This window comes from Orbilia oligospora, assembly GCF_000225545.1.
Source record: "Orbilia oligospora ATCC 24927 unplaced genomic scaffold scaffold00210, whole genome shotgun sequence".
Lineage (NCBI taxonomy): Eukaryota > Fungi > Ascomycota > Orbiliomycetes > Orbiliales > Orbiliaceae > Orbilia > Orbilia oligospora.
The window spans coordinates 1-69,473 of NW_011645767.1; the positions used below are offsets into that span (position 1 = coordinate 1).

General features: G+C 44.4%; 17 protein-coding genes across 17 annotated transcripts in view; 13 read left to right on the forward strand and 4 right to left on the reverse strand.

The window, feature by feature from the left end:
* Positions 1-949: 949 nt before the first annotated feature.
* Positions 950-6,361, forward strand: AOL_s00210g1 (uncharacterized protein; the record flags this gene model as incomplete). The annotated part of the gene is made up of 11 exons (XM_011128803.1): positions 950-1,231; positions 1,338-1,526; positions 1,627-1,735; positions 1,816-1,905; positions 1,985-2,167; positions 2,235-2,706; positions 2,791-4,356; positions 4,424-4,841; positions 4,905-5,324; positions 5,389-5,806; positions 6,057-6,361. 11 exons carry the CDS (start codon positions 950-952, stop codon positions 6,359-6,361), a joined length of 4,452 nt encoding a protein of 1,483 aa, XP_011127105.1.
* A 1,084-nt stretch (positions 6,362-7,445) lies between these two features.
* AOL_s00210g2 (uncharacterized protein) lies at positions 7,446-8,873 on the forward strand (the record flags this gene model as incomplete). The annotated part of the gene is made up of 1 exon (XM_011128804.1): positions 7,446-8,873. One exon carries the CDS (start codon positions 7,446-7,448, stop codon positions 8,871-8,873), a length of 1,428 nt encoding a protein of 475 aa, XP_011127106.1.
* Positions 8,874-9,983: 1,110 nt separating this feature from the next.
* Positions 9,984-10,817, forward strand: AOL_s00210g3 (uncharacterized protein; the record flags this gene model as incomplete). The annotated part of the gene is made up of 1 exon (XM_011128805.1): positions 9,984-10,817. The coding sequence occupies one exon, from the start codon at positions 9,984-9,986 to the stop codon at positions 10,815-10,817; it is 834 nt and encodes a 277-aa protein (XP_011127107.1).
* Positions 10,818-11,538: 721 nt separating this feature from the next.
* On the reverse strand, positions 11,539-12,993 carry AOL_s00210g4 (uncharacterized protein; the record flags this gene model as incomplete). The annotated part of the gene is made up of 4 exons (XM_011128806.1): positions 11,539-12,076; positions 12,152-12,222; positions 12,281-12,825; positions 12,882-12,993. The coding sequence occupies 4 exons, from the start codon at positions 12,991-12,993 to the stop codon at positions 11,539-11,541; spliced, it is 1,266 nt and encodes a 421-aa protein (XP_011127108.1).
* A 70-nt stretch (positions 12,994-13,063) lies between these two features.
* AOL_s00210g5 (uncharacterized protein) lies at positions 13,064-14,027 on the reverse strand (the record flags this gene model as incomplete). Its single annotated transcript, XM_011128807.1, has 2 exons — positions 13,064-13,531; positions 13,638-14,027. 2 exons carry the CDS (start codon positions 14,025-14,027, stop codon positions 13,064-13,066), a joined length of 858 nt encoding a protein of 285 aa, XP_011127109.1.
* A 511-nt stretch (positions 14,028-14,538) lies between these two features.
* AOL_s00210g6 (uncharacterized protein) lies at positions 14,539-18,397 on the reverse strand (the record flags this gene model as incomplete). The annotated part of the gene is made up of 5 exons (XM_011128808.1): positions 14,539-14,946; positions 15,026-17,953; positions 18,015-18,104; positions 18,186-18,256; positions 18,328-18,397. The coding sequence occupies 5 exons, from the start codon at positions 18,395-18,397 to the stop codon at positions 14,539-14,541; spliced, it is 3,567 nt and encodes a 1,188-aa protein (XP_011127110.1).
* A 770-nt stretch (positions 18,398-19,167) lies between these two features.
* Positions 19,168-19,704, forward strand: AOL_s00210g7 (uncharacterized protein; the record flags this gene model as incomplete). Its single annotated transcript, XM_011128809.1, has 4 exons — positions 19,168-19,185; positions 19,272-19,303; positions 19,452-19,520; positions 19,608-19,704. The coding sequence occupies 4 exons, from the start codon at positions 19,168-19,170 to the stop codon at positions 19,702-19,704; spliced, it is 216 nt and encodes a 71-aa protein (XP_011127111.1).
* Positions 19,705-20,995: 1,291 nt separating this feature from the next.
* Positions 20,996-22,024, forward strand: AOL_s00210g8 (uncharacterized protein; the record flags this gene model as incomplete). Its single annotated transcript, XM_011128810.1, has 7 exons — positions 20,996-21,010; positions 21,218-21,294; positions 21,357-21,396; positions 21,474-21,584; positions 21,655-21,699; positions 21,767-21,893; positions 21,957-22,024. The coding sequence occupies 7 exons, from the start codon at positions 20,996-20,998 to the stop codon at positions 22,022-22,024; spliced, it is 483 nt and encodes a 160-aa protein (XP_011127112.1).
* An 847-nt stretch (positions 22,025-22,871) lies between these two features.
* Positions 22,872-25,087, forward strand: AOL_s00210g9 (uncharacterized protein; the record flags this gene model as incomplete). The annotated part of the gene is made up of 5 exons (XM_011128811.1): positions 22,872-22,976; positions 23,058-23,154; positions 23,234-23,343; positions 23,418-24,006; positions 24,105-25,087. The coding sequence occupies 5 exons, from the start codon at positions 22,872-22,874 to the stop codon at positions 25,085-25,087; spliced, it is 1,884 nt and encodes a 627-aa protein (XP_011127113.1).
* A 775-nt stretch (positions 25,088-25,862) lies between these two features.
* AOL_s00210g10 (uncharacterized protein) lies at positions 25,863-26,582 on the forward strand (the record flags this gene model as incomplete). The annotated part of the gene is made up of 4 exons (XM_011128812.1): positions 25,863-25,891; positions 25,965-26,113; positions 26,265-26,407; positions 26,496-26,582. The coding sequence occupies 4 exons, from the start codon at positions 25,863-25,865 to the stop codon at positions 26,580-26,582; spliced, it is 408 nt and encodes a 135-aa protein (XP_011127114.1).
* Positions 26,583-27,886: 1,304 nt separating this feature from the next.
* On the forward strand, positions 27,887-30,224 carry AOL_s00210g11 (uncharacterized protein; the record flags this gene model as incomplete). Its single annotated transcript, XM_011128813.1, has 9 exons — positions 27,887-28,048; positions 28,158-28,290; positions 28,377-28,478; positions 28,547-28,569; positions 28,635-29,353; positions 29,415-29,430; positions 29,492-29,609; positions 29,669-29,818; positions 29,881-30,224. 9 exons carry the CDS (start codon positions 27,887-27,889, stop codon positions 30,222-30,224), a joined length of 1,767 nt encoding a protein of 588 aa, XP_011127115.1.
* Positions 30,225-46,608: 16,384 nt separating this feature from the next.
* AOL_s00210g12 (uncharacterized protein) lies at positions 46,609-47,572 on the forward strand (the record flags this gene model as incomplete). Its single annotated transcript, XM_011128814.1, has 2 exons — positions 46,609-46,821; positions 46,934-47,572. The coding sequence occupies 2 exons, from the start codon at positions 46,609-46,611 to the stop codon at positions 47,570-47,572; spliced, it is 852 nt and encodes a 283-aa protein (XP_011127116.1).
* A 1,639-nt stretch (positions 47,573-49,211) lies between these two features.
* On the forward strand, positions 49,212-51,764 carry AOL_s00210g13 (uncharacterized protein; the record flags this gene model as incomplete). Its single annotated transcript, XM_011128815.1, has 5 exons — positions 49,212-49,727; positions 49,794-49,850; positions 49,906-49,943; positions 50,012-51,101; positions 51,168-51,764. 5 exons carry the CDS (start codon positions 49,212-49,214, stop codon positions 51,762-51,764), a joined length of 2,298 nt encoding a protein of 765 aa, XP_011127117.1.
* Positions 51,765-56,708: 4,944 nt separating this feature from the next.
* Positions 56,709-60,756, forward strand: AOL_s00210g14 (uncharacterized protein; the record flags this gene model as incomplete). Its single annotated transcript, XM_011128816.1, has 8 exons — positions 56,709-57,603; positions 57,701-58,068; positions 58,132-58,665; positions 58,725-59,085; positions 59,147-59,245; positions 59,300-59,397; positions 59,451-60,238; positions 60,300-60,756. The coding sequence occupies 8 exons, from the start codon at positions 56,709-56,711 to the stop codon at positions 60,754-60,756; spliced, it is 3,600 nt and encodes a 1,199-aa protein (XP_011127118.1).
* Positions 60,757-61,995: 1,239 nt separating this feature from the next.
* Positions 61,996-62,477, reverse strand: AOL_s00210g15 (uncharacterized protein; the record flags this gene model as incomplete). The annotated part of the gene is made up of 2 exons (XM_011128817.1): positions 61,996-62,349; positions 62,436-62,477. 2 exons carry the CDS (start codon positions 62,475-62,477, stop codon positions 61,996-61,998), a joined length of 396 nt encoding a protein of 131 aa, XP_011127119.1.
* Positions 62,478-65,571: 3,094 nt separating this feature from the next.
* AOL_s00210g16 (uncharacterized protein) lies at positions 65,572-66,908 on the forward strand (the record flags this gene model as incomplete). Its single annotated transcript, XM_011128818.1, has 3 exons — positions 65,572-66,133; positions 66,225-66,627; positions 66,731-66,908. 3 exons carry the CDS (start codon positions 65,572-65,574, stop codon positions 66,906-66,908), a joined length of 1,143 nt encoding a protein of 380 aa, XP_011127120.1.
* Positions 66,909-69,222: 2,314 nt separating this feature from the next.
* AOL_s00210g17 (uncharacterized protein) overlaps positions 69,223-69,473 on the forward strand; it is a gene marked incomplete at both ends in the record, with an annotated part of 856 nt that continues 605 nt past the window's right edge. Inside the window, one exon of the mRNA XM_011128819.1 lies at positions 69,223-69,473. This exon is cut by the window's right edge and continues 323 nt beyond it. Coding sequence (XP_011127121.1) covers positions 69,223-69,473 — 251 coding nt within the window.

Below are 69,473 nucleotides of genomic sequence, written 5' to 3' on the forward strand. Positions count from 1 at the left end.
ACCCGCTTCTAGGCTTGTCATGACTATTCTCGAGGTCTCGAAGTCAATGCGGCAGCTGTCGAAGTCGACAGTATCAGCTATGGCTGTACAAAAAAAAAAAAAAACTATGACATTGGTTACATTAGTGTATGCTATATGTATAGAAGGCCGAAAGGTACCATGGTACCACGGAGGCGGTGCGGTGCGGTGCTTGCATTTGTTAGCTAGTCAGCCAACCCGGGCATGATCATGATCATACGAACTAGCTGGTAAACTCTTACTTGTCACGTGCGTGATTTGGGATGCGTGATTTTAAGCGTGGGTTGCAATTGCAATTGGTAGTTAGAGGCTAGCAGTAATTCGCCAATTAAACCAGTCAAATTATTGTTAAATCAGCAAGTAGGGTTGGTGAAGAAGGAAACGAAAGACTGAATTTTGACGATAACGACGGCTCTTGATATCAATATCGATATTGATGCTCTTGCAATTGATTAATATTGCCAGCCTTGAATCCAAATACAAATTATTATTCTTATTATTTTTTTTTAAAAAAAAAACCAGTAATAAAGAAAGAAAGAAAGAAAGAAAGAAAGAAAGAAAGAAAGAAAGAAAGAAAGAAAGAAAGAAAGAAAGAAAGAAAGAAAGGAATGAAAGAAATAGCAAAAGGAAAAGAAAAAAAAGAGCCCATGGCCAAATGAATACCTGGGCCTGTCGCACTCGGGATAGAAACTATCATGTTTGCTATTGAGCCACAAAGCAAAGCGCTTATGCACAATAGGGCGGGGTATCCTCGCCCGCGTCGATTTCAGCTGCTAGCTGAGAACCCGAAAATTCACCAACGTAATACAATTCATTTCAAATCCGATCACAATTGATTTTTCCCTAACCCGTGCGTGAATGCACCCTCAAGGCTTCTTTCTCAAAACTATTTCTGGATATCTAGTACACGTATACTCCATCGGAATTAACTATGTCTCATATTCCTGACCCTAGAGCGGGTATTGACATCACAAACCACAATGACCGACGATCTAGGCGCGTGATCTTCGACCTCGAAATTTTGAACGATACTCTTCAAGATCGATCTGTAAGCCGCGTAGGATATTTCAAAGACATCCATGGAGATCCCTTGCTTCTCGAGGAGCGCCCGCCGAAAGGGACCTTGCTAAAAGATCTTGTGACAATATTTTCGAATCCTAAAACTTGGTTTCTGATCGGGAAGGGTGTAATTACTCTCGGAAGGGGAGTTGGGGTACGCTGGATTGCCCTTATCACCTCCATTGTGCATGACGCGCGCGGCCGCACAGCAATAGTTACCAGTGCAGCGAGGCTTACGATTTTTCTTGTTAACTGTACAGTTAAAAGATCTAGCTAGCATAGTTGCATCTCTTGATGCGTATGGCCCCGTCAGAGCAGCCTTCTTACAGGGTGGGGGATTGCTCGTGAAGAGAGGGCAAGTCGAAGCAAAATGGAGTGCCATGCTTCACCCCCCTCTAAGTTATCTTGGAGATGCATTTCAGCATCGTACCATTGATGGAAGCTTTAACGTAAGTATCCATTCTCGAGAATGAATGTGTACATCGTCAAGAGTTCCTCCGGCTTCCACCAGGGCTAATTCGAGTTAATGCATGTTCACCGTACCAAAAGAGCGTCTTGCACCCACACCTGGGACAAGCAGGTACACCATATGCAAAAACTGTGCCAGCTAAGGCAAGGCTTTTAGGTGCACAACCTGATCCTGGTGATATTTTTGACCGTGAGTACTAGTCGACCCGATCCGTAAAGCATTGCTCGAAAGTTGTGGTGATCTGCTGGTACAATGTTAACTGTTACAAGGTCTCATGGCCCGCGAACTTGATGGCCCTAGAACAAGCGGCTCCGGTTTGTCTGTGATGCTGATATACCACGCTACAATCATTATTCATGGTAAACCTCATCTTCGCCCTAGCTTCGGTACGGTCTGTAAAATTGGCCAGAAGTGGTTGACCGATCGATGAATTTCTAGATATATTTCGGACAAATGAGAAAGATAAAAACATCTCAGATACATCTTCCTACCTTGATCTATCTCCTCTTTATGGATACGATGATGAGACAAATGCGAAAGTCCGCACTGGAAAACTCGGATTGCTTCACCCAGATACATTTGCAGAAAATAGGCTTCTGCGGCAGCCACCTGGAGTATGCAGTAAGAGCCAACAGTTCAAAAATACTCCTTGGTTCCTACTAGACATCTAGAACTAATAAAACCGTAGCTTATTTGGTGATGTATAATCGATACCATAACTATGTCGCCCGCCAGCTCTTACGAATCAACGAAAACGGTCGTTTCTCGATTCCCGAAAAGTATAGCGGCGAGGATCAAGCGCATGCCCTCGAACGGTATCAGGAATATTACTGGGAAATAAAAGATTTTGCCCTTCGTTACATTCAAAATAACACGTTCGCACAGAACCAACTGCAGGATACTCCCGAATTCAAGGACGAACTATTCGCTGCCCGAAAGGCGCGTATGGTGTTGTTGAAGAAGGAGGAACATGATGAATACTTGGCTATGATCCAGGGAAATCAAGAAGAGGTCGAGAGATTTCAAGAGTGGAAAGGAACCCAAGAAGACCCGGAGAATGTAAACGTCAGGTTTTACGATGCTCTAGTGAACAAGTTTATTGCGCAGCACGATGCTGCTTGGAAGAAGCTCGACGACGATCTCTTCGGGACTGCAAGACTGTGAGTACAGCATATCACAGCACACATACATCTGCTTTTCCTATATATACCCGACTAACTAACAAAATCGGATACATGATCTAGTATTACGTGCGGACTTTATATAAACATCTCAATCCATGACTACCTTCGCGCTTTGATGGGATTCCACCAATGGAATACCACATTCACCCTCGATCCCCGCCTCGAAGTCGATAAAAAAGCTGGGAAAGAAGGCCTACCGCGAGGGATTGGAAACCAAGTCTCGGTGGAGTTCAACCTTTTATATCGCTTTCATTGTGCGATCGGACAGGATGACGAAGTTTGGATGAATAATTTGATTCGTAAAACACACGGCAAAAAACTCATTGCTCTTAGCGAAGCCAAAGACTCCGAAGGAAACATCATTAAAGACCTTGAAGATGTCGATAAATGGGACCCAAGGACTCTTACTAGCGATCAATTTAACAGGGTAAACCCTCTACTTGCAAAAGATGCTAGGAAATTCGCAGCAGCAAATCCGGAAAGCCTCAGGCCAGAAAATCAAGTCTTTTTTGACCTAGATGTCACTGAACTCACCAGAGATCCTATAACGAATCAGTTCAACGATGAGAAATTAATCAATATCCTCGAAACAAAAATGGAAGAACCGATCTCCCAGTTCGGCCCTCGCAACGTCCCTCGAGCCTTAAAAGCGATCGAAGTTGCAGGTATACTTCAAGCTAGAAAATGGGAAATCGGAACGCTCAACGATTTTCGCGAGTTCTTCGGTATGAAGCGACACGAAACATTCCAATCGCTTAGCAAGGACTCGGAAATCCAACAGGCACTACGAGATCTCTACGAAGACGTCGACAAAGTCGAGTTCTATCCTGGTATTTTCTGCGAGGGCCGAGACGCAGAAAATGCTCGGGATTGTGACCCAGGCCCTCAGATTAGCGATTCCACTTTATGGAGCGCAATATTTTCCGATGCTGTTACACTTGTTCGCTCAGATAGATTCTATACGGTGGATTGGAATACCAACTCTCTCACCACTTGGGGAATGAACGAAGTAACTGCGGATAACAATACATTCAAAAGCTCCGTGTTCCATCGACTAATACAACGTGCATTCCCTGACTGGTACGAAGCCAACAGTGTACGCTTCTTCCATCCTTTCTATACTACCACCGCGAATATGAAGTATGCAAAAGAGCAAGGATATGGTGACGCATTTAACCTCCCAGAGTTCAACCCCGCCAAGGCAAAAGAAGTCGATGAGAATCTCCCTACTGTGCTTCAACAATCTACACCCTCTAAGCCGAACTCCGTCTTCAAATTGACTCGCACACTTAAGCGTCAAAATATGCCTAAAAACATCACAGTCGTTGTTAAATCTCGTGAGGCCGCCGAAGAAATTATTCATGACAAGGACGATCGATTCGTCAACCCAGCATGGATGGATACTTATGCTGTTCCAAAGGTAATAAGGGACATTCTGAAAAAGAATATCGAGCGGAAGGATAGGGCTAGTACGGACTTGAACATTGATGTCATGGGGAAAGAAAGAGACCAAATCACTGATTATTTCGAAAAAATGTCCATTAAAGTTATTAATGCGAGAAGACAGCTGTTTGAAAAGGGCGTTGGAAAGAAGGACCCTGTGTATCAAATTGACGCCGTAAGAGAGTATGTGCCCCCCCTCCTGTTCAGAATTTTCTCGATTCAAAGTCCGACAAACTAAAAAATAACATAGCTTTGCGATACCGGTTATCACACATTACTTCGCCGACTTCTTAGGCTTCAGCGATCTCATCATCGGGGAGGGCGGAAAACTATACAGTACTAACGAAATTTATCATCATATTGTAAACGTCCAAAACTACCTCTCTTACAATGTGGACGAAACCAAAAAGTGGAAGCGACGCGAGGCATTTAAAAAATCCGCTGAGTTCCTTGTGGGCCTCACGAGAAACGGACACGTTAAAGCAGCATCCGCGTGGTGGCCTCTTTGGAGATCCGAAGACCTACGCCCCGAAGCCTATATGAAGGAACTTGGCTATAAAGTCGCACAGAAACTCCTGAAGAATAAAGACATCGCGAAAAACGCCGATGAGGCTGCGGCAATAATGTTGCTTATAGGACTAGATAGTATTTATAACGCCATTCTGACAGTAAGTCTTCCAATGTGGGGCGCATGACCCTTAGTATACGAATGCTAATTCTTGAAACGCCAGTTTACTACATCTCTTGCCTTCTTCTTTGACCAAAGCAATCGTACTTTTGATTGGCGCTTCATGGCCGATGAAGAACGCAAGTATCAAAATGATTTACACGCCAAAGTCGAAAACGATCACAAAACTCGTACTCATATGCCAGATAAACACAAGAATCATTTCCAATGTCTTACCAAGCAGGAAAAGCGAAAAATCAGACACAGGGACGGACTGATTTCATGGGAAGAGATCCAAAAGATTGCTTTTGATCCTGACACTGCGGAACACGATAAGGACCACGAAATCATGCACGCTGTTCTCGAAGCCCAACGACTCAAAGTCAAACTCCCCATAGAAAGACGAGTTCTTTCCGAAACACCATTTACGGTCGAAGGCAGCGATTTTGAATTCCATACTGGGGATACTGTTCTGATTGATATTGTGAGTATGCTCCAGGGGCCGCTAGAAAATACAGGACAAACTCACAGATGTCGTTGCCATATAGCACACCGCTGAAGCCAACCGACATTCATTCTGTGATGACCCCTTCTGTGTTGAAAAGCTCCACACCCATAACCCAGTTACGAGTTATCTATCCTATACTGGCGGATTCAGTGAGGACATCCTATCTCTGTCTGCGAAACACATCCCCATCATTGGCCTCGCCGCCATGTTCAAAACACTTGGTCGAATGAAGTATCTTCGCCAAGGCCACGACTCTCAGGGAAGATTGAAATCGGTAAACAATAATCCATCTTATGGACACCTCGCAAATCGAATGGCCCCGAAAGTTTTCAAGGCAACAATGGGAAAACTCAAAGAGAGGGCACAGAAGGAAAAGAGCGGTGAAAGCTTTGATACGGCACCTGAGAGTTACACATATCTTACGCCAGAATGGGACGAAACGATGCCGTTTCCAAATAGTAAGTTTTGGCCTTGACTTCCTCAATCCTTTAGATTCGAGTTCTCTTTGTTTTCGCCGCGGGACCACTTTCTCGCCTATGGATTGCACCTCAATTAAGCTCAACACTTAATTCCATGCAACGCAAAATAGCAGTACCATGTGTGGTATTTCGATATGTTTGGATCTCACGTAGCACGAATATTAATGTAGCAAAACGTGCAATTGCTGATCATATCGAATTCTATTATTATTTATTGTTTAATCTACAGCTATGAAAATACGTTTCAACGGTTATGGTCAAGGTGTCTGGATATACGGCGATAATTCAGACCAGAATCATGGTATCATCTCGCTCTGGGCACCCCAAGGTCCCAGTCATACCGGGGGAAGCTGGGCTCCCTCGAAATGCACTTGCACCAGTGGGAGTTGTAGGTGTGCTTTGGATGTCAAATCTCGAGTAGAGGCCCTAGAGCAAGGACAGAAAGATTTGAACACGGGGGTTAGCGAGTTGAAGGAGGAAGACATCCGATTGTTGAAGAGCTTGGGGACCGTACATTCCGGATGTGGTATGTAAGGATGCAATTGTGCAACGAGCGTATAGATTGGAATCTACTATGTAGATCGTCAGGATTAATTGGTTTGTATAAGTAATGCCGTATTCAGTGTCATTTTATCCTCTCGAGCTTTACATATCGGAGGTTTGGGGGTTCGAGCTGCGCTGCTGCATGCGCACGTACACCTCCAACCCCTCTGGTTCGGGGATTCGTGTAACGACCTGAGTATCCCGGTAAGCTAACATTAATTAAAGCACGTGCACCTGATAGATACATTAAACGAATGTAGCCAGCTAGCGATATTGTATGCTAGTCTATTGGTGAAAATGGGTATATAAATTATCGATCATCTATACGTCTACGACTAAATATGGAAGAAGTGATATTCGGGTGTCGAGGATGCACGTGAATTATAGGATAGGCGTCATCGTCTAGGAAAGAACGTGTGATCGCTAATTTGGACTGATCTATATCGGTACATTAACGTTTTAAGTGTTTGTGCTGGCTGGCCGAGTCAACTGAATTGGTGAAGCCATGTGCTGTCAATCATTAGTATTATAAAATACTCAAGGATTTAAACTACTACGGAACCCATTCGCTCCCGCCCCTTTCCCCTCGTCCTCCGTCACACCTAATAGTTTCGACTACGACTTGCTCAATCAATTCGGTATACCGTTCCATATTCCAAAAGCAATCCTTTAGATCTCGAGTTTAAACTCGCATTAAATTGTTCACAGCTATTGCTTCTTAGCTTGGCAAATTCTTTTCGTTCTTTCCTAATACAACCTCGATATTCGAAACCAGTATCAGAGATATACGAGATCGCGATAGCCCTTGTCAGTTTGCTCTATCAATCTTTTTAATTTTGATTCCTCGAACCAGCCAATATCAGGAATACACCCATTCTGTGAGGCGGGCCTCAAGTTACAGCTTTCTATTTCCGACACTTTGGTCGGCTCACCTTAGCTTCAGACTTAACATTTTACACGAGAGACTCGAGAGACTCGATAATATTAGCACAGGGCCTTTAAAATATTTTCTTGATCATCCTCTTGGGCAAGACGATCCTTACAATATACCTAAAGCCTAAAATCATTTATCAAAATGATGAATTTCGAAGAAGAGATCAATCAACCCATGATCGACGCGTGGCAGATCCCCACATGCAACAACAGCGAAAACCCGGACTTTGACGACTATATAGGAATCCTCAATAGAGTTCCCGATAGTGGAGGCGATGGCTTATATGAGTCCGGAATTGGCGCTTTGCCCGACCCCTTCCTCGACGTCGACTTCAGCAACCTCGAACTCGAACCTTTCGAAGCCAACGATCCTTCTTTTCAACTTTTACCACCCCAAGAAGTCAATTGGGACCCTCTTGAATATTCACTTCCGTCTTCTAGCGCAAATCTCGTAGAATGGGAAGATTCCTTACCAAAAACTTCCAGCCCCCAGGATGTAGATCGGATGATGACTCCTTCTCTCACTAAGGGTGTTCTGGAGTCGGATTCCGATCACAATCCGGGCAGTGTATCCCCATTTAAGTCGGGGACAGAAATCCCAACCTCGAATCAGTACCAGTTGTCCCAGGACGAAGCTACCGGAATATATATATCTCCCGCGTTTCAAACAGAATGCGAAAGGAATATTGCATATAATGCACCTGGGTTGATTTATGCGAATCAGCTAGGGATCGAACAAATGGGGTTTCTTGATGCCTTACCCTCGCAGGACCAAGTTCCGTGTACATCAATCTACGGGCCAGTCTCGGCGCCCAACGAACCCTTAAGCTGTCATACTCAACAAAACAGCATTACGTATGACGCTAAAGCTTTCGAAGACGACGCGCAGAAAAGGAAGCGATCAGACAGCTTCCAGAGCATACTGGCCAGCTCAGACGGGGAGCCACTGGCCAAACGCTCACGAGGAAGGCCTAGAACTCACCCACTACCACTGGACGCGGAAGGAAACCCCATTCAACCTACCCGAAAAAAGGCACCACCAAAACATACGCCTCCGGTGAAACCAAAGGTGCAAGGCTCTAAAGAAATTTCAAATAAATATCACCGTGCAAGTCCGGCCCAAGTACTCATCCATCACTCTTATGGTAGTCCTCCTCGATACCTGTCAGGGAACACATGTCGATTGCTTTTTAGTCGACTAGAAGAAATCTCACGGAATTATCCGCAGTGCCAAATCCAGGTCGTCTCCATCGAAGAAATCAAAGAGCTAGATGAAATTCTCGATCTCTTCAGAAGATATTTTGACTATAAATTTCATCAGAATAAGGCTATTTCATTTATGGGCGACTGGTTTGTTCGAACGATTGAAGGATTATGGTTTGCTTTCTCTCCTGGCGCCGAGCGGTTTAGGATTTTGAAAAAGAGAGATGGAGAAGTGTTGAGGATATTCAAAGTTGGGAAGGGACTTACGGGAAATTATTTGAATACTGAAGCAACTATTGCAATGGCTGTTCGGCAGCGGGAGAAAGAGATGATAGAGGAAGCGGAGACAAGGGAGGTCGCGGCATAGTATGACGGAGTGACTAGAAAAGTACGGATAAAGATGAAGATATTGGTCTTCGAAGTCATCAATGCCGAGTCTTAGTATGAGCAGACAGCGAAGTTTTGGATATTTTTGCGAAGGGTCATGGAAGCTAGGTTTGGGTTTTATATTGCGAACTTACCCACGAGCCGAGTAATTGTACAGGGCAGATGGGTATTTAGATGGTACCTACAGTTTGGAAGAGTATTTCTTCTTCCTCGTTTTCATCCTTTTTATTGATATGCGTATCTAGAGGTTGGACTTCATACCCTTTCTTTTGTTTTAAGCTTCTTTTCTTTCCACTCTTTGTGGCGTTTTGGGACTCCCATTCTTTGTTTTTGATACCCCATTATGAAAGGACTTTTAAGGTTTACGGATGTTATTTTGAAGAATAAAAGCTTCAGTACGTTTTTGATGTTTACGAGGCAACCCTGTATACATGTATCATTATTTGTAATGTTTTTTTGGGCTAAGTATTCCCCCTCCCCAGCTTTTCATTGGAATATGTACTCATGTGCTGTATTTTACTTGTTAGACGCTGTGATGACAGCGTATTTGTTGCTTAATGGCCGATCCCAACCTCCTCCATCTCCCCAGTTTCTTTTCTTTCCTTCTTTCTTTCTTTCTTTCTTTCTTATTTTTTTTGAGTATGAGGAGAGCTTCATGTATGTTAGTCTGCACTATTGGCTATTTCCTTTATTTCCGTGTAAGTTTTGCCGAAAGTAGTTGGTTATCCTGTATGTAGTAGATAAAAAATGTAATACATAGTAGATGTACACATACTATAAATGGTATAATATATATGTAATAGAAGGGAGGAGAGAAAATGAAAAGGTGGAGAACAATATGTGTAGTTTTTTTGAGAAATCGATCGAATGTGTGTTGGAAGTGTTGTTATTTTACTTTGTGTAACTTGAAAGTAGCGTTCGGCTATTCCTGCCTCTTCTTCGTTCTTTCGGTAAAACAAGACCGGGTCTTTTTTTTGATTTTCAGTTGTCGCAAAAGATTTGCGACTTTTTCTTTCGCGATCTCCTGTCGCTACCACCACCACCACCACTCCGTACCACCAAAAAAAAATATAATATAATATAATATAAAATGCCAAAACGTCCCGCCCCGCACGTCTCCTCCGGCGAAAGCCATAACAATAATCATCATAACCCCCGACAACCAAAAAAACCACGACATGCATCATCATCATCATCATCATCATCAACAACAAACCCGCATCATCGTCAAAAGCCCGGCGGGTTCACAGTCGGTCCCGCAAACCTCCCAGACGGAACATTTCGAAGAAAAGCACAAAAGATAAAAAAGGGTTTAATCCACCGGGCGAAGTTATGGAAAGGGTTGGAGAAGATTAAACGGGAGGGAGGGATTGTTTCTACGAATACTGGGGGACGTAAACGTGGGAATGGTGGAAATGATGATGATAACGATGATGATGATGAGGATGAAGCTGCGGTGAGAGCTAGAAGGAGGATGGAAAGAGCTATGCAGGACGATGGTGGAGAGAGCGACGACAACGACGACGATGATGATAATGATAATGGAAGTGAAATCATTGAACATGATGTTCCAAACGTCGAAAATGTGGAATCATCGGATGAGGATAAACCGGCACCCACCAATGATGACGAAGAAGAAGATCCACATACACACCCTTCACGAAAACAACATACCCGCCGTCCCCGACAATCCCGTTACAAAAATGAAATCTCAATCTCCAAAAAAGTTAGAGAAGTGAAAGCTGAAAGGGAAAGAATTGAAAAGGCAAAGGCCGCGGCTATCGAAAGAAGGGAAATGGATAGGAAGGCCAGGAATAAGGCTATGGGTGCAGGCAGGGGGGCGAAAACTGGCACGGGACAGATGAAGCTGGGGAGACAGAGTAAAGGACTGTTGGATAAGGTCGAGAGAATGGTCAAAGGGTGAGATGAAGCTAGAGTCGAACTATTAGTTGGAAACATTGATACTACGGTTTCATTGTCCCGTCGGCAGGCCTCGTCTGTATGCTCCAATACTTGACTGAGCCACATAACTAAGCTGGTCGAGAGAAAAATTCAATACTGAGATTCCAAACGGAGCCAAGGGATATATGCTCAGCTGACCTTATCGGCAAGGACGACATAAACAGCCGAGAACTGAACGAGGCGTAAGATGATGATAACTCCCTTACACTGCAAGCCCACATCTCCGAACACTATAGAAGTAGTGTCCAGGAAGGTTAGCAGGCCTGTATACATGGTGTATATTATTTTCCCTATCCTTTAGCGAGTCAAGAACTGCTACCACAAACTTTGAACATTTCCCATCGCATTGAAATGTAATTACAGTTATCTAGCTAGCCATGATTATTTAGATCTTCAAAACGCCAAAAGCTATGTGAACAGAAAGCAAGGTCTACCCCGCACGGTCTCTACGATGGTAAAAAAAGAAAAAAAGGTGAATGAATGAAACTTATGCGAGGTCCACGAGAGAGGTGAAAAGAACGCCGTGTGCACATTAACAGACAGTGCAACCTTGGAACCTTCATATAAAATTATTACCCCCCCGGACGTCCAATTCCAACTCCCGAAAAAAGAGAAACAAATGTCAAAACTCTCTTCCAAGCTCTCCAGATCTATAGCTAGAAATCGTCCCCCGGCAAGCCGCCCTACCACACCGGGTTCCGTTTCTCAAAATCTTTAATCTGGCCTTCCACCTTCTCAACCTCCTTTTCAAGTTCTCCAAGGCTTTGCGCCAATGCCCCAATCTCCTCGAACCTCCTACTCGCCTTCGCACTCGCAATCATCTCCCCAACTAAGAACTTCTGCTCTTCCAGAACCGCTAGCTGCTCTTTTAGCAACTTCTCCTCGGCATCGACCTCCGGATTACTGCTCACAACACTACTGGCATCATCTATAATGCTTGCAGGCGACCCTAGGCCTCTGTGATGCCCATTACCAAGCTTGCTGGATTTGGTTTGTTTCAGTATTTTCGGCAAAGCTTTCAGCGGAAACATGTGAGTTTGTAAAAACTCGACGGAATACAAGTATATAGATCGTTGAAGCTGTTTCTGGGTCGGGGAGTCTGTTGGGAGATTCACTATACGCTTCGCAGCAGTGTCATATTGTGTGAAAGCGTCGAGGAGGCGCTTGCGAGTTTTCGAGGCCTCGGAACGTTGTTGCGGAGTCGGGGGTCTGCTTGAGTCCCTATCACCAGAGGCAGGGTTTTCAGTATTAGAATATAGAAGATGAGTGTTCAATCCACCCATATGAGTTACGTACTGTAAGGTTGCCAGTAATTTTTGGAACCGGGGGAGCATGGTAATAATTCCCTTCTCGAATTCGACCATTGTCTATATCATGATGTCAGTGTCAAGTAATCAAGTCTAGGTTTAAACGCCATCCACAAACCTCGTAGCTCTTCTGATCCGGCGGCTTCCGGGCAACTTCGTCCATGAAATCCCTTTTGCTAAACAGCACACCGTTACACTCTCTACATATCCTAACATCTAATGCGACCTCACCCATCTTCTCTGTTAATGTCTTTCCTCCCCCCACATTGACATTAACATTCAACCCCACCTCGCTTGAACACCCGGTTCTAGTATCGCCACAAACTACTTTCCCACACAACCTACAATGGTGCTTTCGGAGTGAAAAGTTTGTGAAAGTCTGTTTACAGAACGGACAATTCGGAACCTTGGCATCGTCCTCCCAATTTACTATAGTTTGCTCCAGCAGTTTTCGCTGGTTTCGTAGACCATTAAGATTGACGGGCCAAAGCTTGGAAGCAGCGCTCTGTTGTTGAACATTGAGCATTTCTGCTGCGGTAGGGTCCGTGAGAACTTGTGTAAGCTTCGTCAACCGTTTATCTAAGCGAGAAGTCTCGAGATGTTGTTTGTCGACATTTTTTTGGCGAAGGGATTTGAAATCTGAGGTATGATCTCTGACAAAGCCTGCAGTATCTTTATTTAGTATGCTTGTGGTATATCCAGAGAAACAATATACATACCTTTATGATCAAGATAGCCATCTCTCGACACATAACAGCTCTCGCACACCCTACACCAAGCACCTCTAACCGGTTCATGGAGCGCCGCCCGCGAAAGTTTTATTTGATACATCGTGTGCTCTTCACAAAAGAGCTTGCCGCACTTTCTACCTTTGTGTAAAACGGAAGCTCAGCTCTCAAGTTCACGATACAAATTGACATAAAAGTCCAGAAATTTCGAAAGTTTGGACGGGAGAGGGTTGATTATACCGACAGTTCACGATGCCATTGCTATTACCCAGCAACTTCCCACAAGCAGGCTCTGTGCATAGATCCCTATGTCCTGCTTTCTGCCAATTTTGCCTCGTTACGAATTCTTCCGGGTCTCTTTCCTGCTTTACAACAGGAGGAGTAATTGTGGCGATACTTGTAATAGACGCAGTCGAGGCAATACTAGGTGCCGGGGTCGGTGATTGTATCGTCGGGTGGAAGTTATCATTCGATTCGAAAACATCAAGGCCCTTTAGCTTCTGATTGATCAGTGCTACAGGCTGGAATTGTTTTGCTTTTAGTAGGTTCTTCTGGAACCATGATGATATATCGTCCTTCTCGACTTCCTCGACTTCCTTGTGTTCTTCGTCTAAGTGGCGGTTGAGTTGGAGGAGGGTGACCTTTTAATCCCGTCAAGTTGCAACCAGACAGAGTAAATATATCAGTAACCAATCTCTCGGATACCACAAACAATATTCGATTCCCATTAGGCTAGGAACTGCATACCATATCCGTCTCACAGATAGGACATATCATCCTCCCCGGACTCTCCGTCTCCCCACCATATCGTCCAATCCCACCACCTCCAACAGCAAGTCCATTTCCCGTACCATTTCCAACAGGTGTAGAATACCCACTCGCAGTCGCACTATCCTGCCGCCGGTGCCCACTGCCGTGACCCCCGACTCCAGAAATAATACCAAAGGAGCTTTGCGAAGCGTATGAAGCGGAACTCTCGGAAGGAGAAACAGCTAAGCCGGGTCGGTGAGCGAGAGCCGGTGAAAGAACTGTGCGATTTGGAATCGGTCGCCCTAGGACGCGACCGCCGGGTTTAGGACGGGCGGGAGAGGTGGTGGCGGTGGTGGACGAGGGGGGTCGGGGTGAATGGTGGTTCATCGTGTAGTGGCTTTACCACCACCCGAGCTTCCGGAATTCTAATTCTAGGTCAATAGGCGGAGTTGTAAGAATGTCGAAGGCATGGGAGAGCTTTGAGATGAGAGTAGAGGCGATAGGCAAAGTCAGGGGAAAGGGGTGTTATAAAGCGACCGTGGGTTTGACTGGCGATGAAGGAAGGCTTGTAATTTGAGAGAGTGGCCTAGCTGCAGGAGGGATGGAGGATTAGATGAGATAATGGCGGGCCTTGTTTGAGCCGGTTTCCTTTCCTGTGAGCTACGCCACATCTCAACACATTCCGAGACAAAATCCAACAATCATCACAGCTGGGAGGCACAGATTTGGGATAGTCTCGAGGCAACTTGGCGCACGATAATGCCTTCTACGGAAACTGTAAATGGTAGATTTAAGATAAATGAAGAATATAAATACAGAGACAATCAACTTTGCTCCCAAGGTGTCTCGTCTAAATACTGGTTATTACTTATACAGCCGTACACGCTTGTATCGTACATCACTCATCATCTCCCTTCTGCCTTCGCCTCTTACTCTTACTGACCTGTCCTCCCTCATCGTCCCCCTTCCTCTTCCTCCCCTCTTTCTTCCAAAACTCCTTTCCTTCCCTCTTCTCTCTAGCTTCCTTCATCTCCATATTCTCAGCCACCTTCGCTCTGTAAACCTTCCTCTTCTCCTCCTTCTTCTCCCGTCTCTTCTCTACCTTTTCGTTCCTCATAGTCTGCAGCTTCTGCAACAGATCTCTTGCCTTCTTCTCTTCTCCGCCCAAAACCACAGCCCGTTTTTGCATATACGTCTCCTTCTTCTGCGGTTTCATAGCATGGATTTGGGATTTAAATGGGAGTTCTGCTTGAACTGCCTTCGGTACCCGCAGAGGATTGAAGTGTCTTGTTTGCCGTTCGATTTTCTACAAGTTGCCGGTTAGCAAAGCTTTTAAACGGAGGAGGGTGGAAGAAAAACTCAGATAACAGGTTCACAAAACATACCTTGTACTTAGAATCCTTCAATAATGGCGTTGCTACTCCCTCCTCCGCTCTAACCTGTCCCGTCAACCTCATAGCCTTCCATCCTCCCTCTCCCAGCAAGTTTGTCATCGGGTTATAAAACTTCTTGGGCTTAACCGGATACCATGCTCTTAAAAACACAATATCACTCATCAAGATCTTGTCCTCAAACGTAGCTCTGAAGTGTCCATCCGGTTTACTTAAGGCCCGTTTAATCTGTCCCCTAACGCCAGAAACAGTGCGTATACCCGCTCCTTCGAACTTTGCAACTTCAAGGGACGATGTAAACATGTCCTTGATGAATGCAGTGTTCTTAAAGATCTTTTGGGGGTACCCCGTCAACTTAAGTTTCTTGACGATCTCTGTACCCTCATCGACGTTCAATACCACACCGGTAGCGGAGATTCTGAAACCGGGGTTTTCGTTTGAAACACTGTTTACACAGCAGAAGCCGGTGTTTGGAGCGATTAATGGCCCGTAGAATGTTCCCGTGCAGTGCATATGTTCAGGAGTGTATTTAAGCATCCTATTCCTCGTTCGAGAATCGCTCAAAGAGTAGATAGGAATACTCTGAAATCGTCGCCAACCAAGACTAAATATCAGCGGATCATTCGTTTTCAAAATCCGTTTGTGCCATCTATGTCTTTTGATTCGGACTTGCAAAAATCCAAATCGATCTTCCGTAGGTGTAAGACCACCGACAAGGATTGGCTGTTTTGGATCGAAATGCTGAACGAATTCGCAGGGAACACCAGAGAGGACGATTCGAGCATATGTTCCGGGACGGAAGCCCTCGATTCGGACACGGGTGTTTAGATCTAGATCTTCCAGTTCTGCCTTGTTGACATCTTGTTGTTTGGTAAGTTTGGCCTTTTGGGCCTCGTACCACTCATCCTCGCCGAATTCCTCCTTGTCTTCTTGCCCCAGTTGGCCCTCGTCTGCTTCTTCTTCAAAACGGAGCTTTAGTTCTTCCTTTTTGCGGGCGTTTTTCTCTCTTTCTTGTTCAATCGTAAGTTTTTCCTCGGGTTCGTCAGGTTTATCCGTTGGACCAGATTTTTCTCCTGTTTCCAGATCTTCGAATTCACCATCACCCTCATCAGAACCAAAGCCAGAAAAGTCGTCATCGTCCATATCCTCATCTCCGTTCTCTCTCCTCTCCTGTTCGTCGAGAAGATTTGCAGTAATAAACCTTCTTCGCAGATCCTCCATATCAGCTTCTGTCTCCTTCCACTTCTTTTCCAGTGCGTCGATATCATAACTTGGCATGCCACGGTCAACTACCACAGAGGCATCTTCGCCCAAATCCTTTGCCTTCTTGAAGAAATCTTCTTCTTCAGCTTCTTCTTCCTCTTCTTCCTCTTCTTCGATTGTCTCTCCGCGCCAGAGCTTCGCGACGTTCGACAAACTGACGTTTTCATCATACAATAGCTTCCCAAGCTCCTTGATGTTCTTTTTCTTGTTCTTTGAACTATTCTTGAACATTTCCACAGCTCTATCTGTGAGATTTCGTTTCCACCGAGCATTTCCATCCTCATCCTCCATATCTGAATCAAGCTCCTCGTCTTCATCAGAAGGCATCTCATCATCGTCGAAAGATTGTTCGGATACATCAGATACAGAACCAATATCAGAGTCGCTGTCTGCAAACGCAATGTCTTCGTCTCCACCTTCGGAGTTATTGAGGGACGCAAATTTCTTTTGCAGCTTAACACCATTGTCTCCCGACATGTCCTCGGTATCGGAATCCTCGTCACTATCACCATCGTCTCCTTCTTCATCAAAGTCTTCCTCTTCATCATCTTCATCATCCTCCCCACTCTCGAAACCCTCATCATCTTCGTTTCCATTGGCCATAGCCCGCCCTGACCGCTTCATCTTCCGCCCAGCATCACCAGATTCATCAGCGTTGCGGAGCAAAGCCCCATTGCTGAACAACCGTACACCACCGTCGCGGTCTTGTGCAGTCCCCTGACCAAGCAAATTCTGTCTTCCTTGCAACCCAACCACTAATCTCTCTCCCACGTCTCTTTCTCCGGCTTCCTCACCATCACCTTCTTCGCCATTATTGAAGTTACTCGTCTTCACATCAATATAAACTGCATCTTTATCCACCAAGACACCACCGACATCACTCATCGGCGCAAATATTAGCTTTTGCTTGTCGCCCAATCTCCTTCTCTTCGAGCCTTCTTTACCCTCCATCCTCTGGGTAGCCTGCGGTGTTGGACACGGATCCGCTAGTCCCTCCACGCTTGCCACTTGCAAATCCCCCACACCGGGAATATGTACTCTCCCATCCACTGCTGGGAAATTCGTGCCTCGAAGGTATCCATAGACCGCCACCGTTCTATTAGAGTCTTCATTTTCTTCGATCATCGCAGGGTCCGTGAGATCTACCATCCGGTCAGCGAGCATATATGGATGTGTATTTCGCCAAATAATCGGCCGAGGATTTTTCATAACGCTGATGAATCTCGATAAATTCAAAATCTCTCGATCAGGGTACCGCCCATTTATAACACCACTTAAGTAGAACAACTTGGCACCATGGTACAGTTCACTCCAGAATCTATGTTTTAATCTCTTTTTCGCAGTTTGTAGGGTTGCCGGTGAACGGAACAAATCGAGGTGAGTGAGAATTCCAAAGATGTTAGAGGGCATGCCATGGCAGGACATGATGTTCAGAAACTCCATTGTTTCCATTTCGAACCCGAAGTTACCATCGATGAGGAGGAGAACAATGTCAGCGATTTTGGCAGTGTCGATCATGGCGGGGAGGGAAGGGTGGCATTCTAGAAAGGTTAGACGTCGCTTTTTGGAGGTTACGACGGTGATAGGGCCGGCGATAGATGTTAGGGTGTGTTTTGTATAGCGACGAACGAGGGACTTGATGAGTGTAGTTTTGCCAGTCTAGTTCATGCCGTTAGATATGATGTCGATAGAGAACTCCCAAGGTGGGTTAATAACATACACCAGGAGGTCCGACGACGGCGACGACAATGGGCGGTGCTTCCTCAGGAAGACGGTCCACCAGAGGGACGTGAAGCTTCCTTTCTTTGATCTATCCATCCAACCAACCACCAGCGTTAGAGCTCATACTACAAAGCATAATAACATCATTAAAGAAGTGTATAAATCGTACATCATGACTTCTCTTCGCCTGCTTTGCAAGCTTTCCAGGGTTTGCGAACGCGAACGCCTTGGGATTAGGTCCTATGAGAAAGTGTAAGCCTGGTGTGTGTTTTCTCGAATATCAATGGATGACTGAGGATATAAAATCGTACCACCAGTATGTTTGCTCTTCTTCTTCCCCTTCGACTTCGAAGCACGATGGGGAGTATTTGCCTGATCCATTGCGACGACCGGTTGATATTGATGAGGTCGTGGGTATTGTGTACAGTCGCCTGTCGCAGAAAAACTAGCTATGGTCTTCAAAACCAAATCTCAAAATTTTTGGCTCCCAGCGAAAAAAATGCGACCAGGATCAGTGGTGCCAAGACAATATCTTTATTGCCAAGACATCCCGCGCCAAGGATCGACCAGCCAACACAAGTCGAGTCCCCATCCCGATGCAAAGCGAGTCGTGTTTGAGTTCGAGTTCGAGTTCGAGTTCGAGTTCAAGCTCAGTTGTGAATCGAATCTGAACGAATCAAGCTCAGCTCAGCTCAGCTCAGCCAGATCTGGACCCAGCCAGGCCAGTCGACCAGCCTGTAATGCCCGTAATGCCCAACTCAACCTAATCCAAACCCGTCGAGAGACATGTGAGCCCAACCTCAATTCTGCCAGTCATGGCTGGCGTCTTACCCCTCCATTGGTGGTGCCATCATTTGGCGGGGTTTTTTCCCGTACGTCATCCGCAGCAAGCTTAACCAAGCAAGCAAGGCCATCCAGGACGTTAGTAATTAGTCCGGGTAGATGTGATCTGGATCAGCGTCGGAATGAGAAAGTATAAAGGGGACACTGGAGTTCCGTCATCTTCATTCATTCTCAACTTTATCATCTAATATCTTTACTACAACCTGCCTATATATCTTATCGACCCTCTGAATTTACAAATTACATCTTCAAAATTGTTTCGAATTACACGGTTTAATAGTTTAAGATACTATTCTAAGAACATCAAAATGCCTACAACCTACATCGTACGTTTTCCCAATGCCAGATTAGGCCAGCATAGATGATATTGTGGGGTATGTTCCATGCTAACTAGCTGGTGGGGTTTATTTAGATCACTGTCAAGGACGGCGAAAACAAGGAAGAGTAAGTCTTCTTCTAGCTCTGTTTCTGCCAAACATCGACATCGACATCTATATCTAGTATACAGCTACTAGATATAAGACGATTACTTGTCACGGCCGGATATAATTGTTAAATCGAAGCCAACGTTTTCTAACTCATTCCCCCGCAGAGTCAAACAGCACGTCATCGACTCCGGTGCTAAAATCACCCATGACTACACTCTCATTCATGCTTTTGCGTACGTTAACTCTACCAGAATCTTCTATAAATACCATTTATGCTTTACAGTGTTTATTTGGAAATTTATCTAATTGGTGTCGAACAGTGCCGAATTCCCAGATGATGCCGTTACAACTTTCCAAGACCATCCGAAGGTCTCTGCCTGGGAGAAGGATCAAGAAGTAAAGACCCAAGTAAATTAGATGAATGGGTCTTTTCCCCCCTCGGTACTATTGTTCCTAGATCTAGATACTTACGGGTTCCCATCTGGTGGCCAACTTCGGTTGCTCTGTACCACCATATTATGTCATATGTCTCGTCATGTGTAGAACGGGGGGGTTATAACGCTGAACTTCAGAGCCTTGTCTTCTTCCATGATTTACGAGTAGCACAGAGGTATAGATAGACTGAATGCAATTTACTTGATACCCTGATATGATAAATATACAGGACATATTGACATTTTATCATTTTTGACCTTAAATATCTACTTGAGTATGTTATGCGCCTTCCTAGATCAGAACACTGCACTCCAGACTATTACCTAATTACGACCGAGGTGAAGGCTTATCTTGGGGTCTCGCAGAGTCGACTTTGTCTTACTTGGGCGGTGGTTCCTTTTTATGAATTTATAGTACACAATATAGTATTTAAGTACTTAGTATATATATACTTAAGTACGTACTAAGCACTTGATTATAACGTATGTATAAGCTAAGGTTACAACTAGTATTCTCCAATATTATATTCCCAGGTTATAATAGAACTAATATGGTTACGGTACTCAAACCGCGATGATGATTATATGCTTTGCAATGGTCACAAGACCAGAACAATCAGACATAATCATGATGAATGCCTACCATGGTACCATTTCACTGCTACGACCATGTAGCTACCAGCTATAGCTACGGTGCCTCGAAGTCCGAATTCTAGGCACGCCTCAGGCAGGCGTCACTAACAACTATAACGTTAGTTAGTGATACCCAAGCAAGTAAATCTACTGGCAGGATCTGGATCCGAAGTGATTGCAGCCCCTCGGAGTACCCCGCCATCGTGGAAAACCAGTCAAACACACAAAATATGACCCAAGAATCACATTGTTCCTAGCCTGAAACACCGCAAGCTAACTAATAGCTAGGTAGTTTGAAGAAGAAAAGTAGGAAGAGCTGCTTACAGGCTCAGCTGTCCTTGTAAAGCCAGGTTGTGGTTGGCCAGAATTTAATTTGGCTGCCGAACTCCAGCAGAGTCCAGAAAAAAAGGGCAAAGAACAAGGAAAAAAAAAAAAAAAAGTGTGCTCCACCAAAAATTTTCAAACCCTTTTAACCCAACATTCCCTTCCAAACCCCCCCAAAACCTTCTTCCCCAAATATTCCTTCCCGCCACAGGTCCTCTCTCGAAAGTCCAACTCCCGCTCACAGTTCTCCCATTTTCACTTCATCCTTCTTATTATTTACTCTTTCTACGAATCTTTTTTCGTCTTCAACCTTCAAAATGGCAGACGATGAGGTGAGTGAAGTTACTACCCCGCCTTTCGCTGCACTCTAAGTCACGGTGTCCCACCTCACGAGATGCCTGAAAATCCACATCGCGGACTCCACCCCCCGGGTCGCTTCTATATGACTTCAAGCCTTATCTTTAAAACAAAAAACAAAAATTCGTATTACGTACTGTTAAAAAACCAGACATGACTAACAGTGGTCATCAAAATTATAGCAACATGAGCAACACACTTTCGAGCAGTCCGGCTCCGGTGCCTCTCTCACTTTCCCAATGCAATGTTCCGCATTGAGGTACGAAACCACATTACATCTGTTACTATAAAACTCGAGCAGAAGTATTAATATTTCCGTAGGAAGAACGGTCACGTCGTCATCAAGGGTCGCCCATGCAAGGTTCGCTAAACATATGACCCCACCATCAAGACGGAGAGTTATGGATATACTAACATAGAAAATTTAACCCCATTCAGATCGTTGACATGTCCACCTCCAAGACTGGAAAGCACGGTCACGCTAAGGTCCACTTGGTCGCCATTGATATCTTCACTGGAAAGAAGCTCGAAGATTTGTCCCCATCCACCGTATGTTTATCTTATGACATATATTGATGATTTATTTTGGTATAACAGTCGCTAATATTTCTAATTCTAGCACAACATGGATGTTCCCCACGTCGTCCGTAACGAATACCAGCTCGTAAGTATTTCTATATTCACAGGAAAGAATAGTTCAGGCTGGGACTAACATGTCATGTTCGTACTAGATCGACATTGATGACGGTTACCTTAACCTCATGACCAGCGACGGTAACCCCAAGGACGATGTCAAGCTTCCAGAGGGTGACTTGGGCAAGGAAATTCAAACTGCTTTCGACGAAGGAAGAGACCTCAGTCAGTAACCTTTCAAGATGCCCCTAACCCCCAATACCCAATTAACATGAATATCGCCTCTAGTTGTCACCATCGTCTCTTCTATGGGAGAAGAACAGGCCCTTGCCTACAAGGATGCTCCAAAGAACTAGATAATGAAGACCAATCGCAACTATCGTGATTTTTGGCCTTTGTTTTTTGGATTCATTTTCGCATCTTTTGGGACCCTTTTTTTTCCATCTTCAAATTTTTTTTTTTTCAAGGGATGGGAACAAAACAATTCTTTCAACATAAGAAACCAGGTTGCCCTTTTTGTATCGGTGGTCTCCCCCTCCTTTTTTTATACTGTTACGATTAGGAAGACATTCTCGACAAGTTCCTCCCACCTCAATTCCTACCAGGACGTCGAAACGAGAACTTTTTTTAAAAAAAAACCCCTCGACATCTCGTCGGAAACGATAAAAGATAAAACGACGCTCCTCGCCTACGCTCTTATGGCTATATATTATGACATGGTATCCTGCGGTTACTTTTTTTCGAAACGGGGAAAAATCAAAGAAATGATGTTCAAATGAGAGAGAAAAATAAAAAGAGGGAGAGAGACAGCTGTGTTCAAAAGTGGTTTCCCTGCTGTTTCCTTGTAGTTTTAGTATTTTTCCTCTCAGAAGAAAATCCATGAAAGGATACCTTGGTTCCCCTCTCATCATCATTTTCTACACGTAAAGATCGTAAATCCCGGTGACACATGAAGCGTTGAAATAACCCTTTTTTTGTAGAATATATCAATTGGATCCGAAGGTAGCGCTGTAAAATTAGGTTAGATTGTCCTAGGTACCTAATTGATAAAATATCGATCCAACCTCAGGTACTTTCCATTTAGCTCTAGAGCTCTACATACACAATTCCGCCGGAAAAAAATCCGCCAGTGGAGCTCTCATCCGCCGCAAAAACAGCTTTAAACCCCCGCAATGAAGCTAAAATTTACATTTCCATCGCATCATGGAACGGCAGAAGGGTGAAAGATGCGGTATCGATAACTGTCGATCACGATTTTACCATCTCGCCGACGGGCAGTGGACCTGTAGTAACGGTCATGTTCAGGAAGTATGTACATCCTTGATTCATTCAGCGCGACCTAGCCTAGCCTTACAGCGACTAATCTTGCTTCTCTATGGAATTGAATAGGGACGTCTTGATATTCGTGAAGATGAGGAGTATCAACCTCGGAAGGGTGATAGGTTGGTAATTGAACGGGATGATTCGCAGGCTGTAGAGGAGAAAGGTACGTTCCGCCGGGCTATCTCTTACTGTACTAGATACTACTTATATGTAATGACAGCTAATGAAGCTGATAATAATAGTCTTTACTGGAAAAAAGGGACTTTCACTATTCCTTCAAGCCTTCCAGTTTATCCTCCGAAAACAGGTGGCTTGGCTTATCGACGAACAGAAGTTTCCAAAGGAGTTTCAGGTACATCTTACATACAACCTGTAATCAATATACAAAAGGTTTCACAAATCGCTAATAGAAGTTCTATACTCAAGCTCATTGTCCGTGATCTATGGACTCTACGACTAGAATCAATTTATTCTGAACGTTCTTCTCGAGCTCCCTCTGCTAGTTCGGGGTATACCTCCGCCGCCGAATCATTAGCTTCGACAGGTTCCCAAGCCTACCCATCAGACCCCGAAACTGCATCCCAAAGATCCACCACCCCTCTCTCCCGGCCGCATTCTAGAACCACCACTCGCTCTCGGTCTACCTCCCGCGGCCGAAATGCCTTCTCAAAACCCAAAGAAACGATTCCGAAACTCCTTGATACGATTTCAATACTCTACATCGCAGCATCACTCATCAATCTACCACTAGAGATTACTACGGTGCATAGATGGATTCTAGAGCAGGATATTGTATACTTTAGGGCGATAAAATGGTTACCCGTTGATATGGTTGGGAAGATGGAGGTTAAATGGAAAAGAAAGTTTGAGCCGAAGGTTATGCCCACGGCGGAGGGGGTTAGGAAGGGGATATTTTTGGGGGTTAGGTATTATTTTGAACGGTTTGGGGTTGTTGTTCCTAGAATTGCGGCGGAGAGGTTAGTGGGGGGGTGGATTTTGGGGTTTGGGTGTCCTCGTGAGTATTTTATCCTTTGCTTTCTTTTTCTCTCTCCTCTGTTGGGTAGCTATGAGTGGACATGACGATGGTGATGCTAATATTATTGATATATACAGCCGAGATCTACCCAGCGATATTTATATTGGCGGAAATGATACAATCGTCTTTAGTATACCCCGCCGCAGCAAAGAATTACAGACTACTAAACTGCCCGGATATTCAACTTATGGCCCTACTCGTTATTTCTTTAAAGTTATGTTGGGGTTTGGATGACGATGACCCGGGGGTTCTGAGGTACATGAAGACCGATAAGAAAGGAAGGGTTTTACCGCGGTTTGCTAGCAAAGAGTGGGAAATTGCCAATATGGGGGTTGATTGGGAAGAGTGGAAGGGTATCTTTGAGATGGAGGAAAGGAAGAAGGAGAAAAAGGAGAAAGAGAGGAATTGGCAGTTGAGGGTTGAGGAGGCAGATATCTATGGGTGGAGTGGGGAGGAGATGGATGAATATCTTGGGTGGTTTGAGAAGAATTGGGCTGGTGAGATTGAGGGGAAGCCGACGGCTGGGGTGATAAGGTTGTTTGAAGGAGCATCAGGTGAAGGTACCAATCCTGAAGGAAAAGAAGGAGAAGTAGAAGGAGAAGGGCAAAGCGAAGAAGACGATCAAGAAGAAGACGATGAAAGAAATACCCCTCTTCACAAAAAACTCCGGGCGTTCATCAAGTCCCAATCCAACATCAAATTCGGCAAAGTCATCCCCGCAGGCAGAAAAAGAGGAAGAATTCTAAGACCCGGTGAGAAATACATGAGATATAAAAAGTGGGAAGATATTAAGTCTGTCAAACTTAGGAGTTTGTATTTGGCGGCAGCTGAAAGGGTGGGTGTGGGGATTGAAGGGTTTGTGTATGTAGTGCAGAAATTGGAACATAGATTGGGACAGGTTAGTAAAGGGAAGGAGCCCAAGAGGGAAGTTAGCGATGAGGAAGGGGAGGATGATGAAGAAGATATGAATCCTGGAGGGGACCTGTTAGGGGACTTGAGGGGGGTGTTAGAGGAGGAGGAGGAGAGTGAAGATGAGGATTTAGAGCTGTTGCTTGAGTGATGCTTAGCTTTATAGATATCAGATATACTAATCTTATTCTTTATGTCTCTTCCCCAGCATTCTTCAATACGAGACGAAGTAACACCCGCAGATCTAGATAAGAGGCTATCTATCAATTTAAGTATTCTATTCTTTATATCTACAATGTAATTTTAGCTTAGGTACTGTACTAGATTGAAGGGCCCAATTGGACTAGGAGTCTATAGGCTGTCTAGCTCCAACGCGAGACAATAGAGAATACCATCCAATAATCACGGCAGAGGTTCCAATCCTGAGGCCAAGAGAATTGTAGGTCGTCACCAAGAATAAATCATGAGACCATTTCGAATCCGCCGGACCATTGCATACAGCTTAGCTTAGCAGTCCAGATGCAGGCATAGATAGGTACCCTTAATACCAGGCCAGATCCGAGTACCTGTGAAAAATGAGTTGTGGTGTTGTGTTTGTCGTTCGTGTCGTCTGAGCGCCAAGACAGTAGGGCTTGGGCACGGTTTGCCCTTTTTCGTTGTTTGAACAAGCCAGAGACACCCAATTAGCGTTTGTGCGGTAGAAGCTTTTCTCATCGACATCAATCATCAACGACAACATCCCCAAACACCGCCACAAGTAAGTAGAGCCCTGCACGTACTTGATATATATGTTTAAATCAATATCTTACTGACTCATTTATGGCGTGTAGTGCAAATGTAAGTTTTCTCGATACCTGTTTCCCCCTCAGCTCCGGATTTTTCGATGGATTTTGTGGAGAATTGCCGACCATGGGATGGAAGGGAGGATGTCGACTGGACGAATGGAACCGACACTGTTAAGGGGAATATTAAGCAACGGGATGGATAGAACATATGGGCTAATAATCGGCTCTTTTTCGATAATACAGCTTCGTCAAGACCCTCACGGGCAAGACGATCACCCTCGAGGTGGAATCGTCGGATACCATCGACAACGTTAAGGCCAAGATCCAGGATAAGGAGGGAATCCCACCAGATCAACAGCGATTGATCTTTGCCGGAAAGCAGCTCGAGGATGGTACGCTATAAATTCACTTTCTAAAAAAAGGAGCCAAACACACTTCCCAGGGACCTCTACTCCGACGAAGCAAACTATTGAAGGACGGAGGTTCTGAAGGGACAGTGTTCGTGTGGAGGTTAGGAATTGAGTGGCTGATTTGAATGTGCAGGACGTACTCTATCCGACTACAACATCCAGAAGGAATCCACCCTTCACCTTGTCCTCCGTCTTCGTGGTGGTATCATTGAACCATCTCTCAAGGCCCTCGCTTCCAAGTTCAACTGCGAGAAGATGATCTGCCGCAAGTGCTACGTACGTTCTTCTCAATTATCACCCCTCTTAAAAGGGCAATGAAGTCCCGGAAGCTCCATGAAACTAACAGATTATTTAAACCCTATAGGCCCGACTACCGCCACGTGCCACCAACTGCAGAAAGAAGAAGTGCGGTCACACAAACCAGCTCAGACCAAAGAAGAAGATCAAGTAGTGGTTGCACGCGAAGGAAGGCGGGGATGCCATTCTTTTTCTTTTCCTTGTACTGCTATGCTGATATGATAATTTTTTTTATTACTACCTCCTACACATTCCAACGGTGTTATGTACAGTCTATGATACACACTTATTCTTCTTCTTTCCTTGTCTCTGTGCATCAGCAGCAGCATTATACAACGGATTGGGGGACAGCTCTTTTTTTTTTACCCATGTTGTTCCAGGAAGGCGAATTAATAATGTTTCTTTCATCGATGGTTCATGTCATGTGAATTGATCATGGAATAACATATGGAATTAAAAGAATATATCTGATAGTGTAATTTCGTAGAAGCCGTAGAGCTATAGAGATAGCCAAAGCCGACGAAAACTATTAACATAAGTATCTACCCGTACAGCCAGCATCAAACATAATAACTACCTAGGTACCTTGCGTATTAAGCAAATAAGTACTTCAACAGTACTTGTAGATAAGATATCTAGATAATTTGTAGCTAGTCTAGACGCTATCTATTATATCTGTAGCACGACAGGAGTACGGTAAGCAGGTTGACATCAAAATTTCATCATGCATGTCAATTACAAACGTGGTGTTGCAGAAAGCCGCGGGTGTCCGCGACCCAGCGCGGCACTGGCTTCCCGGCTCAGTATATTAGTCAGTCCGAATCACAAATAGCCTCCTATTCTAACTCTTAACAACCACCGTTCTGTTAAAACCCGACCATCGTGAGTTAGAGCTATCTTGGAGTCTTTCCGAAGTCACCAGCAAGTTAACTATCCGAAGCACTTGACCCCAGCATACCTAGTTGGCTTGGCTAGGTCTAGCTCCGAACCGGCAGGGGTCGTTGTCAGCTGTACTATTTCGCCTGCAGGTCCCATCATTTCCTCTAATAATTAACGCCCTGTGATCTCATCCACACTTCCCACAGACACACTTTTCGACAAGTCTTCGAAGCTACCAAAGTCGAGCTATCAGCTGCCTCTTTTTATCTTTATTTTATATTTTATATTTTATATTTTATATTTTATATTTTGTATTTTTTTGCCTTTTAGTCCTCTGCTACTAAGACATATACAGGGTCCTCTAGTTCTGTTCATCTCCCCCGCAATTCTCAATGTAACGTGGTCGTGGTCGTAAAACGCTCCCATCCCACCGGTCCCCTATTCTACCTTCCTCTTCTTCGTTTGCTCGCCGCTACCCTTTCACCGACTTCAATTCCAGATTTACCGTCCCAGTTTTTTTTCTGGGTTATAACGGTGTCTTACGAGTTTTCAAGTCCTTGAGAAGGGACACCAGCGACCATGTCGTCGACAGCACCCATGAGCTTCAAGGCGGCCCGCTACGTTGCTTTAGCGGCTTGTACCGCCGTGGCATTAGCATGCGGTACCAACTATGTTTACTCGGCCTACGCACCACAGCTTGCTAGGGAATTACACTTGTCGACAACGGAAAGCAACATCATTGTACGTTCAAAATCTATACCTATGAACCGGCGGTTCGGAGAAATTTGAGAAATTCTGGCAATGGTCGAAAGCAAGGGAAGGCTAACGTTCCTGGTGGCGAAACTTCTAGGGCACGGCTGGGAACTTTGGAATGTATCTGTCTGGTATCCCTGCCGGTATGCTGGTTGATCGAAAGGGTCCACGGCTAGCGATATTGATTGGTGCTTTTTCGTTGTTTGCTGGGTATTATCCGATTTACAGAGGTTTGTAAACGATTGGTGTCCTTTTTTGAAATCTTATGGTTCTAGAGAATAGTGTGGGCTAATATGTGGCATTTGTCGTTTGGTAGTTTTTGATGCTTCTGTGAATATTGGTGTTGGATGGTTGGCGATATTCTCCACGCTCACCGGTATTGGAAGCTGCTTCGCCTTTAGCGCCTCCATCAAAGTTGGTATGGATTATGTTTGATAATCACAATTGAGAGCTATAGAGAATCGGATGCTAACATAGGGTTTCTAGCTGCATTGAACTTCCCCAAGAGTGTAAGGGATTTTTTTTTTTCAAGATATCATACCGTCGTATATAGGTACTAATATATGTGTTAAAGAGGGGCACGGCGACAGCACTACCACTGGCAGCCTTCGGTCTGAGCGCCTTCTTCTTCTCGACATTGGCATCATGGCTATTCCCTGGAAACACCTCCGACTTCCTTCTTGTTCTCTCCACTGCTACGGCTTCAATTGTATTCGCTGCTTTCTTCTTTATACGAGTAGTGCCTAGGCCAGGCGCATACTCCGCCGTCGCAACTACTGAGCCAGAGATTTCAACCAATCGACTACGTCGCACCAAGTCGCGAGATAGTCACACTAGTTTCGATATTGAGCCAGGTATGGAAGCCTCCAACGTCCACTTTCAAGTGCCTGTGGACGACGGGACGGAAGAGGAGGGTATACGCAGTGGAAGCATTTCCCCCACACCGCCACACTTAAACCCTACCCTGACAATAACTGCTGCAACCCCTACCCCCAACCCATCCAGTCCCATTACACCGGGAGCCGCAACCCCCGCGGCTTCCACGACACCGGCACCTATCGACGACGAACGGACGTCATTCCTGTCGTCGTCGTCTGATTCATCATCGTACGGCACCAAGGACAACGTTGTTCGAAGAAACCTTAATGAGCCACCAGTCGATTCGAGGAGAGCGTCCGTTGATGGTCTGCAACATCTAGATATTCGAGGTTGGGCATTAGCGCGGCAGCCGGAGTTTTGGAGACTTTTCTTGATGTTGGGGGTTTTGACAGGTGTTGGGTTGATGACCATAAAGTAAGTTTATTTATATTCCATAACATATATTTGAGAATATAGCTAATATATTTCATAATAGTAATATTGGGCATTCGGTAAGCGGGTTGTTTTTGCCCTAGACGAATGATACATATATACTAATGGTAGCATGATTAGGTCAAAGCATTGTGGTACGCCTTCGACCCGAAGAAGGACTCCAAGGAAGTTGAGCGCGTCCAGGGTGTTCACGTCTCGATTCTCTCGCTCTGTAGCTTCTCCGGCCGGTTAATAAGCGGTGAGTGTTACCAAGCACAAAAATAACCCCCCCAGATGTGCTCATGTTAGGTACTACAGGAACCGTATCCGATGTCCTCAAGAAGAAATTCGGGTACTCTCGCGTCTGGCTGGTATTCGCCTCTAGCAGCGTCTTCCTACTCGGACAATTTGCTGGAATGGGGGTCAGCAATCCTCATAGTCTATGGCTCGTTTCCGGGCTAAACGGATGTAGGTTTTTGCCCTTTTTTCTTAATATACAATAGGAACTCGTGCGCTTACAACCTTAATAGTCGGCTACGGCCTCGTATTCGGTGTCTTCCCCACCATCGTCTCAGAAGCCTTCGGTCTCCATGGGCTCTCGCAAAATTGGGGCACCATGACCCTCGGACCCGTAATCTTCGGTAACATCACAAATCTATTTTTCGGTAAGATTTATGATGGACATTCACAACATATGGAAGAAGGGCGATACGAGTGTTTGGAGGGGATTGGGTGTTACCGATCTGCATATGCGTTGACTGCGTTCGCAAGCGTCGCGGTTATGATCACTGCTTTGTGGGATATCTTCATACACCGAAGGGAGAATGCGGGGAAGAGGAAGGTCATGACGGCGACCGGGGCGTTTGTGCATTAAAGCCCCTCGATTGTGTAGAATCTATTTTGGGGGAAGATTGATATGCGGTGATGGGGGTGGGCGGGTACATACTTATGAACGAGGGAAGGTGTATAGTATAGTATAGAAATATCATCGAATGGCGAATGTGAGCATGAATTGGGATATAGAGGGAAGTTTAAAGGATACTGGCGTTTTTTTTGTAAGTCGGCACTTTTTGGAGAAAGAGAGAAAGAAGTATATATTTTAATCACAGGGCGGTGGTGGGTGCATCAATTCGTATTCAAGCATAGCTTGTAGCATTCTTGGTTTGAATTTTTTTATGAAAAAATTAGATTGGCATTTGCATCCAAAGATTATTAATTACGAGAACTAGAGTATTCGGATTCAAGTCGAAGCAATATGATCTATAGAAAATCCCGTCGAAACCGGTGGAAATACTTCAGGCATAACATCAAGCTAGCCGGATAGGTATCTATAATCGTTAACACCACGATCAAACCACAATTGAAATATAAGCGTCATCCACGCCTTCATACCCCATCACCTTCTAATAGAGCTCGTAGTGTAATGGACACTTTGCCTTCGCAGGGGTTTTCGAACTACCTTTGTACCACTTCTTTCCCCCAAAAAGAGAGAGAATGAGGTACATCGGGAAGCGGGCCTTTCCCTGTTAAATCCATAGGCTGTAGAAAGTAAAAAAAGTATACTGAAGGCTGTAAAAGAATAACACACCTTCTTTTCTTCCATGAAGGGAATCTTGGTTCGAATCCAAGCCTGCTCATTTAATTTTTTTTTATATTTTTTATTTTTATTTTGTTTTACTTTATTCCTCAAGAGGGTTTGGTATAAGGTGGGGTATGTTTGATTAGGGAGTTTGTAGTACGTCATTCTTGATATGATGCTTATGCCCTTTTTTCTTCTTTTTGCCCTCTTGTCGGATCCTTCACGGATGGAAGGTTTTGGTGATAGAGAATTGTTGTATTTTTGGTGTTGAGGGTGCTGGAAGGTTCGATGCTTGACCGGGTTGTTCCAGTTCCGAGGTTAGGTTTTAATGCAGTGTAGCATGTAGGCGGTAGAGATCTCACGGGATTATACGAGAGAGCGGCAGTTAGGGGTCGTTCGGCTTATTAATATTGTTGAAAAAAATGGTGTGCTTTCGGAATAAAGGGGTTCTTTCTCGATGATATTTTTCTTTTTAGTTTAAGAGCGAAAGGCTAGGAAAGGTCGAGTATATATGTGTATTTGTACTTGGTTCAGAAGTTATCAAGATTAATTCATGACTTATTTGGCTAAGACATATATATAAAGCTGATGTATTGCAATATCACATTATATGTAAATAAATATAGAAGTATACAGAGAGATTACGGAGACGGTGTTGATTATATTATATCAAGGGGTTGAGGATTGTCCTCAAACTGATGTATATGTGAGTAAGCATGTATATCACTCGAACATTCCATCCTACTGATATTAGGACGATACCGTTGCGCTTTTAAAATTGCCAAGGATCTTCCTACTAATTGGCTTGAAAATAACATGGCCGATATGATATATTAATCGTACACACTGCGATAGTAGTTATATGTAGTGTATATATCAGAATAATATTCAGGAAATATTAACCTCAAGAGCGACTGGATTCGAGACTGGGGACATATAACAATGGGGGAGAGGGCTTAGTTCTGTGTATAAAATCATTTATTCTTTTGTTAATTTTAAGAAGAAGAAAAGATTTCCTACCTGGTAGAGGTTATGTTGAGATAGCAGGTCTTTTTATAGGCCATGATATTCCAGTGCTTAATCATATACCAAGCTATATAGCATATACAGAAGGAACAGCCTCACAAAGATATTTCAGGCCACACCGTTGAATATATTAATTGTAGATAATATTGGTTATTCGGGAGCTGCGTCTATTATATCGAGGTATAGTGTGAGATATATCATGCATAATCCAGATGTTTACATGTATATATTCTAGCTCCTCAATAGTATACGTAACAAACCTCTCAGAAATGACAAAGAAAGTGACTGCTCCCCTTGTGATATCCGGGAATTCTCGAACGAAACTGCTGTATACATACATACGTACAGCAGGGTTTTTTTTACCAATGAGCACATATATACATGACGGGTTAATACTAAACCATTTGGTTTCATTGGTATGTGTTTGGGGATATCGATCGGGCTGCAGCGCTGCTAGTTTTCTTTCCCATACGGATTATATACATATTAGGTCTCGTTTGGCTTAAATATTCATAGATGGATGCATGTAGTCGTATAGTTCTGGTGATACCAGCGGCGAAATACTACGAGCAAGCTCGGTTGACCGAACTCACAAATATATCCCGATATCAATATATTGTGCTCTAGCTAGACGTCAAGAGTTACCTAAAAAGGCAACGAATATTAACGTATCAAAATAATTGCGCCTATTGCCAGGGTTCCATTCTACCGTAGCTAAATATATCTAATAATAAACTATATTCGTCCACAAACCTGCTTTAGCTGTAATTGTAATCGTCAAGTTTAAATGAAACCGAGGATATATAAAGTTAGCTTGGAAATGTCGAATTTCTAATAAAGTGAAGAGCTCTATATACTATCATTCGAACATGATATGATCTCGTGGGAGAACTTAAAAAGATGGAGTCTAGACCCAAAGAGCCTCACCGGGGCCACATTCGCTTGATATGCACACAAGAGCTCCTTGAATCGACGTTTACTTTGACTATCAACGCCACTGCACACTAACTTCACTAAACCATGAAAGTTCCCCCCAATTTCGTTCCAAAATAGACATGCGAACTACGGCAACTATAATCGATTTTGGATCTTATATCTCCGTCTCCAGATTCCTTAGAGCCTAGATTGATACCCCGTACCCACTTTCGCAATTCGAGCCTTATGTAAGGCGGACATCCGAATCGAAGAATTGCCCCACTCAAATGCCCGATCCGGCCATGATCATACGATTACGATCGACCCTATTCCCAGATTGCTAGAGTATCCTTTTATCCCACCAAGGAATACGCGAAAATAAGCTCCGCCGGTACCCTTATCGTGCCCGTACATGATGGCAAGCGACTAAATGAAACAAAGACGTCTATGATACCCGTCTCCGCGGCGCTCGTTACCTTTATTTTATGTTCCCCTAGATTACAGTGGCTTTCTAATTTAGAGGATCTCTTTATCAAACTTGGTTTTTAGCTAATTAATTAGCTAGTTCTGGTCACCGATAATATATTTATGTTATTCAACAGCTTTATTGGGTAAAAATATCCCGGTGGGGTTCGTTTGAGAGGGTTTTAATTGTGTGTTAATTAATGCACTAGTTGGTGACCTCTTACGCCTATCATGCTATCGATTATCACGAGGGCTATCTTCCACTTCGGTCTCCGGTTCCCGCTGGGGGGATATGGATATGCACATGAATACTAAGCAGATTTTGTATTCCGTGTGCATGAAAGTGGGCTCCTGGGACGACTGGAACAGGGATGTTGCTGGTTGTGCTACCAGCACTTTGCTTTTGTAGTCCGTAGACGGTTTAGAGTATCAAGTTGTTATAATAATGCAGAGATGCCGGAAATAGATGCATGGTTGGTATGTACACGCTGTGTAGAAGTTTTGCAGTGTGATGAAGTTATGCTTGTTGGGGGGGGGGGGCCCACGGACCATCGGATTATCTTCTTTTAAGGTTTAGAGCTAGGATATGTCTGTCTTCCTCGTCGGATCGGTCCATTCCCTCGGAGATATTATTGTATTGACTTATTTTCCAAAGTGGTTTTTCTAAAGTGGTTAGATGATTATATAGAATTCCTCCACTAGTAAACTTTTTTTTCTAAGCTGGATTATTCTAAGTTGAGTTAAATCCAGAATTCACTTCGAGGCGTTGTGTAACTTGCGGCGTTAGATCAAACTGGCTACTGTTGCAAATGTCGGAGATCTTTAAAACTCGCCACAGTGAACGATGAACTAACTGATTCAGTATGCTATTAGTGTTTTATACAGTTTATGAGCACGAAACCCTCCCTCGGTTTCGTGGCCCTCGTGGCGGGTTCGGTAATGCAAAATGCAGAAGAGTTATAAGATATGCAATAATATTCAGTATGCATCTTCGCATATGCCGCACATATACCTTTGTTTGAATATATACATGCATTTAATATATCTATATTATCCCCAACGGTTTTTTTGGTCCCGTTTCCTTGTTAGTAGGATTCTAATGCTACTGATTTATTTATGTAGGAAAGTCGAAGCCGTACTGGATTCCTCGTTGAGGCGGAGTCTTTATGCTGAACTTTTTTCTTTTGGTGAGGATTCCGGATGCAATTGCAAGGGGGGTTGGTGGCTGGAGTGCTTCAGATCCTCGATCGAGGCTAGAGTCTTGAAGCTAAGTGGGCTGCATGATGTAGGTTCCAAACTGCAACAGGAAATTTTGTGTTGTGGAGGGTATGAGGTGGCGGCTCGTGTTTCAATTTGCGACGGAGTAGCTTTTTTTTTTTCTGTTTGGAAGTCTAGACTCTAGAAACTTATTCAGAGATTTCATGTCTTTGGGACGTGTATGGTGGTAGTAAAGGGGAAGGAAGTTGTAGAACTGGTTATTCCACTAGGTTGCAATTAATTGAGATCGTGGTTTGATCAAGAGCTCACCTCTCTATTTGATAAGCGCTTAGGTTGTGGACATAGAAATTAGGTAATTTTGTGAACGGGAAGATGGCATAGTTTGATATCTTGAACGCAAATTTAAAGGATTTTTATAGGAGTATCCGTGTAAAGAATGCCTAAGTGCTAGTATTGACATTCCTGGTGACGTCTTCAGACAGTACTAGATACGCTTAATTATATGTATTTGCAAAGTCTAGATCTTTGATCGATTTCAGAGAATTAAGAAGCCTTTGAGTATCCTATGGGAGACCCGTCCGTATCTACCTCGTGGGTTGTATTCTATCGCGTCTCTTAGGAGTAGCGCGTCCAGCCGTCCACCATCCTTGACCATGGATGGACGGTTGCTGCCCACTTTCGAGATCGACTTGAGATTGAGGTGCAGGTTGCGTGCCGAGGCCACGTAGGGCTGGAGCACAGACAACAATTATGCCACCGGCTTACAGCGCCTGGACTCTAGTCTACTATTGGATATGTAGAAATGCACCTTACATCTATTGCATACAGATTGCATATTGTTCAATCAAGAAATATTAAATTTCCATGTCGTCTTATGATATATACATTCTAAAATGGGTTAAATTATAAATTCCGGTCTATAACTTTAGGTGATATCATCACTCAATGCTGGACACGGTATCAAGTCAAGGGGAAACTCTGAATCAAAACATTATTACTTTTTTGAAGCAATACCTGTGACATTTAATCGTTACATCGACCGATCAAGAAAATATCGATATGATACCTTCTAGAATCAGTCTTTGGTATGGGAATTTCTACAATCCTATGAAGAAGACTCATGGATGTTGACCTTTTTTGGAGATTTCAAATTTTCTTTTCTCAATTTTATTAAATTTCTCAGTGAAATAGTTAAATAATGTAGAGCTCTATTGATATTCTAGAACTAGAAACAATCCGAATAATTTCCAGAACCAGTCCAAAAGTATTCGAATGGTTTCATACCAAATAAGGAAGCTCTGTGTCGGTGACATAGCCTGGCTACGTGGCTTCGTTCTTGGCTATGTATACCGGGGAGGGATGAGAATGGGGGGCATTAGATGTCGAAACCATGGGGGAGTGGGGGCGGGGAAGGCGGTGTCCCCGCCGGGAATCCACGATTTGAAAATTTTCCCCGGTGAACGGTTTTCACTTCTAAGGAAAGATATCCTACGACTTCATGCTAGTAAAACGGATATATCCGTCGCAATATCTCAAATCGGTGAGTGAGCATGATGCAGAAAGAACAGTGGTGGGTCGACTATCATATCAGACTCCATAGTTGATGAACCCCATTGGTCTCTCTCTCCGCGTCCCGATGAGTTTCTTAGCCATGGGTATGCACGTATGTAGATCATAGACCCAAGCCCCATGTTTCCGAAAAGACAAATCTGCCTTAGAGAGGGAGGAATTTGGGGGTTGGTAAAACTTGTGTGAGATATCTTCCCGCACTTAGCTATACTAGCGCAAGGCACCGATCGTAGACGTGTCTTTGAATATCTCCGGTGCGGCGCCGGTGATGAGAGCTCTGCACGTATGTCCATAGTGATTTTTTAAACCCGGGTTTTGGCCACCGCATGTTACCGTGGTCTGGAATTGTTTTAGGTGTTTTGTGAGCGGGAGAAAGGTTTCACCAAGATAGATTATACCAAAAGCTTCTCCTTCTGGGTACTGCGACAAATCGAATATTCTGCATGATTGCTAATGCACGAACGGTAGACGACTGTCTCTGAAAGACCTGGGTAAGACAACGTGGAGCGGTTTAGGACCTCTGGCGCCTTAACTTGGAATACTCTACCTGGTTCATCGCCTTGCAAGGAAGCTGTGATCAGAAGCTGCGCTTTATACCTTACATTCTTTGTAATATATTAAATCCTATAGGACAACTGTACAGGATCCGTGACTGCCGAATATAGGTTCATGATCAAGGATTGTGAGAAAATTCGCCTCGTCCTGCACAATCTTGCAGCAGATATAAACGGTCGTTACATTTATACAAGGGCAGCCGGTCGACCGGACTCGGTAGCACACCCATCACCATCATCATCAAAAAGGAATAATGACCAACTTCTATATCAAACCTAGCCCAAACACTCACATCTCGCAAAGGGAGGGAGTTGCCTGATTAGATCCTCTCACACCGATTTTTTGCGATAGGGTTTGAGAGTGAAGCGGTTCTAGAATAACCACGTGTAAAAGCCCTAGAAGCCACGAGGGATGTGGAAAACCCGGTTGCATGGGACCCGCGGGCCAGGGCAAACGCCGAAATTAAAGGCGTTTTTCTTGTTCGTAATCCCTTCCCCCATTCTTGCTCACCGGGGCCCAAGATGAAGGAATTGCTACCATGTAGAAATAATTAAATAGATTGCGTTACGTTTTAGAGGCATGAGCACAGGAACGCTCAGATAATTTCGATTCTCTTGGGACCCTAAATTTGGGCTGCCTCATACTGCAATCAATACCTATCCGAGGCCCAAATATTTATTAACCGTTGAATCAGATTCTCGGGTTTAGCGAATAATTAGACGCCCGGTTTTTTTTTTTTTTTTGTCATTTGAAATTCTGTTGCAACATTTCAATCTACTTCAGGTCCTCCCTGCGCTCTTCATGAAGATCCACATTTAATTTCGCTGCGATGACCTGGCAGTTCTATATTTCGATCTAGTATCGATACGGATAAATTTCCTTCGTCCGGATGGTGACGATAATGATGACCCCCTCGCTCACGAGCGCTCCGTATGCGAAAAAGTTAAGTATCCGCCAATCTCATGCCTCAAACGATATTAAACGATTAAAACTCCGCAACAAAGGACCTGGTTGACCCTGGTTGCCGAAGGGTCGATGATGAAACACCAGGTTTAGGCCCAAAAATAACACACTGACGTTTTGACCTTCTCTTTCGCAAATCTCCCTGTTTCCTCATTCGAGTATCTCATCATAATGATGGAAGGGAAAGAGCTGATCATGAGAATTGATTAATTTTTTTTATTGTTTTTTTTTTTTTTCGGTCTTCCCTTTGAATTCGATGGTTAAAAATGGTAAGAACAGTTGGATTAGTGCTGCTCATCGGACCACCTCTGCTTAAGCTTCTGCGGCGTGATCGTGGTGCAGAAGCAGGATAATCAGATGTAAGAAGGTCTGAGCGTCTGGGGAAAACTATTACCCGCCCGTGGGAAACCCGACCATTAGTTGTTGTCGGCAAGAGTCGAACAGCGAATGATCGGATTAGGGCTGGACAAGGACCGGATTGTCACGTTTTTTCCAGTCGCCTTTTGTTGCCCTCGCGTGAGTGCGTGGCATGGAAATTTATGTGAGCGCTGTGCGTGTTTCCTTCATGCACATCTTGCGCACAGCCATATCGGGGTTCCGGATAGTGGGTATCTCTTTGTTGATAAAAACATGTGGTCCCACATCCCTTTAATCTCATCCCGATTCCGAAGTCCTCCTTTTGTGAATTCTTGTTGGCCCGAGGAGTTAATCTACATCGATCAATCGGAGGAAGGATGATGCCGGTCGATTCATTCTCGATGAGGCAGAGAACTCGGAACGGAGCTTGTTCACAAGCTTTACGGAATTGCGGGTCGGAATTCTCCTTCCCAGGTTTGTTTTCCTCCCGGCCCTGTGAATTGTCACATCACCAACTCTTTGGGGGTAGCTCAGCATTCCCCGGGTTTAAAGGAAGGCATATGCCTACTAAATCTTCAAGAATGGAGGAGGTTTTCCCTGGAGGGATCGTCACTGTAAGGAAGTCATCTACCTACACAGGAGAGAGAGGAGATAGTCTCTTGCCCTTGGCGAGTTAAGATTTGCGATTGTGAGCAGCTCAGAAATGGACCCCTGGTAATAGAATGTTCTGTCAGGCTTCTATCACCTATCTGTTCAGCCTGCAGTTTTGGCCTTGCAGAAGCAAAGACAGAGTTTTTCTTTCGTTTGGGGCCGAAGCCCCTGCAAGCAAGGGTTGAGCCATAGTTCGGCCAATAGCGAGCTTTCCCTTGCTGAAAAAAATCTCCCCTATCTGATACGGGGAAAGTAGCAGGGGTCTGTCCGAGATGTGATACCTAGCCTTCCCGGAAGGCAGCCCGGGGCACCAATTGAGTTCAACTTGATGCTTCCCCTCGAGACATTTGTGAACAAATGAATCTCCAAAACGTGGAGCAAGACGGCTATCACCCGAAGACTATTCGTCTACGAGATTGGCGGATGCATAAAAGAGAAAAAATTTCTGCAATGGCCTCATGGTCACGCGGAAAGGCAGCTACTAACGTTTCGAACCTGTCAAATGCACGGTTGTTTATTAGCTTCGATTGACTTTTCCGGAGCTCTAGAGCACATTAACCAAAACTGATTCCTACCGGAAATTCAGGCGCTCCGATGGGCCTGTTTTTTGGGGGGCTTTTTTCATCATGAGAGCAGTTGACAGATCGAGTAGCTTGACCCTCTTAACTGTCTGCCGCAAGATTACAGATTGACGAGAGGTGCAAATCATCGGTAGCTGGTAAAACTGGGGAAAGTGCAAATTTTTTTTCAACAAACCTGCATGCTGCAGCTGTTGGACCAATTGGTGTTATTGTCATGATGTGGATGCTATGGTCAAAAGCAAACATTAGAATCTGACAGCGAAGAGAGTAAAAAAACCGACCGCATCGCAAATTAAATTAAACTCGTCGATGGTCATTCGTTCCATTTTCTCGCGGCTAAAAGGTGGCTATCAGTCGAAAATCCCTGGTTCGCCGGGGAAAGGCTATAGCTGATAGTACATACAGCTTCATCCAAGCTGAAGTGCACGGATGTTACCTCAAAGGTATCGAGGGTTTATGCTATATAATGCGTATTTGGTCGCTGCAGTGATCATCTGGAGTTTTAAAACGTCTGGGATGCTCGTATCAGGACTGATCGTTGGGTAGATGCATTAGCAACGTCATGTAGACAGGACAAGATAATCCAAAGCTCTCAGCCTCACGGGAATGCAAAGTAGGCAGTAGGCAGAGAAGCTCCTTTTGGTCTTCTCGCTCTTTTGGGTTCCGAAGTATCGATGGGGGGAGCTATAGAAGACAAGCACTAGGTCCCCACATCTTACATAACAGGAGTTATAGCTGCCATGGTGGGTCCCAAATGTGATATCAATCCCACTTAACCAGCAAGCGTTCTCAAGCCAATTACTCTTTCGAAGCGGTGGGTTGATGAATCGATATCAGACGGTCTCGAATAGCGTGGCCGCCTTCCCTCTTCGCTTGTTCCTTCTCTTATCAAGAATCATGCAGCCATGCGATACGACAATCGATCACGCCGTTCTTTTCTCCCAGGCGTGGAAGAATCCGTTGTGGTTTATGCGAAGAGCCCGATGCCGAAGAGAGTAAGGTAGAGTAAAGCCAGGAAGTCTTACCTTACCTTGCCTTGCCTTGCTTACCGTATACCATCGAACGTCGGGAGGTATTCGCCCTTGGTATGCGCATATGCTGCATGCCGCATATCAGTTATCGAAGCACATTCGGGGCGTCGGTATTGCCTTCTTAGCTTCGCGATGATACGCTGCAGCCCAATCTGCACAACGCCCACTCCACCCCCCTTGGTGAGAAATTGCGCAACTGTAGCTTGATGGCCCTCACTCGGATATGCTGCCCCCTTGAGAAAGAAAGGAAAGAAAAAGAGACAAATGGGTGGTGGCAGAGCTGAAAGGTAGTACATGTACACCAAGCAGGAGCCTGATGCGTTGTCCATGACACACGCCTCTTCGCATCCCTATGGGGTACTTGTAAGCCGAAAACAGGAAGCGAGGATTCTATTTTTAACGCTCTCGACCACTGACAGCCCACCGTTTAAAGACCGTTAGATACGGGCTGGCTAAGATATTACTGCACTGGCAAAGACGCTGAAACCTCTTCCCAGTAACGATTGTGGCGGCATTTACTGGTATACGGACTATACTATGTAAGTACATACATTTCATCTGCCTGGGGGGGAAGAATCCTATGTTTCGAAGGGGCACCAAAATTTCCATTCCGGGTAACTCCAGAGTCAAAATGGTTAGAACACTAAATCGAGGAGGAATGCTCATGGATAATGTGTTTTCCGATTTGATTCGATTGAGGAGGTCGGCCTGCAATCTGAATCAAATCGATAGAATTTCTAGGGAAATTTCTTTGCTGATTCGTGGAACCAGGGGGGAAAGGAAACAGGACGTTACACCTCAGGGCAAAACATGCCTTAGTTGATGTATGTAGGTATAAGCTTCGAAGCACCTACCAACTTCCCGAGATGCGATAGAAGGTATTCGGACGCTGGAAATCCTGCTCATTGTCTCAATCGGATTCCGCAGACGCGAAAGAAGATGGCAGCTGCACGCCCGGCATAATGATAAACCCATCATATCGTGAGAAGATATGAGATTGTTTTCTAGCAGATGTGGGCTACTACTAGCCACTTCCCGAATCCGCTTTCCCAATGCAATGTCCAAGGAAAATAACGGGCATCTCGCTTGGAAGCGAGCCTAATTACATGTGGCCTGATTATGGAGGACTGGGACGCTAGATCTGAAGTTCAGATGACAGTTCGCGTTCAATTCCTGAAACTCACACTCGAATCCGAATGTTGTTGCGGTTGTATGTCCGCCCTTGCGCCGCATAGACGAGCGCCCTGACCTCAATGCTAGATTCTTGGTGGAGAGGAGTTTTGGCTCCCTTACGCGAACTAAAATGTGATTCATGATACATCTTGCCGAGTTGACTTGTTTACCTGGCACTCGAAAAGTGACCGGTTGGAGGGATTAAGGTTGGGAGGCACCGATAATCGATCACCAAGGAGGTTAACTAGAGCTAGTAGTATCTCGGCGCTATGTCTGACAGAGGGATTGCTACGGGGGAGGTTGGATAGATGAAGGCATTAGCATTATCGCCACTAACAGTGCAGTCTAATCCATCGGTTGATTTTAGGCATAATGCTTCTTCCCAATCGATCTCAAAAGTTACTTGAAGGTTGGATATGCAAATCGTGTCTTTTACTTGCAGTATAATTGAGCTCTAACTAGCTCTCTGTGCGCACAATAAATGTTCAAACACGAGAAGTCCGTGCCACAGGGAATGAGCATGCGGATTTGGTTTATTTGTATCATTGCATTGGAATCGAGCTCGAGACGATCTTTCTGTTCTAGATCTGAAGCATGTAGTTTGTAAATTCGAAGCTCCTCAAACATAACAAGTTAATTAAGCTATGCATATATGCGAATCGATGGGCGTCTACTGGATCAATATGTTTGTTTACGTGCAGTATGCAATGTCTTCAGCCCTGGGGCGAAGGGAAGGAACAAAATGTAATTTAAATCTTCAGTTCTAAAGGCACAGGATGCAAGTATGTAGTTACGAAGTGGTCAGATCTGATATCAGCGGGCATAATCGATATCTGCAAGTCATCTCGATTAGGATGTGCAAGCGGGTTTTTTTAAATAAAAAATAAAAAATAAAAAATAATCTATCTTTCGTTTTCTATGTTTTTTTGGATTCTGCCTTTCTTTCTGATGCGGATCTAAAGCTAGCCAGCCGAACCGCGCTTTCTTAAAGGTTGCGTTTCTGTGTGGCATGAACTTTCGCTGCAGGTCATGCATGGCTTATATTCATGGTCCCCTATACGTCTACGAATCTTATCCTAAGAAGGTATGGGAATGCGGTTTCTTGTAAGCGCAAAAGAGGAAGCACACAGAACAGCGCTTGTCAAACTTTCGAATCCGGACTTTAGACCTGTTGGTAAGTCTGCCATGGAGGATATACCCGTGACGGTACAGAATTAATAACATTAACTAGTTGATTTGTTAACGTTAGGTTGCAACTGTTGTCTATTTCGCCACAGCATAATCCGTGACTTCATGAATGTTTACGATGGTTTGATCGCACAGCAATGGAACCCGTTGGAGAGGAATTCTGGGACGTTGGGCGATATGGAACGAAGACTACGATGTATGCAAGTACCTACCTAAGTACGGAGAACCTGGCTTCCATGCATTCGTCGAGCTCAATCGCTAACATTTACAGACATGTATGAATGAAGTCAACCCAGGGAGACATTTTCGATTCGTTTCTCATTTTCCGATTGCATCGGCCCTGGTCAGCAGCACCATGGTATCCCTGAAATCCACGCAAATGCAAACCAAAAATTTGCGGGAAAAAACCCACCGGTCGCGACGGTTGACTCGACTGTGACGATGGAGCAACGTTCGATTCAGAATCAAATCAGAATAGAGAAGGCCCACAAGTGGAGAGCAAGCAGGATGATCCATACACGCAAATTTACGTGGTGGAAACTAACCCCCAATCGAGATGTTCGCCCCCAGTGCAGAGGACTGGATACTCGGGGGGCCATGGCCAGGCCAGGCCAGGCTCCAACCAGGGCCAAGCCAGGAGGCCGCAGACATGCACATACCAGCCCCAATGACGGCTGCCCAAGTCTCGTGCATCCTGTGGCAGCTTGCACCCCGTAATTTCAGAAATCGGCACTAGTACCGTAAGAAATGATTACATCGAAATATGGAACAATGCTCGCTGTTCAGGATAGTGCATGCTTTCCCAGGCCAGTAGCAAGAGCAAGAAACTGGATCATCCAATCTCACTTTACTTTTTCTCTCTCTTGTCTCGTTTTCCTCCCACTCTGCTTCGGGCTTTGCTTTTACTACCACTTTTACTTTTTATGTACTTTTTACTTTTTAGACTTAGTTATTGATTGATTGATTGACCGATTTGATTGATTTGATTGAAAAGAGATAAAAAGAGTATCCTCAAAAAAGTATTTATCGATTGCAGCTCCCTGCTCTTGGAAGCCTTCCTCTCACACTCTCCTCTCACTCTCACTCACTTTCTTTCTATATATATATAACATCAACATCATCCGCTCTCTCTGAATACCTTCAATACCTTCAATACCGATATCAATAGGATATAGCTAAAATAAAAATAAAAATAAACAAAAAGAAGCATCTGCATCGACTTTTGTGTCTGGAGTCTCGACCCTTTTCGACCCATTTTTTTCCAAAACGTTGAAAAAAAACACAACTCTCCTTTCCCTAAAACATCACCACTCCAACAGTATCTTGAATCGAAACACTTCGACACGCAACCTTAAGAAAACTACAACTCTCCTAATTAAAACCTATTAATATAACGAATTCCTTTGCCTCTCTAATAAACTCACAAAGTCTACTTCGCCTTCTTGCAACCGTTTCCGAGTTTTGTTTCATCTATCGACAGCATAGCATTGGCATAGCATCTTGTGTTCGTTCTGGCATATATAAATTCTTGACGATAATTTATCTTTTCTCAGCCTTATCCACCACCACCACCACCACCACCACCATCATCGCTGCTACCTATCTGCATAAGACATCTCAGCCCTTCTTCTTATTTTTACCTCTTTCTGCCTATTTTTTATAGTATCCCATCTATCTATCATTACCTTGCTTGGTCAGGTACCATATAATCTTTGAACCAGATCTTTTTTTTTTCTTTTATCATTATCATCTCCTCGGCGGACTTTCTAGACCCGTCTCTCTCTTTTTTTTCCTTCTCTTATCCGATTTCTCCCTTTCTTAATTACCCCGGGAAATCAGGATAAAAAGCTCGGCTGGATAAGCTTAGCTCACGAGATCCGTCGTTTCGACTATTTTACCCACCATCTTTTAAAAACTCCAACAACCTGGGGTAGAATTGGACTCTGTTCCGATTTCTGCCCTTTTTACCGTGTTAGTTTCAGATATTCGCGGTGGCTCCATTACTGTACAAGGTGAGTAATTTAAATAAACTGGGCGAACGGCTCTTTTCGTTTTCTTGCACCGCATTTGCCGTCGGCTGGAAAGCCGGATTATCGTTCGGGTAGCCCTATCGGCAGCTCGTGATGATATGATATGATACGATTCGAACTGTCCCCGGCGGCCCAGTTCGAATTGAATCTACCCCCTTCCATTTTAGATTTTCCCATGCAAAGCCAGCAGAGTCTCCACTTTACTCCGCAATTGCAGTTCCGATAAGGAGCTTTCTATACCTTTCCGTTTTGTTTTTTTCGGGTTGGTTAAAGGTCTCATATAAGACTTCGATTCCTCATCGACACCTGTGCCTGGCCTGTCCTAGCTTGGGGGTTGGTTGCAGCCAGCCAGTCATATTCCAAATTTTGTGTTGGACAGGAAGAAGAACTTAGCTTTGAGCTACCCTCGCCCTCCAACATCATCACCAACATCACCAGAATTGTAACATCTCATCACAATCATCACTATTGTTTTAATTACCTTTAATCCTTTGGATTTTATATAAACACCAAGGAAAGTATACTCACAATTGTCATCATTGGTGCCACAGGAACCTTACCACCACCACTCTCAGCCTGAGATTCCACGGCTCCCAAGCCCTCATCAACTGTTTGATCTTCCACGCCATCATCAGTCCGAAGACGAACACAGGCTGCTGCCTGCGATAGACGGGTCCTCCAGGGCTTCCTCGAGGTCTCCTCTTCTATCGCTCCCGGCACTCTCAGTCCTGGCTTCTGTCGCTACTCCATCACCTGTACCCCCATTAAGGTAAGCTTAACTTGCTCTAAATTCATCAATCTGATGTCACCCGTAGCCTAGCGAGGATGATTATGATGATGACAAAAACATCCAAGACATTTGCTTGTGCGAGCCGATGGATTACGATGACACCCCGTTTCTAGCGATATCTAATGGGAAACCAATTCACTAACAAGCTGAACTTTCACATGAAATAGGCAACCTAATGGGGGTTACTCAATGACCTTTGTGACCAGTTCTCCGAGTGCAAACCCGCACGGACAAGGAAATCAACCTGTAAGCATATCTTCCCTTCTTACCTTCTTACCTTCTTCCGGTTCTCTTTCAATGCATATCGTCGTATTGTCTACTCGTATACCTCGTCTGCTTCATACCCCTGCCCTCGCTCAGGTACAGTGTTGCGCCCTGTCCAAACAGGAAAAATTAGTGCCAACATCCATTGGCATCCGACTGGCCGCCCCGGGCTTACCGTACCGGATATGCTTGCCCTGTCGGTGTGGATGGATGAACTGGCTTGCACCTGTTCGTCGTTCGCCTGCTGTTTCAAGAATTTTTCCATCTTGCTTAACCTCGTTTCCCTTCTAATTCCCCTTACCCTTCCCTCCCCCTCGAATGCCCTCTTTTTATTTGATTTATTTTTATCGGGCTTGCTTGTGCTATGTGTCTTTGACAGCGCTTGCCTTTCTTCTCTTATCAATCAGCGATTACCCCCGTCATTCCCATATCATATCATATCATATCAAATCGTATCGTATCAGCCCAGCCCAGCCCAGCAGTTGGGTGTAGCGTGGACAGATAGCAGATCGATAAAAGCAGTTGCTTGCTACACCTGCCCACCAAGCCTAATTCTCCGATCCCCATTCGTCCTTTCTATCCATTGGCTCCATTTCATAGGACTTGTTGCTCCGTGCTGTCGTCTTTTTTTTTTTTGTTGTACCGTTTGTCTCTTCTGCTTTGCTGTACTTTCGAGGCATCGATCGTGCTTTGGGTTTTCTTGTTGTTTCGTTGTTGCAAACTTTTCCCTCATAGTTTCTTCCTTTCTTTTTTTTTATATTTCATCCGATTCCTTAGCCACCCTTTCTCGTCGGTCCTTCCCCTTCCCCCCTATCGATTATCTCCCTTATCAATTCGCTCTTCATTTTTCCTTTTTTTTTTTTTTGTGCGATTTCGTCATAACATAGACTAACCGATGAGATGATGGCCTCTCACCCCCAACAGCCTATATGTCAAAATTGCACTACCTCAACAACCCCACTATGGCGTCGCGATGAGTCTGGTGCTGTTCTTTGCAATGCCTGTGGTCTCTTCCTCAAGCTCCATGGCCGCCCACGTCCCATCAGCCTCAAGACTGACGTGATCAAAAGTCGCAATCGTGTTAAAAACACTGGTCAACCCCCAAAGCGAAAAGCTGTAAGTAATAATTTCTCTTTTTGTCAATTTTTGCTTCTGTTGGGGCTATCCTCTTTATCTAATCTCGCAGTTCGCCGACAATTGTGCTGACCAAAACTCTCGCTTCTTTTAGACGACTTTCGACTCACCAGTCGCCGTTCCCAATGGAGTCGACATTTCACCTCCACTCGCGAATCGGCCACAGCGTATCCCCAGGCAGCCTTCCTCGGCTCCTGGCGGATCTGTGTCGCCCCAATCTCGAAGTGGCACCCCACTCCCTCAGGGCCCTTCATCCTTCTTCGACTCGATCGTAGCTCAGGATGCCCTTCTCGAGCGCATGGGTAGCCCATTGCCTTCCCTGAATCTTAGTCACCCTTCTCCAGGGTCCACCTCTTCCCAGCATGACCGCCACCACTCAGAGCCTCCAACCTATGACCAGCTTATGCAAGAGAATACTAAGCTCAAGACCCGTGTTTCTGAGCTCGAGCTAGTCAATGACCTTTTCCGCGGCCGTGTTGTTGAGCTTGAAAACGGGGAGGCCAACTCTCGCCGATCGGAGATTACCCGACGAGAAATCGACGCTCAACTCCGCATCAATATCGACGAGGGCCTAAGGCGGGAAGAGGACCTTAAACGCAAGCTCCGGGACTTGGAGTCCGAACTCGCCGAAATGCGAGAACAGGATGCTCATCAGCGTAAGAAGATGAGAGTTTCTGACCTTGTATCCATTGAGGATGCTGCCACTCCTGGAACCCCCCAGTCGGGTGTATAAGCTCGACTTCGCTTAGGCATACCGACACCATCAATCTTTCTTCACCTCATGTTCTTTTCGGAAAGCGACAACATTGCATTTGTTTCAATTACATTGCATCTGACTACTGCGAAAACTGTCATGTCTTTCCTTTGTTCAACTAACTAACAAGCTAATGACCGGAACGACTAAAAAAAAGAACTCTTGACCAATACCCGATAAATCTCTTATCTCGTTTTTAATACCGACGTTCAACCCCGCATTTTCTACTCTTTTTCATTACACTCTTTTGACCCTATTGGGCTGCCGGCGTCGAAGCTTGAGCGATCAGCCAGACCGCGTCGACAGTTTAGAAATAGGTGGACGACGTCTTTTTATCGAATAAGGATTCGGATGCTTTTACCCATATTCATTGTTGCCGGAGTTTTATGGTGTTTTTCTTCTCTTCTCCTTTTTATTTCTCTTCTTTCCATTACCTTGTACTACTTATCAATACCTCCGCATCCTTCTTAAGCCCTTCATCCGCCATTCTTCCTTTTTATTTTCTCCTCTTACCCCTTTCTTGGTTATTTTTTTATATTTATTTCCGGGGAGGAATGGGACTGTGATATATACTTTATTTTGATTTTACATTGGGAGGGACTAGCGCTTTATTATACTATAGATAGACTTGCTGTTTCTGTTTTTTTTGTTTCCCCTTCGCTGCCTTCGAAGCATATTATACAAAATACTATCATAGGGTATCCGCGAGGACCCGCTACTTTTACGAGCACACGCAAATACACATTTCCACGTTCATTTCACTCGTTTCCTATTCTTTACCTTCCTTGAAAGCCATTAGTTCGGCTTTATCAGCGCAGCAGTACACTACTAGTATTGTAAGTACTTAGTAGCTTGCGAAATGCGTGTACTGTCATTTACTGATCTGGTTTTGTTGCAATGCTTGCTGTACTGCTAGCTGCTTTATTAGTGTAGAGATATTTGTATCTGATAGTTGGAATCAAAAAGACGCTCTTTATTCTAGACATCCATTATTACGTGAACTCATACATTGGTGATCCCCGCCTGGAGGTTTGTCCTATATCTGGGTCAGCTGGGTCCTTAATTTTGTGTTGGCGTGGTAGGCGACCACTAAAGCCGTCCAGGACGGCTGGCCAAAGATGACGTGCCTCCCGAACCACCCATTACATATCCTAACTATCATAAGCTCTGACGGCGTACCATTCACGACCTAGACGCGGCAACTCTACGCTGAAAACGGGATATCAGAGTAAACGCTGTCTGCTTTCTACAGAGATTTGATATCGGATCAATCCTGGGTATTGGTGACGTAAATCGATAACTACGTCTGTGGGGTTTTTCTAGGTAGTGGCTGTAACACTCAGCTGGCTGGTGGTCGAGGCCAGGGGGGAAAGCCAACTTGAGCTAAATCTTCCCAGCAGGGCGTCGTTAAAGCTCCAAAAAAAAACCCGACCTTTCGTCAACCCGCAGGCTCTCTCTCCTTTTGGGGCAAATCGATGCTATTTTCGACCTCACACGAGTAATTCCTACTCCACAATCCAGCACCGCCAACCTCAGTATTATCGTCCTCTGTTTTCCAATCTGCATAGCATATTCGAATCTATCGTTATATATCGCGAGAAAACAAGATAATTGCACGATGCCACGACCTGCTAAGTCAGGGTACGCCCGTATCGCACAGGATGAATGGTTGAACGACTCCGACTCTGAAGAGGACATTGAAGCATACCGTGACGGCCTTTCTCGTACCAAGCGTACCGTATCCATCCAGCCGGAACCGACAGCTATCTACCGTACACCCTCGAATCCTCTGCCCGGCCGTCCACCAGGTCGTCCACGCCGTGACTCTTCGGGTGTCGATATCAAAGCGATCAATAACCGGCTTGAAAAATGGGCGGAAGAAATTGCATCCAAGTTCAAACGAAAGTCTAAGAAGCAGCCAAGGGGTGAAAAACGACTAGAGATATATTATTCTGTGTTTGTGCCACCAGAGGGTATGAAGGCTTTGACGCCGGAATACACGGGTTATCAAGAGCCTACTTTTTCCCGGGGACAATTTGAAGATGCGGTTGACTCGGTTCGATATGCTATTGGGAGGGGTATACATCCGAAATTGATCAGTCAGGGGAGTTCAGGGTCGTATTTTGTTACGAATGTGAGCCTTTTCCAACTTAATGGCATTGAAGGGATAGCCAGGGATACTGATATGAATCTGAAATAGAGCCGTGGTAAAACGGTGGCAGTTTTTAAACCTAAGGACGAGGAGCCGTATGGTAATGTGAGTACTTGCATGGTGAGTTTTATGGACTCGATACGATGCTAACGATTCATAGCTTAATCCCAAATGGACAAAATGGTTACATCGAAATTTGTACGATATCTCTCCGTGTCTTGATATTTCCCGGTCAACTTGAGCTAACCTTGCTTTGCACTTACTAGATTCCCTTGTTTCTTTGGTCGAAGTTGTTTAATTCCTAATCTAAGCTATGTGTCCGAAGCGGCGGCAAGCTATCTTGACCGACAATTACGAACGTTTATAGTGCCATATACCGACTTGGTTTGGCTCTCGAGTAAATCTTTTCACTATGATTTCTGGGACCGTCGGGCGTTTTATAGGAAGGGGAAGCCTCTCCCTGAAAAGGTGGGGAGCTTCCAAGTATTCTTGAACGGATATAAAGACGCGACAACCTTTTTGAAAGAACACCCGTGGCCGGATAGATATAATTCCTCCTTTCAACAGGAGGGATCGAAGAGGAGGAGGACTGGGTGGACTAGCTCGTGTAGGACATCTCGTGATGATGACTATGCAGATGAAGAGGCTGGCTTTGAGGAGTCGGAAGGGTTGTCAGATGAGACAGAGAATAGGGGAAGATTCTTCTGGACGGATACACTACGGCAAGCATTTCGGGAGGAGCTGGAGAAACTTATCCTATTGGACTATCTGATGAGGAATACGGATAGAGGGGCGGATAATTGGATGGTGAAGATCGATCGGGAGGCACAGTCAGTACAGATTGTGAGTTCCTCACCAATGAGGTTACCAGTTGATCCTGGGGATATCGGGGGCAGCTTGGATGATGAAGGGGGCCATCTGAAAGCACCATCGCCAGGGTATAAAGCTCATAAGCCGATGAGTATAAATTCTAGGAGCGGGACGCCGTTGAGTGCTGGTGTGGAGAAGGTGAATATCGGAGCGATTGATAATTCCTTGGCATTCCCGTGGAAACATCCTGACCAGTGGAGGAGCTTCCCGTATGGATGGCTGTTTTTGCCGGTTTCATTGGTGGGGCAGCCGTTCTCACAGAAAACGAGGGATCATTTCTTGCCGCTGTTAACGAGTACGAAGTGGTGGGCGGAGACACAAATGGGGCTGAAGGAGATATTCAAACAGGATGCGGATTTCAAAGAGAGGATGTGGGCAAAGCAGTTGGCTGTATTGAAAGGGCAAGCTTTCAATATTGTGGAAACTTTGAAGATGGCCGATTCAGGTCCCTTGGAGTTGACAAGACGGACAAGAGTACATGTTTGGGTACGTGGTTTTATGAACTCGGTCACGCGGTGTCACGGGATGCATACGCTAACGCTATTTGAATAGGATGACGAAATGGATATACCTGTGGCAGTCCCATTGACTGTGCCTTCGTCCGAAGCCAGGCTTAGGAATCAGGCTGAGATTATGAATGGCGAAGTTGATATTGGAACAGGTACAGCATCTGCACCTGTACCATACAGGAATATGAACGCGCTAGGGTCACCAACCTCAGAGCTGCCCAGAGCTCAGAGGTTTGGTCTAAATTCAGGATTTAACGGGAAGTTTTCCGAAGAAGCAGAGTATTTGGAGTCAGCACTTATATCGCCGACGTCGGATGTCGGGATTCAGGACCAACAGAGGCCTCAAAAGAAGAAGAAAGGCAAGTCTGTTGACGAGGGCAGGGTTAGTTTTGATGGGAGATCGCAGAATTCGTGGTCAAAGGCGTTGGGAATGAAGGGAGGAGGCGGGGTAAGGAGGGGTTTGTCGTCTGTGTCTACAGCAGGCAGCTCGAGGCGGGCTAGTGTGTTTGGGGCTTATGATGAAGAGGAAGGGGATCTAGGATTTTCGGCTGCAGAAGGGTTGGAGAGTTCACATAGGAAGGTTATCGTAGAGAGGCTGGAGGCAGTTAAGTCGAAGCCGCCGGTGTTCACGTGGTGTTAAAGGGACAAGTGAGTGGGGTGGAGTATTTATGACCATTAGTATGAATATTAGAAGTCGAGGCGGGCTCGAGGTTTTACTCCTTGGGAAGGGATAACTTTGTGACTAGCTAAGCAAGCTAAGAAGGGACCGGATTTTACTTTTGCGAGGCTGGTTTAGGGGATCGGTCTTGAAGTGAAACTCAATAGTTTTAATGTTTTGATTCCTCTAGAATCGGGATGTCCCGTGGCTAGAGAAGAAGACATGGAGGGGTACATATTTTGGTTCGGATGGAGGGATCGTGTGGAGGAGGTTACGGCGATATCAAAGCTGCGACCTCAGATGCATTCAAATCCTCATCCTCACACCCCGGCAAAAAAGAATATACCCGCACACCCTTGCCTTTGACAGCAAAACTCTCCAATAGTTCCCCTCACTTTAGAGGCAGGGACCGTGCCATATGCATGCAAGCTTCATGACCGAAGGCCCGTTTTATATAGCGTTATGCATTTGGATTTTTAATACAGAACTGGGCGTGCGGCGAACGAGAAGACCTGCATATATGAAATGGCTTCGATATGTTTGGTAAGGAAAGGAAACCTCGTACGCTCGTATACTCCGTTTTTTCTTTGCTTCCGAGTCGAGTGTTTTAAACCCCCACGCTGCAGGAAGGCAGCTGCCGAAAACCGACACACACATGAGGCTTCCTTTCCTTTTTGCTCGGCCTCTTCTACCTAGCTCCCCAGTTTTCCAGAGGGGGTCCGGCCGAAATGGGGTTTCCTTTTTCCTCTGACATGTTACGCAAAAGATTTCGTGCAGTTTGACCACGTGCTCCACACTACTTTTGCGGTTAGTAAAATTTTTGATAAGTTCGGGGTTCAACTTGTAGTTCTTGGGTATTTTATACCTCACCGACGTATGTACTTGAGCCGATTTCTGTTCGAATCCATGGAAGAATACATAGAGCTAAGTGGTTTTGGGGATGGTGGATGTCGATTAGCTCGGTGAAAAAATCAAGATAGGTCTAGGTCTTCGAAGCTTTGACACATGTATGTATGTACTATGTATGGATATGTACCATCTACGTAGGGATCGAACGAAGACCTAAGAAACGATCGATGCAAGTTTGAGCTTTAAATTTGCGAATTTATCCCAAGTTGGCCTCGTGATCTAGAACCTTCAAGAGTTTAGTGGTTTAAACCTGCACACAAATCGACTTGGTTTTTTTTTTTTTTAATCCCCTGCCGGCTTGAGTTTAAGGCCCAAGCGAATGCAGTCTGCAGCTGCAAAACCACACACACGCACACGGTTTCCCTCTTGTCTTCTTGCTTCCTTTCTTTTTCTTTTTTTTTCTCTTTTATTGCACCCTTCTATGGATGCATTTGCTTTTGCTTTGTGTTACGTAGTGATATTTGAAGAAACAGATCAAAAACTGCTGGTGCTACAAATCCCGCAGACAGAGTTTTTTTATTATTAATTATTCTTATCCTTTTTTTTTATCTATTTTTTATTTTTATCCTTTTTTTATTTTTATCTATTCAACTGGATGGGAAATTTGCCTTCCTCTTGGGAGATGGTCAGGGTTTACTACGTAAAGCATTATCTGGTCTTTTGCAAGCGCCGCTGAGCTCTGGATATGACGGTATCCTTTGAACTTGCTGTGCCAGAATATTAACATTTTATCTTTGCGCCTTGCTCGTATCTGGGATAGAGGGTTGGTTTAACTACTAAGTACCTAGTGTATTGGCGTATTATTCGCAATCCGTGAGAGAAATCCGGTGGATCCACTGTTTTCTAATGTAAGTATGTACATACAGACTACTTACTTCCTGCTGTGCAAACGCCCAGTGTCTCACGTTGAAGGAAGTTCCAGAAATGAAAGAAGGGGATGTATATATAGAACGTTAAGTTATTACATGAGATATGGGGACGATCGAGAAGGAAAGAGAAGTGGGCCTTCTTTGTCATAGCTGGTGAAGAGAGCAGTGAAGCATCCGCAGTGATACGGTCAATAACGAGATTACAATTCGGAATCGATCCTTTTTTTTTTTTTTAGTTTACACGGCTCAGGAAGTAGAAGTCATGGGACCTTGTTACCTCCTTTTCCCCCCCCTTCTTGAATGACACTCACCTGAGTTTTGTGATATATTCGACCCGAACGAACAAATCGGAAGCGGTTTGGGGGATGTGGTTCGAGGGTGGTTAAAGGTGCGTAACAATTATATTCGAAAAACATAATTAATGTTGGTAACGTGACCCTTCCACACCATCTTCTCGTTCATGTTCTTCCTTTTGTTTTTCTTTTCTTCTTTACTCGGGACCCCATCTTGCATCGCGAATCAAAAATCAGATGTAAAAGACCAAAAGGGAAGTTTCTTTTTTAATATAATATTTGAGAAGAAAGAAGGGGGTTTTGTTATATTGAAAAGAAGAAGCAAAGAGGAAGGGGTGTGGGGTCCGGGTTCCTCTTTGAAGCTTTGGGAGCCCTCTCTTTCTTCCTTTCTTTCTTTTTTTGGTCCCCCTTCCGCGCTTTGCTTTTTTAGTTCCTCATGCCATGTTAAAGTGGGACCGGAACAGGTTTGATCTGACCTCGTCGGTTGTCTTTTTCTTCTTCTTAGTTTTCTATTGATTTTTATTTTAAAGTTGGAAATACATATGTATGTCTGTATGCTCTGTTAAAACTAACTTACTAACCAGCAGGACCTGCCGGGCTGGGCTGGGCTGGGCTGGGCTGCTGTGCTTTAACTGTGGGGTTCCCTCATCAAACCTCGTGGACAGTTCTTTTCTCTGTACATACTTACTTAACTTAACTTAACTTACTTAACTTAACTTTACTTACTTACATATAACATACATAAAGCTCCGCTTCTTTTATATACCCCTTTCCCACTCTTCGTCGCTACTTCATACTTTTTTTGATATTGTTCGGGATTTATGTCAGCTAGCGTGAGCGGAGGTTGGCGAGTGGCGTAGACTTCTAGTTTATGCCGTTGGAATATTTCGACCTCTTTTTTCCCTTTCCCTTACATTACATTACATTACATTACAGGTATACTAAGTATATTACCAACTACTAATTACTTGCTAGTATAATATACTATTCCTACTATATTATACTATACTATACTAAACGACGGCCACCGAGGTTACGGTTGATTTTTTTGGAGCTTCTTGGAAAGAGGAAAACTTACACGGTTGACTTGCGCCCCTTCCAGAAGGATTCTCGTGAGAATTAATAGACGTTCTGCCTCGGGGCTTTTTTTTCTTTCTCGGTCTCATAAGCTTTCACTCACCGGCTATCCCATCTCTACTACTATTATTATTATTATCATTTCTATTAATTTTTATCCTTTTCTTACCGACTTTTTTCTTTAATTACCGGAACTGGTATCAAAGTACTCGAAAAACCGCATTCGATTAATTTTTTCTTTCTTTCCCTTCGCCAATTAATTTATCCAACATTCGGACAACACGGGTTGGCAATATAATTTTCCTGACTCGAAAGCAGCTCCATCAGAGAAGAAGCTTTAACGACGATAGTTTAAGCTCGATTCGGAACCCGACCCAGGCCAGGGATATTAAAGTTTCAAGATTCAACCCCCCTCCTTCGATTATAAACAAAAATAACGAAAATTATCAGAAGGATATACTTTTTCCGGGGGGGCGCAGGTGTTCTCTGTTTTAATACCGGATTGGTTATTAAATACAGATCTTGGATCAAAATCGTCGATGACAGCAGTGGTGGTCTCTAATATAATCTATTATATTTCCATTGCACTACCAATTGCGGGTAAGTTGAAAAAAAAAGGATCTAGAAGTATCAAGTCTTCTCTTTCCTCTATTGTTTCCTTCTCTCTTTCGATTTCTCTTTATCTTTTTATTTTTTTATTTTATCTCTTCTCGACATGCATAATATCCGTTTATTACATCTTGTTATCGTTTATTAAATATTATCATCTGGTAACTTATTTGATCTAAACTCGATAATACAAAACTAAAAGTTAAGTTCAGAATATCATGCTAACATCGAGTTAACTACTATAGGCTCTCTTCCATTGTGAACGTTCTAACTCGTTCAGAAAAATGAACAAGTGAGAAAGAGAGAGAGAAAAAAAATAACTTCATGCTCCCGAAAGAAGCAGTTCAATCCGAGGCAAAGGCACCCGAAAGTACATTTCGCATCAACTGAAGAGCTGCACGATTTCTTTTTTGTCTATTGCTACTATTTGGTTACAGCCGGCCTTTGCGATTAATTACTGCTATACTATTACTGTTAGTAGACTGCAGCTCATCTGTTCCTTTTTGTTTTATTTTATTTTTTCTTTCTCTCCCGCTGCTCCCTCTTCGTCTTATTTCTCCGGTCTGTCTTTTCTATCTTGTTATTCTTCTCTTCTTTTTCTTTCTTTCGGCTTCTTCTTTTCTTATAACTAATATTACATGTATGTACATATTAAGGAAGAGAAAGAAGAAAAGAAAAGAAGAGAAAAAGGAAGAAAGAAATTCTCAGAGAAGTTCTGTCCAATCTTTTCATATCACAGTCTCGATCTCGAACTTGCACTCGAACCACCAATATCATCCACTGCACCGCAACAGCATCTGGTACCGAGTAACGACGAAACCTTAACCCCGGGCAACAACCACCCCATCCACCACAACGACAACGGCAACGGCAACCACAAAACGGCTTCGATTTCAACTCACATTTGCTGCGACACAAACCCTCCAACAAACCAAAAATTCCGAGGATTTTTATATGACCGTATGACAACTAACGTCAACAACCTCCCGCTTCTATTTTCTTTTCCTTCTTTTCCTTCTCTTCCTCTTCACCATCTTCACCCTCCTCCCCCACCTTCGTCATCATCAACATCACGACTCTGACATCTACTCCCAAACTTTTTCATCCACATACATACATACAGTCAGACACTAGAACATATACATACATCTTCACAAAATCCTACAATAATGTCAAAACATAACAGACAGGACCCGGTCCCTCTTGAACCGACAACCAAGAGACCAAGACTCGAAGATGAACATTTATATGCTCCCCTCCATCATCATCAACGTCATCCACACCACCACCATCACAACCATACTCATCATAATATTAATAACCAGCTTCACCACCATCATCAACAACAACAATACAACCAACATCAATATCATCAACACCAACATATTCAACAACATTCATCTTCAAAACCTAGGTATCCGACTACTGCCGAGTTACTATTGAATCCAAAAGCTGTTCGGTTAGCTGCACAAGCGAGTAGTAGTGGTGGTGGTGGTGGTGGAAGCGGCAGCAGTGGCAGCAGCAGCAGCAGTGGGGCCCCAGGGGTTAATGCAGGGGTGAACAGCGGGTTACCGACGGCAAATCGACAGGGGACTGTGCAACTACCCCCCTTGCAGCTACAGGATTCGATGGGTACAAGAGCTGCTAATATGCTGCTAAATTTACATGGAGTGGTAGATCGTGCTTCTAGCACGCCGTACGGAAGTCGACATAGCAGTCCGTTTCCGAGGCAATCTGTACAGCAGCAGCAGCAGCAGCAACAACAGCAGCAACAGCAACAGCAACAACAGCAACAGCAACAGCCGGGATATGGAGGAGATGGAAGTGGCAGCGGAGGGAGTGGGCATGGGAGGAGTCAGAGTGCGAGTGGAGGGTTTGCGGGGGGGAAAGGATCTGGGAAGTTGACTTTGCCGAGTATTGAAGATGGGTTTAAAACTGGAGCGGAGGCTCGAGCGACGAAGAAGAAAAGGTCACCAACGCCGGAGATACAGTTTTTAAACAGCAGGTTTTCATCGGGACAGTCGACGCAGGTTCGGACTTCTTCTATAGTGGATTTGACGAATGGTATGCCGTCCCATATGATCTTACCCCCCTTTTTTAACAGGTCGAAAGACGTTTTACATATTCTTTGAATATTGATAACTAAGACTCGGGTTTACAGACGAAGATGAAGACGATCTAATCTACAGTGGGACAAAGTCTATAGCACCAATCGTGTGCTATGGTATGATTATGAAAGTACAAGCTTCAATCGCTGTCATTCCGGACCCACCGCCGAATCTGGATCCTTTAAGCTTTGGGCGAATGTGGCCGAAGATTCCTGTATCCTTGACTAGAGGAGAGCCACGGACTTCCTGGGTGGTTAATTTGACGACTGCTTCGGGAAGAAATGTGGGGACATTGAGAGGCGCAAATGCCAAAGCGATGGCTTCTTTGATGGATCTAGGACTGGTTGATAGGACCCAAGCAATCATTTTACCGAGATACAAAGGCTTTGAAGTAGCTGGACAACCGACTTCTCAGACTGTGGTAGGTGGATTTGGGAGGTATATTTTTCTCGAGACAGGGTTTGATGCTGATAAAAGGATTTAGGAGATGACAATTACATTATACGGGACCGAAGGGAATGCCAGAAAGGTTGGAAATATGTTAGGGCAACATAATCTATTCCTTCAGGATCCGATTGAAAGAGATCCGAAGTTCCCATACAAAAATCCGCAGTACCCAGAGGAACAACAGCAGAATGGTAATGCCTACATGGCTGCAGCGGACCGGGCTAGGCTAGGCAAGGCTACTTACTCGATAAGGACGACCGAGGAAGTCAAAAACGAGATCACGGCTGTATTGGACTCTTTAGAGAAGGTCCAAGTTTTGGAAGAGACTGAAGCGGACCCACGGATCACAACGGCAATGTTGCCGCATCAAAAGCAAGGGCTTAACTTCATGCTGAAGAAAGAAGGTGAGACGACGTATGAACAGGGCGATGGGACTTCGTTCTGGAACGTGAAGATGTCACCTGGTGGTATGAGGATGTATCAAAACGTTATCACTGGGCAGCAGATGAGATCGAAGCCGACACCATGCCTGGGCGGTATCTTGGCTGATGATATGGGACTTGGAAAGACGGTAAGGAGCGCGGAGTATGACTAGATACCAAAATACTCAAAAAACTAATGTTGGTTTAGCTCACCGTGCTATCGTTAATTATTTCGACTCTTCAGGAGGCTGCGGCGTTTGGCAGGAGGCGAAAGGGTAGCCCAACCAGCGACCATGACCTTTCTGTCATGTATGCCAAATCAACCTTGCTCATATGCCCGCTTTCAGTCTTGGTCAACTGGGAGGATCAAATAAAGGCACACGTAGTGCCAGATGCGATCTCTTACTATGTCTACCACGGGAACAACCGGCTCTCCGACCTCAACGAACTTGCGAAATATGACATGGTGATCACGACCTATGCGCTAGCCGCTAGTGACTTCGGAAAGGCGCAAAAGGATAACACGGGCGTTTTACAAAAGATCCATTGGTTTCGGATAGTTCTTGATGGTACAGGATCTCTCCAAAATTTTGGTAGGGTGGGGGTTTGGCTAACTAGTTGGTTTTTTAGAGGCGCATACGATTCGGGAGCAAAATACGGTCCAATCCAAGGCGATTTGCAACATGGAAGCCTCAAGAAGGTGGGCGGTTACAGGGACACCGGTTCAAAGTATGTGGTATTTTTGATTCTTCGGGCTACGCGCGGAGGCTGACAATTGAGCAGATAGGCTTGATGATCTCGGCACCCTGATCAAGTTTTTGAGGGTTAGCCCGTTCGATGTTCGATCGCAGTTTAACCAATATATATCTGCACCACTCAAGGTAAAATTTAATCCGTCTCGATTTAAATTGGGTACGCTAACTGTTGAATTTAGTCTGGAGATCCCACAAGTATGGACAAACTCAGGGTTCTGGTTGACAGTATTGCTCTACGGCGACGGAAAGACAGGATCGACCTCCCCACCAAACATGATAGAACACTTCAGCTTAGGTTTAGTCGTGAAGAACAAGAATTATATGATGCAACCTCCCGCCAATCGAGATACAAAATTGATATGGTCGCGAAGCAGGGGCATCTTAATGGGAAAGCTTACGTCCACGTCCTTCAAACAATACTTCGCCTACGAATGATTTGTGCGTCTCGAGATCTTCTAGGCGACGAAGACACAGCGGGATTGATTTCTTCCAACGCGATTGATATCGATTCTCTGACGGACGAAGAAACACACGCCATGGGCAAGAAGCAAGCATTTGAAATTTATAACTTGATGAAGGAATCCGACGAAGACATATGTTATACCTGCCAGAAGAAAGTTAGCACCGCGACTGCTAGGGATGGGACTCCGACAAACCAGGATGCCAGCGTGCCATTCGGCCATATCACAACTTGCCCTCATCTTTTCTGCACAGAGTGTGGGCCGAAATATTTGGAGGCACTACTGGAGTATGCGAATATGGGGGACTGGACCAATTGCCCTCTTTGCCGACTACCTCTCAGGATTGGAATGAGAGAATTGAAGGCCTCTGATGATCCGAGCTTGCAGAAAGATGAGAATATCAAGAGGAAGGTGGTGTTCCGAAACTCAAGTACGAAGATTAGACACTTGGTCAATGATTTGATGGATAACAGAAACATGGGAGATGATAAGGGAAGGATTAAGAGGTAAGAATTCGTCCCTATATCAACGTACCTTATCTAGGGTATCATGCTAACAGCCTTTTAGTGTGATCTTTTCTGGTTGGACAATGCATCTAGATCTCATCGAATTCGCCTTTGAAAGAGCCGGGATCAAATGGACACGAATTGATGGGAAGATGAACCGAGCGCAGCGTGCCGACTCGCTCACGAGGTTTCGCGAGGATCCGGACGTCGAAGCTATCCTTGTTAGCATTAGTGCGGGCGGCGTAGGCCTGAACCTAACGGCTGCATCACGGGTCTACGTTATGGAACCACAATTCAATCCTGCAGCCGAAGCACAAGCTATCGATCGTGTGCACCGTTTAGGACAAGAAAGAGAAGTCTGGTGCACACGTTATATCATGGAAGATTCATTCGAAGAGAAGATTGTGGCGTTACAACAGAAGAAGCAAAGAATTGCAGACCTCAGTATGACGCAAGGAAAGAGTAAGAGGCAGAGAGCGCAGGACAAGATTGATGACCTGAGAGAGCTATTTAGGTAGTAGACAGACTCAGGTTTCCCCTTTCTCCGTTTTTTTAATTTTATTTATATTATTCAATTGCCTTCTCGACTTTCAACAGAGGGAATGGTTTTGAGACGGCATACATGAATTTTTTCTTCTACATCGTCTCGCTAGGGTATCTATTTCGTTTAGTTCTGTTGAATCTGTTGCATGAACTCATACATGAACGGAGTTTAATGGTAGGAGGGATCGAAGGTGGTGAACGGAAAGCGCATCATATCACCAAAAAAAGTTTTGCTCTTATCAAGCCCATCAATTTGTTGTTTCCATTTCCGTTTCCGTTTCCGTTTCCACCATATTTCTTTTCTTCTTCATGTTTCTGTCTCCGCTGTCGATTTTTCTCGGTCGTTCTCGGTTGAGCATTATTATATGGGAGTTTTCTTAGCGGGTGGTCATTTTACCTTCTTTTTTTTTTCTTTCTTTATTACCAGCTTATTTATTTCGCCATTCTTTCCCACCATCATTGCATTGCGATAGGCCTGCTTTCCACATTCATCTGTTTTTTAAAATTGCATTTCTTTTTACTTTGAGAGATATATATCATTATCATCCGCCTGTAGACTAGATAGCGGGATTTTAAGTTCCGTGGATTTACAGTTTGTGAAGTCCTTCTAAGTGGCGAGTTAGAGGCACTAGTTGAAAAAGGTTTAGAAATAGTAGCTACTAGTGTAGTATACTAGCATTCTTTAAGTCACCGCAATTATAGTATGCCTTTTGGCTATTGATTCTGCAGTAGTAGTGGTGAGTGTTTAGATGGAATAGGTGTAGTTGACTTTTAGTCATAGCTATACACCTCGTCCCTTCGGAATGTGGTTTGAACAAATATATTTGTGGTGAAATGGTTCCATTTATCTTCATATCTGTTTTGATATATTGGCGTTATTTAGGACTCTCGGGCTTTGGAGAAGTGCTGTGCAAGTTTTCAACAAGCAAGACTGCTAGATGCGATACCGGCGGGGTGATAACCGGCCGTGGAGGCTGTATTGCGACAAGCTGCTTGGATTATTTGTCAATAATCCATCTTGGCTTCTAGTGAGGATGACCTGACGAAAGGATAACCCAAATTTCGAGCGAGGAGTATGCATATGAATGAAGCGACGGGTCCTTACACCACTTCCAATAAGCGGTGGCCGACGCCAAATCTCATATCTCCCAATAATTTTCCAAGGACGAACGTCTTTTAACACCAGAGTTGGGATTAATTCCCATCCACCCCATCTAAACCCTCTTCAAACTCCTAACCACTTCATCAAACTCCACTAACAACTGTTCTTTCTCCCTGATAGACTTCAACCTCTCCTCCTCAGCCCTTTCCAACTCCATCCCCAGCTCCTTCAATCTTTCCTTCTGATCATCTTCGGATACACCGATTCCCGGTAACGAAGCTATAAGGACTTCTATTTGTTTTGTTTTGAGTACTAGATCACGGGCTAGTTCTTGTTGCGAGGAACGGAAGATGTGTGGGGGATCTGGTTGGAGGGTTTCGTCGCGGACTTTGGGTTCGTTGTGGGTGGGGATGAAGTCGTGGTGGGTGCCGACGTAGCGGAGGGCGCAGTAGAAGATTGTTGCTAGCTATGGTTGTTTTTTTTTTTAGATGTTAGTATGGTTGGGGGCTTGAGAAGGTAGCAGGAGGAGGAGGAGAAAGGAGAGAGGTTTACCTGGTCGATGGCATCTTGGAGTTGGGTTAGCCGGTCTGCCATCGCGAGCGAAGGTTGTGGGATGCTTGGGTGATGGATGGGATGGGATGGTTCACGATGGTGGTCGCGAATATGGTTTGCGCAAGGGTGGGCGGTGGCACGGGAATGGCAGTTGCAGGGGAGTTGCAGGGGAGCGCTGGTGTTGGATTTTGGGGGACAACACGAAGAGGGATTCCCCTTGAGCTAAGCTGGTTTAGTGTCGAGACTGGATTCCCCTCAGCCTCGTAACCAAACTCCCCTTGTGCAGCGAAACTGGGTGTCCGGGTTGGAGAAGTAGAACATAAAATTCTTGTTCCTGTATGCTATTTACTTCGCTATAAGACCCAGCCGATCTCGCGATGGGTTTTCAGGCATATGATGTATGGGTTTTACATTTCTCAAAGGGGTTCAATTCTAAACTCTATGAGACTATCGTGAGCTATCGATTCGATATTTAATTTAAATAACTACAAATTATTTGGGATGCTCTATCCGGATCCTTGGAGTTGATAATTAGCTAGAAGGCGTAGTTCCAAAAAAAAAAGGGCTAACATATTCGAAACACTTGAGGCTGAAGAATCGAGAACCCTAGTGAATCTGCATGTTGCAGGACTTCAGAGAGAGTGTTTATGATTTTCTATATATGTCCGGGACCTTCAATGCTTAGGGTACCCATATAACTTGTCAACAGAATTATTACTTCCTCTGAGATTTTTCACTGGGATATTGTAGATATGCAAGGTATATCCACATATGCAAGGTATATCCACATATGCAAGGTATATCCACATATGCAAGGTATATCCACCCTGCGCTTACCTATGAAATTCTGTCTGCTGGTTACGCCGATATATATTACGATGATATGTTTGGCCGTTGGGATTCAAAATCCATATGCTACAATGGATCAATAAAGATAACTAGAAATTATAACACTATAGGTCACATGCGAATCGATACCACGATACATTGGTTGTAAATTACTAGCGAGTTAAAAGAATAATTATGTGCTTGAGGAACCTCTCGATGTATTTTTTTAAGTGTTTATATAGGTATATTAAGACGAAACCATGTGTAGTGCCTGATCACCGGCATTTCTAAATTCTAAATTCTGTCTTTCTTGCGATCAAGCTGTTTACCTTCCCGATCCCGTATCGGTCGCCGGGCCTTGGTGTTTAGGCAGAGGTGATGCAACAGAAAGAGAGAAAAAAAACGCTCAAAACACAGCCTCTTGGAATTCATGCTTCAGATTCATGCCTTGATTGGATACGCCGACCGACTTTTTTTCCTGGGCTGGTAGTATTTTTAAGCTTAGATCGCGGGAGCTACTTGAAACGTCAATGTTCGAAAGTTGTGGACGGTCCCATGTTCATGTCGACATCAATGTTATTCAAAACTGAACTAGGTTGCCTTTTCGCTTAACTACTACCAAGGCGAAGCTCATGAATGGAGCTCATGTCCATTGTAGGATCCTAAGAGAATACGGTCCTGGAAGTTTGGCAGGGAAAGACACGCATTGACATCTTAAGCTTGTTATGTCTAAAAACTTTAATTGGATCGTACTGTCCCTCCCTAGATTGCGTTTCTTTGATTATGGCATTTGGTCTTGGTGTTTCTTTGCACGCTATGCAAACATGTTATATTATGATATTGATGAATAAAAAAAAAGACCTCAACCGGGAACAATTGACGGGAAGCATCGGGATTATAGAAATGAGTTTTGGGGGTACATGCGCCGATGGAAACCGTAAAATAAAATTTGGATATTTGTCTGGTAAGTCGACATTGCAAGTTGTGGTTGGGTAACGATGCCATGGCGGTGTTCTCGCCGCCGCCAACGGGTTGGTTCCACAAGCAAGCCCTACCCGGCTGCCAAACAGACGATCCGACGACGAACATGCACCTGTGGCTGTATTCGACGCCAGGCAACAGAACCAACGGTTTTAAACAGATATGAGCTCAGAACGACTTATATTATACCAGGACGAGATGATAGCTTCTCCGCATACATAGCAATTTAGGTAAGAAAATGCGAGCTCTTCGAACCGAGCTGTGGTATCTTCGCGGGATAAGTTAATTCTGATGCCATGTTTGAGGTTTTGTTCGACTCGCTTTGCATATCAAACCCCCAGGTTTTTTTCGTTTCTGGAAGAAACAGCCATACATCAATTCGCCAAGACCCGTGAAATTATTCAATGCAATGCCCTCGTGAGGTTCAAAGTAGGTAGGAGGATATGTCTCCGCAGGGATCTTAAGGTTATTTATTTACTTCTTTTTCTTCTTCGTTCATCTGTTCCCTCGTGAAATCCCCTGGCCGATTAAATTGATTTCCGTAAAATCGAATCTGGGACCGCCAATTGGTTTTAATTCTGTTCTCTGGGGAAGGAAGGATGGCGAAACGATTGGCCAACAGCGCTCCCACTTTCATCCCATGTCAGGTTTCGACAAATATCAAAAACAAACCAACGGCTTCCCCTCGACGCAGATATGTTATCAGGCCCCTAGACATATATATCCACCTTTAAAAATTCGGGAGGCCTAGGAGTAAACGGGGAGGGGCTACCCCTATCAACTATCAATTATGTTTCTAGGTGTCTTGCAGGGCTTAAACTAGGGACGGAAGCTTAAGAAGCACCTTCGCCCATATCCCTTACTCAGAACCTTCTTGTGAAGCGTAGATTCATAAATCGCATGAATAGACAAGATCTTGGTTACGAAGAGTTTTTCCTCCTTGCGACGCACTGTAATATAAACCCTCCCACTTGGGTCTCTCATATTAGTCATTTCCCTGCGTCCTTTTTTTTTGCACCTCCATTTTCTTTGCTGCGTCCACGGAGCTATAGCATTACTCGCTAAGATCTTTTGTTTCTACAAAAGGAAGATCGTGATCTCTTGTCCCACAGCATTAGACTACTAACGAATCGACAAAAGTATTGAAGGTGAAGCCCTGAGCTTCTTCCCTTGTGATTCACTGTACTCCACAAATTAGTATAATTACTTATATATAAGCACGACTATCCCCCCTCCTGTCGAAACTCGAAACAATTCCAGCCCACTTAGAAACATCGAGCTAGACAGTCGAATATTTCATATATCAAACCTCTTCAACGTTCACAATATGCATTCCCAGCGTCTTATCCAATTTGTAGCTATTACAGCTATCACTTCATCCGTTTTCGCAAACCCAGTCCCACCAAGGGAACCAATCGACAACCTCCCTCGAGGCGCACCACTCGTCACCGACGAAGTCCTTCTTCTCGATGCTCCAGCCTTCCAAACCGGCGAAGGCGGTGAGTGGACAGCTTCCGTTAGAATGTTCACTCACATTCGTCAAGTCCAATCCAAGATAATTTCGAAGGCTGTGACAACGGCTATTGAAGCTTTAGGGATCGAGATTGGGGATAAAGTCAGTAATGTCCTTGAGAGATCTAAGCTTTTCTTCGCTATCCCTCGAGGTGGGATTTCGGTTGATCTTGATGTTGCTGGTTGCGGTTCGGCTAGTATGCGTGTGGGGGAAACGTCGAAGATGGGATTGCTTGAACGAAGTGCTGGGATTGGAGCCTGTAGTGGTTCGTCGAGCGTGAGGTCGATTAGTGGGTATGCGCCCGGGTTTTTCAAGGGGAGATCTTTTGAAGCACTTATCTTCCAGTCCCCTCCGAGTGGATTTGGAATCGTCTCTGGTACGTATCTATATGTATATGATATCAATATAATTATATTGAATGATAATGATGCGTAGCGGTTTACTAATCAAATTAATATTATGCGTAGACGTTGACGATACTATAAAGGTATCTCATGTCCTAGACAAGAAAAAGAATATGCAAGCCATTTTCGTTGATGACCACGAAGTCGTCAATGGAATGCCAGAGTTTTATTCGAAGTTGGATGGCGAACTTGGTAATCCAGCTTGGTTCTACCTGACAGGATCTCCATATCAGCTTTATCCTTCACTTAGGAAGTTCATCTTCGAGGCCTACCCCAAGGGACCAATAATCACCAAGAATCTTACGGTCACAGATATCCCATCCATATTTCAAAATCTTAGTGATGAGGATATATTTGGAAATTATAAGGTCACACAGCTAGAGAAACTTCGTAGATTCTATCCTAAAAAGAAGTTCATTACTATCGGTGATAGCACTCAAGCTGACCCAGAGGCTTATGCTGAATTGTAAGTTTCCTCCGGATTTTCCAAGAGCCAACAATTTCGGTGTTCATCAATACAATATCGACACGCGACTCATAGCAGTTTCACTAACCCCCCCTTTTTGTAGTGCTCGCCGTTATCCGGATTCTATTCAATGTATCTTCATTAGAAAGGTAGAGGATGCAGACAACAGGGAAGAACGATTTAGGGAAGCCTTCGTTGAGGTCCCAGAAAGCAAATGGAAGGTGTTTACGGAACCGTCGGAGATAACGGAGTTGGATGTTGCAAGTGGGCAATGCAGCTAGGACGTCGTGACGCTTCTGGTCTGCGATATGCATGTCAGTGTAGGATTGATGTTGAGGAGGCTATGTTTTCGGATCCAACTATTTCCACCCGTATATATTTCTAACCCCCCATAATACAATACCCAAGATCCTGTATTTGAATTCTTGTGCCTGAAGCTTCTTGTCGATTTGTATATAGACTCTTTCTTTTTTCTAAAGAATAAGGATGATACCCAAAATTTGAAACTCAATCCAAGATCCTAACGTTATAACCGCCCTTCTGTTAGCTAGTATATATCAGTTCATATTGAGCCGTTACAACATTAAGCTAAGCCAGTCCCAGCTCGAGCGCCCCCCATGGAATCAAGTTTTCCGCGAAAGATCGAGGTAATGGAGAACTTTGGGGCCCATGCGCATATGCCGATGCAAAAAAGAGGATAAGCTCGACATTTTTCTAATAATCTAGAACGGACGTGCATAAGGCGGGATAAGGTCGTATTCCGCATGTAGACAAGAGCCGGTGTGAATGTCGTATTGCTCGACAGCACTAGACCATAATGAGTCGTCTGTAAACTCGAAATGTTGCCTGTTGGGTAGAGCGAAAGCAGCGACCAACAGGCCTCGCTGTTGGAAGTTGACTCGATGCATTGGTTTGACTTGAATTCATGAATCTGAATGAAGTTGGGATATCAGTATCAGTACCGGTAAATTGGGATTTGATATGATATCAAAGGACTGCTTGAATGTGCCATTCGTACTTACCAGACAGCGTGCCCCATGAATAGATACATACACAAGTTAATTGACATGCACATGTGGTGGAATTTGGAATCGGATTGAATAGCTAGATATGTATATCTATGTCATCGATCGATCGGATTGGAGATATGATGTCTATATCAATCAAGTATCTAACATACAAGTATCGATAAAATACTAGCTGTCATGTTATAATTAAACATGCAATTGTACATACATGTACATAGAATTAATTTGTTTCCACGATATGAATGAAGTCGACTCAAAGGAAGGAATTGGAGTAAATGAAAAAAAGAGGGGCACTGGAAGGAATGTCCTTTGTAGTATATCCTCCCACTCGATCATCAGTTAGGAATGTAAGAGGCTATAAAAATATCATCCTCAGAGCGTGTATCATATATTGCAGTACCGAACCGACCCATTCTTTCAGAGCCTCCTCGCCTAACCTACGTACTTACGTCCTTACAGTACGTATCATGACCCCTCCTCCCGTGCCCGCCATCTGACCGATCACTGCTTCATTTCCACGGTCCAGGCTTCCCATTTGCGGCAATAGAAATCGTCTACCCCAAATGCAGGGTCCGGTTCCCAACTTAACTAAACCTTGTGCAACACATTCCGGCCTCCTGTCTACAGGCCCCCGCCTCTTTCTCACCAGCGCTGGCCAGCCCGTCCCACACACAACCAAATCCTGCAAACGGTACGTAACAATCTAGCCATTCGAATTTTTTTTCCCATACCCCCTCTCTTGCTCTCACAAGGGCTGTGAAAACAAAGAAGAAAAAAGAGGGTGTAGGTTGTGATCTGAAAAAAGTTGTTATGGCTGCCTGCCTCGGGTATTGGGATTCGATCTGTTGTGTGATATCTATACTTCCTGATTGATATCCCGATGCAAGAAAAAAAATGTCTGGAAGCGCTTTGAAGCTGGAAGGCAAAAAACAAAAAAACGAAAAAGAATGGACATGGCTGATAATCCCATCCCCACCGCCCGAATTCTTTTTTGGTCCTTCTGTAATTCTACGGATGTCTCGATTTCGAACTTCCCTCATTCTTGCGCCTTGATATATTTGAACGAACCCGAGTACTCCAGCTGCGTTCAGGACGAGAGTTTCTTAAAAAGGCACGTATGGTTATGAAGCCCTCGTCGGAGGGAAGGAAAGAAAGATCTTTGACAAGGTCCTTTTCTTTTTCGTTATCTTGAAAGATATATCATCTGAAGCTCGGTCTTCATATATCATACCTTTACGTTCTTTCGTCTATCTATTCTCGGGAGATAGAAGACTCTTTTTTTTATCTTAAGGGTCACAGGTACTTGATCCGGTAACATATCTTCAATTTTTTTTTTTTTGAAAAAAAGAGGATAACGTATCATATCGTTTGATTAAACGTCCCCAGAGGGTTCGACGTCTTTGTCTACGGTATCGACCTATTGGATTGCGGGATCATTTACAGTGCTACTGTAAATCACCACAGAATTCGAATTCGGGATCGGTTTCAAGGGCATTGTATCACAACCATCCCTGCCAATCAAAATACCCTCGGTACCAGTACCATAGGGAAATAATACCAAGAGATCATGGCTTCAAATGGTATCCCGCACCCTGGGCTCGCATCTCTAACATCCCTAGCAACATCTTTTACCGACAACGGTAACCCTGTCCTATCAAAACCTCCAACCCAATATACTCAACGTCCCTCCCGTCTTACCAAAGCCCAGCCCGCAAACTCAAAGATCGCAACCCGTTCGATACCTGTATCTTCAGTATCTGAGTTACCGAAATCGCGTATTCTCCCTACTGCTCGTAATATTTCCATATTCTCGACGCT